The sequence below is a fragment of the Ictidomys tridecemlineatus genome, chromosome 7, assembly GCF_052094955.1.
Source record: "Ictidomys tridecemlineatus isolate mIctTri1 chromosome 7, mIctTri1.hap1, whole genome shotgun sequence".
Taxonomy (NCBI): Eukaryota; Metazoa; Chordata; class Mammalia; order Rodentia; family Sciuridae; genus Ictidomys; species Ictidomys tridecemlineatus.
Window position 1 is genome coordinate 33,382,758 of NC_135483.1, and position 72,089 is coordinate 33,454,846.

The 72,089-nt window shown below is 41.5% G+C and overlaps 1 protein-coding gene and 1 long non-coding RNA gene across 5 annotated transcripts; one reads left to right on the forward strand and one right to left on the reverse strand.

Moving 5' to 3' along the window:
• Positions 1–10,221: 10,221 nt before the first annotated feature.
• Positions 10,222–40,835, forward strand: Azin1 (antizyme inhibitor 1). Of its 4 annotated transcripts, none has more exon segments than NM_001301789.1 (13): positions 10,222–10,609; positions 14,867–15,004; positions 23,219–23,364; positions 27,965–28,161; positions 29,920–30,093; positions 30,965–31,137; positions 32,364–32,498; positions 33,903–33,984; positions 34,348–34,422; positions 35,639–35,801; positions 37,505–37,620; positions 38,065–38,279; positions 38,486–40,831. In NM_001301789.1, coding segments are annotated over 10 exon segments (1,347 nt in total). In that variant the 5' UTR covers positions 10,222–10,609; positions 14,867–15,004; positions 23,219–23,364; positions 27,965–28,059; the 3' UTR covers positions 38,598–40,831.
• A 3,121-nt stretch (positions 40,836–43,956) lies between these two features.
• On the reverse strand, positions 43,957–52,551 carry LOC144365440 (uncharacterized). The gene is made up of 2 exons (XR_013423871.1): positions 49,221–52,551; positions 43,957–45,789 (listed from the first exon to the last, which is right to left on the reverse strand). It is a non-coding gene; the product is annotated as an uncharacterized LOC144365440 (long non-coding RNA).
• Between the last annotated feature and the right edge of the window lie 19,538 nt (positions 52,552–72,089).

Genomic DNA, 72,089 nt, shown 5'->3' on the forward strand with positions numbered 1-72,089 from the left:
ACATTACAATGATCTTGGCAATTCATACATTTGAATCAAATGGGGTATAATTTCTCAATTTTCTGATTGTACAGATTGCAGAATCACACTGGTCATAGACTCACCTATATCATACAGCAATCATAATGTCTATTCTATTCTGCTGCCCTTCCTATCCCCCCTACTCCTCCCCTCCCCTCCCATCACTTCTCTCTATCCAATCTAATGTGACACACTTTTTTTCTTTTTCTCCTCACAACATCATACATGTATTCTGTATAACGATGAGGGTCTCCTTCCATCTTCTGTGCAACTCCCCTTCTCCCTCCTTTTCCCTCCCACCTCTCTTCCCTATTAGTGGTAATCTTCTTCTCATGCTCTTCCTCCCTATCCCATTTTGAGATACCCCCCTTATATCAGAGAAGACATTTTCATTTGTTTTATAGGGATTGGCTAACTTCACTTAGCATAATCTGCTCTAATGCCATCCATTTCCCTGCAAATGCCATGATCTTGTTATTTTTTAGTGCTGAGTAATATTCCATTGTGTATAAATGCCACATTATTTTAATCTATTCTTCTATTGAAGGGCATCTGGGTTGGTTCCACAGTCTAGCTATTGTGAATTGTGCTGCTATAAACATTGATGTGGCTGTGTCCCTGAAGTATGCCCTTTTTAGGTCTTTCCCAGTACCAAACTTTTTAAAGAAATATTGAATCCATTCAACTAGACACAAATGTGGTTGAGGCACAGTGAGGGCAAAAAACAATTTTACCTAGAAAGAAAATTCATGAAATTTCCAGGAAAAATTATGCTTGCATCGCTTTTTTTTTTTTTTAATGGACTGGGGACTTAACTGAGGGGGGGCATTTTACCACTGAGCTATAAACCAGTCCTCTTTATCTTTTATTTTGAGACAGGGTCGAATTAAGTCATTTAGGGCCTCCCTAAATTGCTGAGGCTGGCCTCACACTTTCAATTCTCCTGCCACTGCCTCCTGAGCCACTGGGATTTTAGACAGATGTTAAGGCTAGTGGAAGTATAGCAATAGGCAAAAGAAATTCAGAATTTGAAAAAATCTCCAATTAAAATGTGAAATTCTGAGCAAATCTCATAGGGTTTCATCATTTGATTTCAAGTCTATCTTTAGAAATCCTAATAGTTTAAACTCAGTATACCAGATCCTGATAGCCATTTTGCTAAATAAGCATTCCTAAATTTCATGTTTTCTAAAAAATATTTTTGAGCACATCAATCAACTAAAAACTCATATAAAATAGTCAGAAAATTCTTTAAAGGTGTAATTTGAATACACTTAGGAAAAACTAACACTCTCCATTTTTAGGGCTACTACGACAAAGCTGAAATTCTAGTTTTCTGTTTAATTGATTTTATTAATTCTGTGAGCTTGGCCCCTTATTTCTAGTACCTTCCGGCTTTCTTATCTATACATTTGCTATTCTGGAAGTTTAGGGTTAAGACTATGGTTGAACTTCAAATAAAAGGCCTGGCAGTTTCCCAAAGTAACAACAGTGTCAGAACACTATGGACGTTTCCCAAGGGCTTCTCTCTCCTTGAAAAGACCATCTCTGTAGAATACGTTGTATTTCAATCTGCCCTGTACATCTGGTTTGCTCTCTGAGGCTTTCTGATCACTGACACTTTGGCCCAACATAACCAGCTTCCCCAGGATCTTAACCACCAGAGCGGAGGACCAAGTAACAAGGGAGAGGCCCCTAAGTAAGGCCTGCTCATAGTATTTGGAAAAATATTGATGTTATTCTTCTGACTATTGCTCTTTAAACAATTAAAATATTTAGCTCGTTATTTTACTGTGTTGTTAGCAACCAGATTCGAGGCCTTAGTGCTCAATAGTCCTGTAACCTGCCACCCGTGGGTTGTGGAGCCCAGGGGGGTAGGAGGCATGCTGCCACACAGACCCTCCTGCGTTAAGTCATCTCCCACTCAAGGGCGGCTGCTGGCAGCTGGAAATTGGATTTAGGAACCAATATACTGTTAAGCCCCATTGTTTTTACATACAAAGAACAATGACTGAGACTGTTGCTTTTTTTCTTAAGCATTCTTGATGTTATACTATTACAGTGTCCTTCATTTTCTATTCATTCACTTTCTTGAATAGCAAAGAAAATTCTTAGTAATTAGGAACAAAAATAAACATGAAATACCTGAGTTTCTTTGGAGGTGAGGTGCTGGGAGTGGAACTCAGGGCTGTGCGCGCGCTGAACAAGAGCTCTACCACGGAGCAACACCTCCAGCCGTGATACACCCCAGTTTTTGCTTGACCGTTCATTCCCATTGTCATGACAAAAGCTTAAAATGTATACTATATATATATATATATATATATATATATATATGATTCATCCCTCTTGAATAGAACCAGGAATTTTTTTTTTTTTTTTTTTACTATAGTAACCTATTGATTTCCCTGGGGAGGAAGGTGAATCAATAAAAATGGCCAATCACAGGTTAAAAGCATCCTAATTTTATGTATGGATAAGCAAAGAATTACAAAGTCACACAACTTCTTTATATGTTGATATGCAATCATCATAAAGTTAAAATAATGCTAAATTCTTTTTTAAGAATATATAAAGAATAGCGATGAGTATGTTTTGCCTCTATATCATGGTTAAGGAAGGAAATTATCTAAGAGGTCCCTTTGATCCAACATGCTCCCAATGCAAACTTTCCCTCTTTATCCCTGAACAGATCCAGTGACAAGATAGCTTTTTGCGCATGAGATGTGCCATGGCATTGCCAGTCACGCCTCTGCTAGAAGTCATCAGAGGGTTGGGTGCAAGGCACTGTATTGAGTAAGTATTCCATAAGATTTAAAAAACCCACAAAATAGTCTTTGCCTTAAAAAGCTTAGTGTTCCGTTCACAAAGTTTAGACAATAATGATTACGTCAGACAAGACATTGGAAAGGCCATGGAAAGACAAAAACCAAGCCTGGTGGAAACTCAGAGGGAGAGACAGATCTTCTGTCTGGACAAGGAAATCCACTTATCTTACCTATGTCTGGCTGATCCTGTAATTTCTCAAATTTACCTGCCAGAGCTTGACATATTCTGCAGACAAAAGTTATCCAAAGAGGTAGTAAAGTGGGGGGTCTTAGAGGTTAGCCCTGCACATGAGACAACTTTGGCTATGAATCTAGATGCTCTCAGTTTAACCAAGTGATCAAGTACTGGGGATTGAACTCAGGGGTGCTCAACTACCAAGCCACATCCCCAGACCTTTTTTATATTTTATTTAGAGATAGGGTTTTGCTGAGTTTTTTAGGGCCTCGCTGGTGAGGCTGGCTTTAAACTAGCCATCCTCCTGCTTCAGCCTCCTGAGATGCTGGGATTACAAGCATGTACCACTGCACTCAGCTATTTTTTATCATTCTTAATAATACATTATTTTCTAGATCCCCTCATCTTTTTTTTTTTAATTTTTTAGTTATAAATGGACACAATACCTTTATTTTACTTATTTATTTTTATGTAGTACTGAGGATTGAACCCAGTGCCTCATACATATGAGGCAAGCGCTCTGCCACTGAGCCACAATCCCAGCCCCCTCATCCCCTCATCATAAGACTATCTTCCAGGGCTGGGGATGTGGCTCAAGCGGTAGCGCGCTCGCCTGGCATGCGTGCGGCCCAGGTTTGATCCTCAGCACCACATACCAACAAAGATGTTGTGTCCACCAAGAACTAAAAAATAAATATTAAAAAAAAAAAAGATTATCTTCCAAACTATATAGTTTTCATTCTCTTGTACCATTCACTATTTAGAACTTTACAACAAAACTTTTCCCCCAAAACAGAAAAGCTACAATTGGAGTCAGATTCAACTGCAAACCAAACTGCTATCTCCCTTCCAATCTATACTTTTACTGCAATCAAAATTGCATTCAAGTTTTCTCTCTCTCTCATTCCCTCCCTCTCAGCCTTGCCTTTGTTAGTTCATGGCAAGCTTGTGGTCAACATCTGTAGGCACTATTTAAATAGTAAACAATTGGGCCTCTCTTGTACTTGTGCAACTGATTTTCTGAGCCTAAATGAAGATCTTTTTGTTTCTCTTTGCATAGGGCTGAACTCTTGGTTGCAAGTGACAGAAAGCTAGCTGAAACTACCTTTGATCAGAAGAAGGAATTTCTTTGTTGGTATACCTGAAGGAGGAGAAGAATGGTTTAATTAGAATCATCATAAACATTAGCTTTATTGTCTCACATAGATTTCTTCTAGGATCCTAGTTACTGGCAGATCTGGCTTCTAAGTGTCACAGAAAAAATGATTCCCTCTCTAAGACTTCTTTCCTGTACCTTTAAAAAATTTTTTTGGTGGTTCTAGGGAAAGAATCTCAAAGTCTCACATATGTGAGGCAAGCACTCTACCACTGAGCTACCAGCCCAGTCCTTTTTGAGTCAGGGTCTCACTAAATTGTCTAGGTTGGCCTCAAACTTGCAATCCTCCTGCCTCAGCCTCCCAAATAAATTAGGATTACAGGTATGTGCCACTACGCCCCACTCCTGCAACCATTTTGTTAGTGAAAAATCCCAAGGAAAGAATGGTCTGAATCAGACACGTGCCAATCATTGTTGTGCTATCTTAGCCCCTAAGGCTGGATGAAAAGTTGTCAACCCTTATACCAATTCCTGTGATTGATGAAGCTGGGATTAGGAAGATGGTAGCTGTCAACAGAACTCAGGGTATGGCTGGGGAAAAATCTCTTCAAAGAAAAAGGGAATATATTTTTGCAGGGGAAAAGTACATACATAAAAGGAAGCAAGTCACTTAGATAAGTAGAGCTAAGAATTATTTTCTTTTACTGGGAATTGAACTCAGGGTTTGTATATATAAGGCTAAAGCTTAACCAATGAGATACATCCCTAGCCCTGACTAAATATCTTCCAATTGCTATTATATTGTAGGTGGCTAAATGACCTTTTTAATTCAGGCACAAAAAGATTATCCTTATAAAAACAAGTAATTTATGTTTCATCTCCCTATTTTGATAAAAGAACTAACATTTTATAGTCTTTATTACATAAGCTTTTCTTTTCAGTTACAATAACATAAAGCAAATTTAGATCGATAGAAATGTTTACATAAGTGCTGTCAAACTTCAAATTAAATGTCATTTTAAAAGTCTCATTAAATAAAATATAGTTTACAGTTATCATTAATAACTATTTAAGAAGTAAAATTAGCTCATGTGACAATATTCAAGCAAGGTTATTTATTAAAGAATACTGAACAAACCACACTACAAACTAGACAAGATTAGATTTCATAGCTCCTATTTTCTAAGGTTTAACCCCCAAATTTTAGGTTATCTGACAGGATGCTGTTTCAGATAGAGAGATACAAACTCATCATGCTATGTTTTTCTCAACAAACTATATACTTGTCTGGCAGCACAGTACAAATAAAATTAATTTCCCAAGGATTTTCCAAACTTCCAAGGAATATAGAAAGACAAGAAAGAAAAAAACTATGGGTCATTCACTGATTCTAGTCATGTGAATTACATTTAATTTGCAAAACTGGATTATTGCTTTGGCCTCTTACGTAGGTTTCTAAATCAGTCTTCTTACATTAACAATGAGTAATTTGTTGTTTCTCAAAGTAATGAAAGACGTCAGTGTATTGCTTATAACTTGCTTATCAAGAAATTGTCCAAGTCACTCAGAAAAGTTAAAAAGTTGACCAACAGTTCATGACATACATAGCCACTGAAATGAAAATAGGGCAATTTTTCCCTTTTATACTTGGATTTGTATCTGGTCTCTATCTCCCTATGCTTGCCATGCATACAACTCTATAGATTAAATTATTCTGTGAACAAAAATATGGGTAAGGATATAGGCCAGTGTTAGGATGAAGAACACTTCTAAACTGTAATGCCATATAACCCTATTGAACTGGCCCTACATTTTGTGATAAAAAAAATTACACATGACAATAAAATTAGATGATTTTTTTATTTGAAGTGAAAATCAACCCAGATAAATTATGACTATAAAGGCTTTTTTTAAAAAAACAGGTACTCAGCAATTAATGGAGTTAATAGTTATTGCAGAGAGAATAGTACATAATCTGAACTTTGCATATGGCAAAATAATTTGGAAATATTTTACCCACTTTTACTAGGCCATAAGTACCATAGCATCTGATTTTTATAAGTGAGCCAGCTTTTTAGAAAGGTTATCAGTGCACAAAAAGATGTGGTAGAGATGTGAACTACTGTAATTTGTTTATCAGTGCTGGGATCAAATGCAGCACCTTCCATAGGTAAGTGCTCTACCATGGGCTACAGTCCCAGCCCTCATAATGTTTTAAATGTGAATGCTTTGAATATTGTGAATCTATATATTTTAGATTTCTACATAATAAGAAATACTCTAGGAACTTACCTGACCAAAAATATTCTTTTTGAATTGAGCTTTCTTTAAAGATTTCCATTGTCTGAGTCCATTTGGTGTTTTATTACACAATGTCACAAACTGGAAGATGTATAATAGGAATTTATTGGCTGTTCTGGAGACTGGAAAATCCAAGATTGGCGAGGACATTCTTGCTGTGCTATCCCATGGTGGAAGGGCAAAGAGCAGGTGAGAAAGAAAGGCAGAAGGGAAAGAGAGACAGTGGGGGACTAAACTCTGTCCTTTTATATGGACTACCTCCGGTCATGGCATTGATCCCTTTACTCCCCTCTGGGACCTAATTCCCTCTCAGTGGGGCCCCTCCTCCTAACATGCTTGCATTGGGAATTAAGTTTCTAACACATGCTTTTCAGATAACATATTCCAAAACCTCAGCATTCATTTGAACTGAGATTTCATTACTCTGCATTTGTCACATTCACATATGTGACTTCATGAGATTTCTTTCATAAGCTGGTGATATTATTTTCAGTGACTTGCTTCTATCAATAATTTAATTAGTTAAGCAAACAGGTTTGAGTCAGTGGACCAGGGTGATCCAAGTGTGAATGTTATTCTATCATTTGATCTTAGGGTTCTCTATTTAATAATAATATTTTTGCTGGTACTACCTGTATATTTGTGTATGAGAAAGCTGACTTGGTAAAATAACCCAAACCCCAAACATAATTAAATATGCTATTCTCATTAGGAAGCTATCATTCTGTCTACTCAGATGTAGCACAGCTTTCAAGGTTCTATGGTATTCATTAAAAGCAAGTATCATCCTTTAAATTTGAATTTACTCATTACCAGAGCACACAGTTGTAACAATAATTGAGGAATTGCTTCATGGTGTAAACAATGTTGGGTTAGGCCTTAGTTCAGTACCCTTCACTTGAAGAGAGGTCATTATTCATGACTTAACTTCAAACACTCCTCCCTTGAACCTCTACAACCTTCTGTTCCTCCCACTCCTCTGAAATTGTTCAGTTAAAGGTCACAAATAATTTCTTCTCAGAATGATAACTTCTTATCATTCTTCATGAATGACTACAATTGCTTCTCAAATGTTTTACCTGCTGACACTTAGTCCTTTCTCTTCCCACCTCCATATTCTCCTTTTCTAAAATGCAAATCACTAGAATGATTGCAACCTTTCCCAATGCCTGTGAGATAAAAATCCAAATTTCTTAACATGAGATTAGGGTTCACCAATGATTTGCCATTTGCAAAAATCAGAACCCACTTTTGTCTTGAGAAAGATGACAATCCTGAGCACACATTCCATCCTCAAACACTGGCTCCCTGAATGGCTTGACATTGCACTATTATAATTCTCTTTCTACTTTCGGTCATTGCTCTTGGTCTTATCTGCCAGTGTCTCTTCTCTCTGGCATTTCTTTAGGGCCTGTGCTTTTATTCCTTTTCCTATTCACCTCAACAATTCCTTAATTCCCAAACTCAACCCAGAGAGCTCCACATCTCCCCATTTCCAGGGGACCTTACCTGGATTTTGTCAACAGCTCAAACTCCTTAAGCTCCAAGCAGTCTCGTTTAATTCCCACTGCTTGCCTTTTCCATTCTGAATCCCTTAGTACTTTTAAAAAAACTACTGAGTCTGCCTCACTGTTACTGCCAAATCGCCTACTTCTTTTCAATCCCATCGGCCAATGCCAGAGTAATCTCTTAAAAACATATCTTTGAGGATATCATATCCCTGTTTAAATGGTTTTAGAATAAAGTCCCAATTCCTTCTTGATCTAACCCTAACCTACCTTTTCAATCTCTTTTGTAACCATGCTCTTAAGATGGAGGTGGAAAGCCCACTCAGTTCTGTAAGCCTGTCTGTTTTTGTGGCATTGCTCATGTTGGAACATCAGCTGGAACATCAGCTTTCAAAATCACCTGTTTCCCTTCCCTGGAGTGTAGGTGCACAAAATGACTCTGGACCTTTTCCTGGCAGGTTTTCTCTTAGCTGCAATTATTTCCTCCTTTTACTAGGTTCCTTGTAGCATTTTAAAAATCTGTTTATCTGTCAGCAGTAGTTGTGTAGTTGTTTTATATCTCCTGATAGACTGTAAGATTTCAAGTGGTGTATTCAATTTTAGCTTTCCTTCCTTCATGGATTGGGGTGGGGATGGGGGTGTCTAGTAAAGTTGCTGTGTTCTGAATTGCACAGAACTTTCAATAAGTATTATAGAAAGCCAAGATACATCAGAGCAAAATACAGAAAAACAAAATCAGTTAGAGTTCACAACTCTTAATTTCTACCTAATGTTTCTATTCCAGAAACTACATTTCATCATCACAAGATATCTTGCCTTCTTCTCTTCCTTTCTCCTTTGACGATTTCTTATTAACTGTGCTGGTCACAATGTAAAAAGAATGTGGGGCAGAATGAAAGGTGAAAAAGTGAGGGTTTTCATCTCAAAGGTCCTAACTTTGCATTACTGGGGACGGAACACAGGGGCACTCTTATCATTTGGCTACATCTCAAACCTTTTTATTTTGAGACAGGATCTCGCTAAATTGTTAGGGTTGGCTTCAAACTTGTGATCCTCCCCGTCCTAAGTAGCAGGATTACAGGTCTATGCGACTGCAACCAGCTCAAAGATTCAAAAGACTTTAACTTTGGAGGCTATCAATCCTATTTGCTTTGCGCTGTTAAGTCTAAGTTGCACAACATTATCACTAAGATACCTTAAGGGGGGGGGGGGCGGCGCACAAATTGAAAGCTATGTAAGTCATCCTGGACCCGATAGTATAAACTTTGTTAAGGAGTAGGAAAATCAAAATGCTCATAAGATGTGGGGGATTAGTCTTGTGCGTGTAACAACAGTACACTTCAACACTGCTTCTGCATTATTAAGGCTCCGGTCTGACAGCACCAGCCCACTTTATTTTTATTTTTTAGTACAAGGATGAAACCAGGGGCACTTAGCCACTGAGCCACATCCCTCGCCCTCTTTTGTATTTTATTAGAGACAGACTATCGTTGAGTTGCTTAGGCTGGCTTTGAACTCGCGATTCTCCAGCCTCAGCTTCTGGAGCCGCTGAGATTACAAGGGGGCACCTCTGCGCCCGGCTGCACCAACCCACTTTAAAATATAGATTTCAAAATCACACTCCTTAAAGAAAAAAACGTTTTTTTTTTCTTCTGCACCATATTGCAACGCGGGAGTACTGAGAACATTCTCCTGGGGTCACAAGCCGAACACTAGACCGACCCTTCCTAGCCATGAGGAAATCACTTTCATAAAGGAATTGCTGCATCCCGAGAGGGCTTGACCTGTCCTTGGAAGGGCGGTCCCCAGGTGTAGACCACAGTCCCCACAAAATAGAGCGAGCTCCATCGCCAAAGACCCTGCGATGGTACCCACAGCCTCCCGTGCAAAGCAGGGGTCGCGCTGACCCGAGCCTAAGACAGTACTCAGGACTGCCGCTAGTGTGTAGACCTGCCCAGCTCACAAAGCACTGGAGCCTGCCGCGAGCGTGAGCGCAGGCGCTGCGGGGCGGGGGCAGAGAGGACACGCCGCTATCAGGCCCAGACGCGAGGCCACTCTCAGGCCCACGTCACTGTGGTGGGCCTTCCGCAGGCCTAAAGCTACGAGCGGCTGGAGGGCGGGAAGCGACCCGCGGGTTTGCACCTGCACTGCCGGGTCGCCCCTCCCCTCTCAGCCCAGCGCTGGCCTCCTTCCTCTTCCGCCCCTCGAGTTTCCCCAGTCTACTGCCGTGCCCCGCCCCGCTCGCGCGGCTGCCTGGCCGGCTGTGACGTCACCAGACCCCGCCCACTGGCTATAAATACTGGCGTCTCCGGCACCGCCTTCCCACACTCTTTGGCTCTCCTCGCGGCTGAAGCGTTTCCTTTTTTTCACCCTGTTGTCGCCTTCTCTGCCTCTTCTTTTCCTTTCTCGTTCTGCTGCTCTGCAGTGTGACGAGGCCAAATCCTCTCCCCACCCAGCCCGCGACTTTCTCCTTTTACTCGCGCTGCTCCATTTCTCTCTGGCCGCCGCTGCCACTGCTGCTCAGCTGGTGTCGGTGCCGCGCTTTTCTCCCCACGTCGTCCCCGCAGCCTATGGCCCAGGCCGCCTTGGGTATTTCTGCTCAAGGTAACCACATCCCTCTTTAAAAATTCCGCCGAAAAAGAGAAGACGCTTTACCCGACTCTTTGGGCCGTTATCTCACGTGAGTACTGGGACGAAGAGAGCGGGAGGAGCTGGCGCGGGCCGGCCTCGGGGGCGGTGGGTGCCTCCGCTGGGCCGCGTAGCCCTGGAGTCCCCGCAGCGCCCCGCGGCCAGCCGCTTCGAACATGGCGGACAGCGGCGTGTGTGGCGGCTGTCGGTGCCTCGGGTGGCGGGGCTGGCGCGGCGGGTCGCGCTTCAGGGCCTTAGAGGCGGCCGCCTGGCGCTCGGCAGAACCCGAGCCACAGCGGTTGGGGCGAGGGGGCGTGTGCGTGCGGGGGCGCGCGCGGTGGTCTGGCCTCCGGGGGTCGTGGTCCACTCCCGGCAGCGTGCGGCCCCCACCCCTCTCCCGTGGTGCATTGCTGTTTCCGGGGAGGGGGCCCAGCTACGGCCCCTCGGGCCGTGGTCCCTATCTGCGGCTGGCTCTGCTCGGCCGCCTTTGGTTCCGGAGCCGGGTGGGCGGCGCGATGGGCTGCAGCAGCTCGGGCGCTGGGTTATGAATGGAGCCGGTCGGGCCCAGAGCTGGCCTCTTGTGACAGCTGCGGAGGAAGCCGGTCTGGGGGTTGAAGGGAGCGCGGTCCCCCTCTGGTGGAGGAAAGTTGACCCCACTCGGGGCCCGGCGGCGGGGAAGCCCCGGTGTCAAGTAGCGAGCGGGAGGCCTTTGGCCCCTTCTGGAAGCCTCGGGGCTGCCGCTCCGCCTCTGCAGCGTTCCTGATTGGGCCAAGTCGCTTTCACTCACCCCAGTCACCTCCTGGAGTCTGAGGATTAGTCACCATGGCTTCACTTTCCAGTTCGCGCCGCGATTTCTGGGCAGAAAGAGGGAAAAGGGTAGGCTGGGGTGGCTTATCAGGTATTATCTTGACTGCCAGCAGTTAATGGTGATGACGTGTTTCAAATCTTAGAGAATATATGCCCTGAACTTTTATTCCTTAGACTAAACCACTGGCTAGGAAACCAGAAATGGTCGGGGATACAATTTACAGTCCAGTCATGTTTCAACAGATTTTTACTGGATTTTGTGGTGGCATCTTGGATGAATATGTTAAGTTTTTCTGTGTCCAGCTTGGGTTGAGAATGACTCTTAAGGAATCTCTCTTCCTTATTGTGCGCTCGGGAAAGCCTGATAGCAATGTGGCTAATGGTTGTTTGGCGAGGCCCTAATGATCCTTACACATAAGATATCATGCAAATACTGATCCTGAGGACAAATAAGCTCCGAGGAGTTTTACATTAAGTCGGAAAGATGACTATAGTTATAGAAATGAAATCAAATAATAATTTGAAATGAAATCAAATTATAGTTTTTGTCCCCCAACGTATTATTTATATGGGATCCCAAACAGGTTAAAGAGTGGTACCTCCACTTTGATTCTATAATTAACATTAACATTTTCTTTTATTTGCCTTATCTAATTGTTGCGTGAATTTCACAGTTATGTCAGAGACACCAAAACACTTCCCTTCCAACTTTAGATAGGAACCTCATCGTTAGATAGGGTTCCATGCTGTTAGCAATTTAAAAAATTTGGGGGGAGTAAAATTGATGGTAAAATCCACAAAAGTGTACCATTTGAGCCTTACAAAAAATACTGCTATGTAATAACTCAAGCCTCTATCAATGTGCAGAACAGTGCTATTGGCCCAGATAGTTCCCTTTTGTCTAGTCAAACTGTCTACAAGTTCCCACAGACTCAACCATGATTCTGATTTTTTAGAATCAATCTGTATGCATTCTTTTGTGTAAAAGGCTTTAATTTGGCATGTTTTTGATGTTCACATTGCATGTTTCAGAAGGTTTTTTATTGCAGAGTAGTACATTGTTATAAATACCTTGCCTGATTTTTTTTTAAAAAATATAATTTTATTTTAGAAATTTCAGTCTTATGCACACAAAAGAAGTCTCAAAGACAGTAACAGTTCCTGTATACTTAACCAGTTGATTATCTTATAGTATTGTGATACATTTAATCTAAAGTAAACTGAATTTGTTAAGTATTATTACTTAAACTCTTGAGTTTCTTCAAATTTCACCAGGCTTTTGGTTTTTGGAGAACTAGGGATTGAACCTGGAACTTTACTAGTATTCAGCAAATGCTTTACCACTGAGCTACACCCCAGCCAACAGTTGCTTTTTGTTGTTCTTTACTTTTTCCAGAATTCAGTCCTAACTCTACCACATTGTATTTAGTTATCATATCTCCCCAGTCTTATCTGATCTGTGACAATTTACATTTTCTGTTGCTTTTCATGATTTTCAGTGCAGAGAAGTATTGGTTAGATACCTGATAGACTACCCTCCAATTTGGATTTGTCTTGATATTTTTCTTATTACTTGAGAGAATACTACAAAACAACCTTAGAAATAATTGGTAAAAACAATGTGTCAAAAAAAACATAATTTTGAGATACTAAGTTTTGAGATATTAAATGTCAAAGGTGATAGGTTTTTTGTGTCTTGGTCTGCTGGCTGATTCAGTCAAGTCTGGTATGCCGTGCTCTTCAAATGATTGTTGAGGAACTTGATTGCAGAGTTGTCTCATCTAGCTAATTTATGCAAACCATTCTAACTGAAAATTTTTTCATAATTCCTTTATCTTTTTCATTTAATCATTCATACTTTTGAAAATGTGCTTTTCAAAGTTTGGCACCTTCTTTCCCTGTTAGTATATTTTTGTTAAATTTAGTGTCTTTGGGGGTGGGGTGGGTAACCTGGAATTGAACCCAGAGTGCTCAACCATTGAGCCACAATCCCCAACCACTTTTTTTTTTATTTTGAGATAGACTCTCCCTAAATTGCTTTAGGCCTCAACGTCCTAAGTCACTGGGATTATAAGCATGCTCTACAATGCCCAGCTTCAAGTTTTATTAAAGATCTTACTGAAGAACATTCTTGCATTTCTAAAGATTAATGTTTTTATATTTCAAATCACTTAAGCAGCAAAATAGCTGTGGGTAATATAACAGGGGAATGATGAATAATGTCTCACCAAGGATAATTATCCTGTTCCCTAGGATAATTGAGAGTGAACTGTCCTGGGCATGAGTAGTATTTTTGTTTATTTTTAAAAATTATCTAGGTGTGGGAAGAGTTGGAATGTTTACGGAGTAGCACATTATTTGGAATTTTATGTAAGTTTATAATCATTGTTGCAAGTTAATATGTATTCTTTGGTCATCAACTGTGAGTGATTTAACCAGTTTCAAGGAATCCTTGAATCCTGGTGGAGGGGAAAGGGAGGCTTTAGGCATGCTTAAGAGTGCTTCTGAAATTTTTCAAACTCTTGACCTTAAATTTCTAGTTTTATTATTTCTGGTTTCCTTGTTACCAACCTTTTCTAGCACATACTGCCAGGTTCTATTACTTTAAAACAGTAACTATTGAATTACAAATAGAAATGTAGGTATAGCATTTTATCTTGGGAACCAGTCAAACTGTAATAGGTGATGACCATTTATAAAACAGCATTTTGTGTAGTGTGGCAAACACTTTGACAATTCATTTGCTTCTAGTGGTAATAGAATGAAGTGAAGATCTAGATAAGTTGGGTATGAGAAAATAAAGCTTAAGAGATTACTTGCCTAACATTATAAGGACTTCTCAATAATTCAGATACATAAGGTATTAATTAGGATGTACAACTTTTTTTAAGTAATAAGAATTTGCATTTTAAGCAAAGAAAAATTTGGACTTGAATTTGAAGGGTGTTCTGGGTAGTTCCAGACTTTAAGATCAAGTTGTATTTAAAATCTTGCATATATGCTGGATTGTTGAGGGTACTTGGACAAATGAAAGCAAAATTTATAGCAGGCACTGTGGTGCATGCCTGTAGTCCCACTTACCTAGGAGACTGAGGTGGGAGGATCACAAGTTTGAGGTCCTATCTCCCTCAAGATAAAATAAAAAGGAATGGATGTGTAACTCAGAAGTAGAGTCTGGCATGTGCAAGACTCTGGATGCAATCTCCAGTACCACCAAAAGGGTGGGGGGAGGCAAAATTAGACTGGAAATTCATGAGTAGGTAGATAAAGCAACTTGATAAGGTGACTGGTGCCAGGTTCTGTGAACTTCTGTAGTAGAGCAGCTTGGAAATTAATAAAAATTAATAAAAAGTGCTTGGTTCTATGGTAAACACTTTGAAACATTTTGGATAATGTGACTTTAACAAAACTAAAGTTCTGTAGTTTAAGTGAACCTGCTATTGGAGCACAGCTGAATTTTATTTTTTAACATAGAATTATCTGCCACTTTTATTTTCTTTAGGGCGAACTTTCTGACCAAGTATACAACTACCCAGAAGGCCTAGGAGAAGTGCTGTATAGAGAGCAGTTCGACTTTAACGCCGAGCCACCTTGGGAACCTAGCTGATGATAGGGGGGTTCCATCTCCTAACTTGTCCATGTAAGTACCTAGGGGATCCCAGTAAAATGAAGGCAAGTGAGAGTGCTGTGTTTTTTAAAACTTGAAGTTGTATTTAAGAGCAGTGATCTTTAAAAACTCTTTTGACAGTTATAGATTAGACTTAATTATTCAGTTTAATTTATGCATTGTTCACCACTTAACTGGGTAATTTATAATTTACTTTCTCTTGAATGCATATAATATATTTTACATGAATAAATTGTAGAGTGTTTTTGTTTGTTTGTTTGTTTGTTTTGGAACCAGGGGTTGAACTGAGGGGCATTCAACCATAGAGCCACATCCCCAGCCCTATTTTGTATTGACAGAGTCTCACTGAGTTGCTTAATGCCTTTTTGCTGAGGCTGGCTTTGAACTTGTGATCCTCCTGTCTCATCCTCCTAAGCTCCTGGGATTACAGGCGTGTGCCACCATCCGTGGCTGTACAGTGGTTTTTGGATTTAAGATGTAGTTTGCCACATCATTCAACCATTTAACTTTGGTCCAAGTACTAGTCTTGATCAGAAAAAAGTCAAAAACCATTTTTATTTTTTTGGTACTAGAGATTGAACCTCAGGCTTCATGCATGCTTAACATTCTATCACAGCTACACCACCAGCCCCAAAGACATTTTTAAATAAAGGAAAGGATTCTGCTGCCATTTCACTCAGTAAATGTATTCCTCAGACCATGGTATTTGAAACATGAGTCTTAGTTTTTGTTTTCTTAGTCATGAACATCATGCTAGACTAAATATGATTTTTCTAGTTTACATTCCTTTTCATAAAATGACTTTTTATATAATATTCAGCTGTTGGGAACAACTGGTTGTTTTTAGAGGACTTTCTGAAAGATGTCTATGTCTCCCCCATCCTGCTACCTTTCTAACAGATTTTCAAGGATAGTTTTTGACTAGATTTTCTGTATGGATTGACTTTTTAGAATTGATTCCCCATGCAAAATATCATTCCTCAGTAAAATATTTGAGCTGCTAGATTTGTGTGGTTGGTTCATTTAAAAACTTAATTGTATATAGATTTCTTGCTATTGAAATTTGATTTGGGGTATTGAAATTAGGATTTTTCTCTTGGCCAGAAACTTGGAAGGAATAGTATTAGAAATTTTCACAAAACCAAAAGATAACAGTTTGGTGAATTTAGTATTTCTTTAGACTACACCACCACCACCACCATGGTTTGAACCCAAGGGCGCTTAACCACTAAGCCACATCCACATCCCCTGCCCCTAAGTTGCATGTTTATTCTATCTTATGAGAGGGTGTTAAACCAAACCCTTAAAGTACCATTTGATGTTGAAGTTAACTCATTTAGATTTTTAGTTTCAGGTTTTTAGGTTAAGGCTAAAGAGACAGAACAGTTTTAAGTACTAGGATTTTACAAGTTACAAGTTCTAATGCTTATAACCCTGGTTGGAGGTTTTCCTATTTTGGCTTTTTTCCAACCTGTATAAATTTAAGCAAATTGCTTAGTTTTTGAAACATAGCCATATAATAAAGTTGGACTAAAATAATTCTTAATCCTAAGCAGAACAAAAAAAAAAAATTTGTAGTGCTGTGTGGTTATGCATTGTGTTTCTTGGATGAGTAGTATTAGCATCATTTAGAACAGAAATATAGAATCCTACTCAACTTGAGTCAGAATCTTTTGAGACAGGGTCTTGCTAATTGCTGAGGCTGACCTTGTACTTGGTGATCCTCCAGTTTCAGCCTCGGGAGTTGCTGGGGTTACAGACATGTATACCATATTGCCCCACTCAGAATGTGCATTTTAAACAGATTGCTTGTATGCATATTAAAAGAGAAGCATGGTGCCAACATCTTAGTACCAAGTCCATTACCTAATATTGTTAGTCTGTCTTTTCTAGGATATCTGATATTTTCCCTGAAGTTAACTGGGAGGATCTGATTGGCAAAGATACAAATAAATTCTAAGGTGAAAATTAATTTTTCTTTTAAGGAAGGCTATAATGAAGGATGTTTTTAGTTAAGTTTTTTGCTAAATTGGAAATTAAATCTTTATTTTCTTTAACATTTGTAATGTTTCCTCTTACATATTTGACACTGATAACAATAAGCTGAAATATATGAGAATAATTTTTGCCAAACAAGAAAAAGTAGTTTTAGAATAATAAGTAATATCAAAAATTCAGAAAGTCCTTACTCTTTTGAATGAGGAAAGTGGGAACAGACAGATGTTTATTATTTATTCTGTAAGTTCTGGCAGCCCAAATTACTAATTTTTAGATTTATTATGCCCAGGGACAAGGTATTAACATATACTCTTGTACTAGATACTTTGCTGTAAAGCTATAAGTCCACAACCCCTTATTCATATAATTTTGAAACCCAGAAAACTTTTTAAAAGAGTTTTCCTTCAGCTTCCTTGGTGTGACCCAAACTAATTTGGGAGAAAAACGTGACCTGAATCTGTGCTGAGGTGAGACTATTTTTATCCTATCCCATTTAATGTTAATATTCCAGAGTTTAGATGTAGATATATTGTGATTACAGGATGCTGACTCATTCTCTTGGAGAGAGTTATGTTATATATTATAGATACCACATTATTGCTCTAAACCTTGACTAATTGTGAACTCAGAAAAAACTTTGTTCTATTGTTTCACTAGAATTAGTAAAAATGGTAAGAGAATCATACCTCCCAGAAATGTAATATTCTTATGTATAATAGTGTGTTCTAGAAACTGAAACCCAGAGATTAATTTTATGTTGAGCAACAGTACTATTTGGAACCAATAAGAGAACTTTGCATATAACATTGCAAAGCATGTTAACTGTTGAATATTAGTAGAATTCCTGTGCAGGAGATCTGAGCTCCAGGATTTGCTTCAGGGTAAGGTTTTTAAATTAAATAAACATTTGAATTTAGAGGTAGTTCATTAAGGATCTGGAAGCTATGGAAGTTGCTTACATAGTACAACCTCTCCCCACTCCCTCAATACTGGCTATTGAAACCAGGGATACTACCACTGAGCTACATCATAGCCCTTTTCATTTTATTTGAGACAGAATCTCACTAAATTGCCAAAGACTGGAATTGAATTTATGATCCTTCTACCTCAGCCTCCCAAATTACTGGGATTACAGGTGTGTCCAACACTAGCTGTAAATTATTTTCTTTTGAAATTTGTTTTTAGAATCTCACTAAATTGCCAAAGACTGGAATTTATAATCCTACCTCAGCCTCCCAAATTGCTGGGATTACAGGTGTGCCCATCACTAGCTGTAAATCATTTTCTTTTGAAATTTGTTTTTAGAATATGATGCATTATGTGAGCATTGTGAAAATATCTTTGGTGCTGGGGATAGATCTCAGGGCCTCTGCATGCAGTCTCTGAGCCACAACTTCAGCCAACTCCAGCAGAGAATACTTTGACAGATATTTTTAATATTAGTATCTCAGGTTAAATTACTTATGTTTGGCTGGCATGGTGGTACACACCTGCAATTCCAGCTACCCAGGAGGCTGAAGAAGGAGGATTGCAAGTTTGAGGCCAGCTTCAGCAATTTAGCAGGACCCTGTCTCAAAATAAAATATAAAGGACTGGCCATATACCTGAATGTTAAAGTGATTCTGTGTTCAGTCCTGGGGTGGAGGTGGCAATAGTGGAATTTCCTAGGGCTTTATGGAAACCCCAGTAAGGGGTTTCTAGTGTGTGTGTTTGTTTTCAGTTCACTTTAGCTGTAGCTCCAGTATAATCAATAAATTAGCCTAATGGAAAATATTTAAAATTATCTAGTCCAGAAAACTAAACTCCCTTTAACTAGTGAATTTGGTAATAGCTTTTACCAATGGATCCAATAATGAAGTCAGGTTGAATTAACCATTGTATACCCCCTGCCTTTTTGTTGTTGTTGTTGCTGCTGGGGATTGAGCCTGGCAGTACTCTGCCGCTGAATTACATCCCCAGCCCTTTTTATTTTGAGACAGTGTCTTTATTAAATTGACCAGGCCGGCCTTGAACTTCTGAGTCTTCTACCTCAGCCTTCCAAGTAATTGGGTTTATATCTGTGCCACCAAGCCCAGCTATCATATATATGTCTTTCAGTGTCATATTGTATCTAAGTATAGAAAGAGATTTAATTAATTAAGTGTACTTTTTAAGTTTGCTTTAAAAATTACCTGATTGTTATTAGTTGACTGTATGTTCTTACAGAAACATCAAAAGGACATCAGCATTCAGGTTCTGACTTTCAATTGTTAGTATTTGTACAGCCTTAGTAGGACCCCACCTTAAGATTATTTTAACGTTTTTTATGAATTTGCTAGTGCTGCTGCTTCTTGTATCACAAATTGTTAATAGAAAAGAGAGGTTGGGGCTGGGGTTATTGCTCAGTGCTAAAGCACTTGCCTAGCATGTGTGATCCCCAGCCCTGGGTTCGATCTCCAGCACCACATAAAACTAAATAAACAAAATAAAGGTATTGTGTTCATTTACAACTGGAAAAAAAAAAAAACAGTTGATTCTACTTGTGGTAAAAAGGAGAAATTTGATTATGGTAGTTAAAGATACTGTGATGCAAGCAAATTCAACAGAACATTCATTAATGGTTGATAGTCTTGGAGAAAGATGAGTAAAATTATCATTGTAATATATAGTTTTAAGGTGTGTGTGTGTGTGTTTATTAAACAACCCTTGCCCCCCATACTGGGGAATGAACCCAGGGCCTCTTACCATTGAGCTATATAATGAGCCTTTTTTATTTTGTTTTGTTATTATTTTATTTTTGAGGGAATTCTCTGTTGCCCAGGCTGGCCTTGAATTTGTGATCCTCTGCCTCAACCTCCCAGGTAGCTGGTATTATAGGCATGTGCTACCTTACCAAGTCTTAAAATATATTTTTAAAGTATGTTTATTGCTTTGACATGCATAAAATACTTAAGGGTGCATTTCTGCTGGTATAAAGTAGCAGAAAAATATTCTGTATAAGCATAGTATGAATTAATAGCATGTTAATAGATTAGTAAGTTTGGGCGAGGGATATGGTATTGTTGCTTGGGGTAGATTTATCTTTTCTAGGAGGGCCAACAAGATTGGAAAATGGTGTAGACCAGTTTTTAAAGATGTTGAACTGTTTCTTGCATTTGCTACACTGCATAGTTTAGTTGAGAGAATTAATAAAGTGACTATTAGTCTGTTTCACACTGTCTTCACTCAACACATTCTTTTTTCAATTTAGGGTTTCCCCTACTCCTCTCCTTCACACCTCTCAAAACCATTTTGGAACACAGACGAATTAATTATGAGAAAGGTTTTGTAAACACTAGGTAAATTTGATAGTTTGCTGTTCTAGGTTGGTCATTGTTTAGATAAGCCTGAGGACACTCTTCCAGTGAAAGTACTTATTACATAATGGAAGGCCCAGGAAACAGATATTTTGTTCTTAACCTCCATTCGTAGGTTATTCATGCCTATTTAAGTAGTTTGTTGCATGCTAATTGAAGCAGAGATTTAGCCATCCTTTTCCCTGATCTGGTGTTTTTCACTTGATATGGTCCAAGTAGAAAGTATTTGGATAACATACTGACTTAAAAGGATTAGCCTGGTCCGGTTTGCTTTGCCCAGAAATGTATGCAGCCACTCTTAAGGTTTGTCTGTAATGGATTGACTTGCAGCAGGAGTCAAAATAGCAAACTCTTTCGAAATATTCTTCATAAATTTTTTGCCTCATTTTATGTAAGCACATATTTCAAGTATCTCTTCAGGATTTATTTACTATGGGATTTTATTTTGTTCATTTTATCTAGCTTAATCAGTTTGTGAACTGATCTTTGATACTTCAAACACAGTTGTTTTGGGGGACAGTGGTGAGGGGTTTTTGTTTTTTTCTTGTGACGTATATGGTCTTGATCTCTAGAGGTTTGAAAATAGTATCTTCTAGAACTGCTTTGTTTGAAACAATAGTCATACAGGTACCTTAGCAACTGGGAACACAGCTCATTGATAGAGCACTTGTCTAGCATGTGTGAGGCCCTGGGTTTGATTCCCAATACTCTGGGGGAGGAGAGCTTTGTTTTTAAAAAATTTAGTTCCTCAGATGCATGAGGCTTATATTTCAAATGCTTGAACTACCAGTAAAGAAAAATTCATTCATCATAGAACGTTGGGCAGCACTACTCTAGGATAATTATTGTAAGTGAAATATGAATCACATTCTAAGGTTTGTCTAATAAAAAGTTGTTGCTGAATTTGTAAGGGTTTCTTATTTGTATATTCTTACTGAATTCTTTAGTTGTCTAACATATCCTTAGGATATTACTCCTTATAGTGATTGAACCTCATGTAACTTGAAATTAATATTAGCTTTATGTTGACTTTCTTTTTTTTCTTTCTTTTTTTTGGTACCAAGTATTGAACTCAGGGATGTGCTTAACTAACACTGTGCCACATCCCCAGCCTTTTAATTTTGAGACAAGGGCTTGCTAAATGGCTGAGCCTGGCTTTGAACTTGTGATCTTCCTGCCTTATCCTTCTGAGTCACTGAAATCATAGGTGTGCGCCACTGTGCCTGGCGACTTCAGGTTATTTTTATGTATTCCTTGCTCTTTACTGAAAGTATTGCAAAGAGCTGTTAAAGGAAGTATTCTCTCTTAGTTCATCACCTAGGTTTAGTGTAATCAACAAGAGTTATATTTGGTGTGATCACAAATAGGATGGTGTATTCTAGTACATTCATCTTGGAAACTAACAATAACCAAGTATTATTCCAAAGGAGATATTTGCTCTCCTGAATTCACAAAGAGCTTCTACAGGTTATAAGAAAAAGGGAAAGCACGATTTATAAAAAAGATTAATAGACTCAAATTCATTTTTGTCACTTCCAACCTAGCATTTCTATCCTTGAGCATGTGTCCTAGACTGTAGCACCTATGTCTGTTTATACTTGCAGCCAGTACAGGACAGGGTATCCTGTAAAATAGCATACTGCAAAGTATTGCTTAGGATTCCATGAAAGAAAACTATTAAATAAGGGAATGGTGCTTAGCAAAAGTCTAAACATCTGTAGGGGGGAGACACACACACTGCCACCTGTGAGAAGGTCCTTTGAGATATGAATCTTGTTTCTTAATTGCTTGCTTAACCTGGTCTTTGTTGCAGTAATTGTATTTCACATATGTTTTATATACAACAAAATAAAAAGTATTCCATTGTAGTTAGGGCTTCCAGTTAGTGAGATCTGCCTAAAGTATGAATATATCAAATCTCATTTACATTAAATAAGATGAGATTTCAGTATTTTTTTTTGCGCAGGCACACTTTTTCTAGGGAAAAAAAATTGAATCTTTAAATTGTCAAGGGAGTTTAATAGTGTTGATTCCACATGTAAAATAACATTGCTGTGAAAATTCTGTATTTTATTTTTCTTATTAAGATACATTTTAATAGTTATTTTTAGGCGTTTGAACCTAATTTGAAATAAGTTGGGCCTATTTCCTTAACCCTCCCTCTCATCTCTTGTTCATTCTTGTTCTTTTAAGGGGGAAAAAAATCTTCAGCATCTTTTAGTGTTCTTTCTTTAGGCTTACTCAGTTTTTTTCCCTCCCCTCCCAAACTCATCTCCTGAAAAATAATAATGAGTATTTATTGTGATCACTAGCTTTCCAGTTATTGTCAGTTGAAGCAGGCCCTGTCCTGGTTATCCTGAGTGTTCCATCACTTGTTTTTATCCACTATGGCAAAAATGGATTATGTGATCTTATGGCCATCACCCAATTTATTAGAACTTCCTATCATTTTTAGTATGTAGCTTCCTGGATTTTTTTTTTTTTCCTGATTCAGACCTGCTTGAGGCCTTATTACATCTATAGTGCCAAAGTCATTTTTTAGAAGCCTCTTTTAATGCTATTCTGATCGATCACTTCTAAAGGTATTCTGTGTGGTAAGTAACTTTTTTTTCCTGTTTTAGGTAGAATGCAGAGGAGGGGGCTTTTGACATCTGTTTTTAAAGCTGAGTGCTGAGTCATCAAATGCTTATGTAAAAATAAAGAACTTCCTATCATTGTCTTAGGCATCTTCAGAGTAACTATAGTAGTGTAAATTTCAAAATAGCAGTTTTTCATTTTTAAATGAGTAAAAGTCCTGTTAGAAAAGTGGTTGATGTGTTAAGGTTGGGTTTCCTGCTTAGGTGTCTCTGAAATAGTACTCTCAACCTTTCAGCTCTCCCTGTTCTACTTCCAGGGAGGTCTTCACTTCAGAAATCCAAGACTCATATTCATCCAGCTTGGTGTCAAGTGGGCTGTTGCTGCCAGAATTATCTTGTGATTATTTGAGAGATGTATCAGTTTCTTCTGAAGTACAATCAACTGTAGAAGCCTTTGTAGCAGGTGTGTAACAAGGCAAGTGCCCAGCTGCTGCAACCACTACTCTTGGAGCTACCCTCCCTGTGAACATGAGGACTCAAGGCCTCATGGAAGGCTCCAGGGAGCAGTGTGTGGTTCTTTGGAGCCTTTGTTTCTTTTGGCAGCTCTTCACGGAAAATGTATTATGAAAACACCAATATAAAGGTGTAAATGAGGGATGTTATACATTTTTTTCCCCCAGTTGAGTCCAGGAGGAAATTTCCTATTAACAAATTACTTTTGTGATTATAGCAACTTTAGTATTGTGAAGTAACCTGAGCTTTCTCTCAACCATGTATTAATAGTGTTTGTGAAAATAGCTTTGAAAGTGCTTGTATGTAGAGAACACCTTTTCATAATTGTGGATACCAGTAAGCATCAGAGCTTTTATAAAATTTGCTACTAAGATCAAGTTCTAAAGCATTCTGGTGAAGAGAATCTAAGATCTACATAGAATAGATTTTCTAAAGTTTAACAAATAATTTAAGGTCCAATAGCACCAAACTGATAAATAGTGGTGAATGATGTGTTAGAACCAGGAAATTAATCTTGTTTCTGATTTATAACCAGAACCACTAGAACATTTCATCTGACATCGTGGTTTGATTCTGTATTTTCAGTTGAGAGCATGGAAAAGTCCTGGGAATAATCCCTGTGGTGTTAAAAATCAAGGTGAATTAACTTGCTGAATCTGGTATACAGTATAAACTCTGCTCACCTCAACATATGCACACTTATTTTTTTGCTTGCTAGAACATGCTGCATCTCAGAATATTTATTTAATAATATTGGCAGCAATTAACTTTAATACCTCTAAATATTCTAGCAGAAATGTTTCTTTTTTTTTTATTTTTTTTGATGTTAACACAAACCTTGCTTTTTGTGACAGTGTAAATATACAGTGTTTTTGCTAACATAACATTAAGAAAATTACAGGAAAGATCTCCTGGAGTCTTTAAACTTATTTTTAAAAATTCCTTCAGTGAGATGGTGGTATAATATTGAAGGTAGAAACACTCATGATCAGGCTACTTTAACCCTGATTGTCCCTTTTTGATGGAAATACTGGATCTCCAATAACAGACATTTCATTTGAATTCATTGGCTCAAAGTGTCTTAGAAAGCCTGTTTTCTGAAGATACTTGTGTTTTACAAGTTGCAGAATTTGTTTTTTTCTGGGACTAGCTTTTAGCTTTTAACAGTAACTGATAGCTAAGCTTAACATTTACATGCACATCACTTTGCATATCACAGTTAAAGACTTTTTAAGAATGTCAAAAACAACTGGTTGTGGTCATGTACACCCAGGAAATGACAAGTTCAACATCAGCCCCTGCAACATAAAGATATGGCCTAAGCAATTGAGCCGAGATCCTGTCTCAAAATAAAAAGGACTGGGGATGTAGCTCAGTGTTAAAATGTCCTGAGTTCTGTCCTTAATTCCAGCATCAACAAAAAGAATGTCAAAGACAGGTTTTTCAATGCATAGGGGATACATTATTACCACCTCTTAAGTTAAGAACTCCCTAATTTAGCTGGGAATATAGCTCAGTGGTAGAGATCACAAGTACCCACAAGGCCCTGGGTTTGGTCCTCAGCAGCAAAAACTAAAACAAATAGAACTTTCCAATATTAGAGTTGTGAAGTCCTTTTTCTTTAGTTCCCAAGACCTACACTGGCTAATAAGTAGGCTTTAATCAACTATTTTATTGTAATTTTCAGTATAATTTAAAAAAATCAAGTAGCATTACACCTACTACATCTGTTTTAGTGTTCAGATGTGCTTTAATCCTTTTGTCAAGTACTACCGATATAAAAAGTGAATTTTATTTTTTCTAACAATCCTTTTTTTTGTTTGGTTAATAATTTAGCTACTCCACTAACATTTACTTTTTTGTTTTGTAGCCAGCATATGCTTTCCGAAATTCTTTTTATTGGTGGTGGTATATTTTTATTCATATTATTAATAACATTCGTCAGATGTTTGAGTTGGCCTTTAGTTTTTAAAATCATTTTACTTCTAAAGAAGTCTTATTGTGGCAGGTTTCTGGGTTTGGGAATTTATTGGAAACGGGACATGAGTACTTTGTGGTAGTAGGTGATTATAATTACATGCCAAAATGAGTACACATTATTACATGTAAACTGTTAATATGGATACAAAAATGGAAAGAAAAATTTCAAATTTAGGGTCTACATATCTGAAAATTAGACAAAAGATTCAGAAGTCAGATTTAAAATTGAGAAGATAGTCATGGGGTTTGGGTTTTGTAGTCCAGTGCTTAGCCTCTGTGAAGCTCTGGGTTCGGTCCCTAGCATCAAAGGAAAGAAAATAGTCATAAAGATAAGTAAAAGCTGAGTAGGCACAATAGGATGTTTTTGTTTGTTTTTTTATGCCAGTGGGAATACAATGAAGAAATTAACTATGAGAAATGGTTAGTTGATTATGGGGATGTGATAAAGTTGTATTAAAGAGACTGAATTGTGTTATTTCCAACAAAAGGGATCCTATGATTTACAGGGATGAGTTTTGGGAAGGCAGGCGCTGCATATATATTTTGTTTATAACACAATTTTCCAGCTTTATATAACAGCATGCCATACTGCTATAATAACATGAACATGTTTGCTTTGAGATTGAAGCTAGTTTCAATAGGCAGTGATAATTAAACCCTCTAGATTCTGTAGTTGGAAAAATATTTTTAGAGTTATCAGCATACTACTATAGAAATATTCTGAAGAATGGGCATTATGCAGGTAAGATGGGATCCAGTGGGCCTCATATTTTTGTAAATACTGAATGTTAAAGCAGAGTTACCATAAGCTACAAAAATTATCTTGTCCTGACTTTAAAAGCTAGATTTTTGATAATGTAGCTTATTGGTAGAGTGCTTGTCTAGGATGCATGAGGTGCTGTGTTCAATCCCCAATTCAAACCATAAACTTTTTGATTTTGGACTCAGTTGCCTTTGGTGGACTATCCATAACCTAAGATTTCTCAAATAAATGCTACATGTATTGCATTTAAAGAGACTAGTGAACTGAGATTTTATTTAGGCTAAAGATCTTGATAATTTTTTTAAAAATGTAGTTCTCAGAATAAACAAAAGCTTATTTTGTTTATTTTGGCTGGTAAAACGGTGGTACCAACCATGGTGCATGGATCTTTTTGAATTAGTGTTCTTTTTCTGTCAACCCTACTAGTAAGTATCCACACTTAGTTGGCCTTATTGCTTAAGATAAATATGCATTCTTAGCCTAAAACGTCTACTTTCTGGGCACAACATCCTTTAGAGAATGTCTAGACTATGATTTGACTTCACTGCGTAAGTAGTAATTGTCATGCAAATATGCCTAAATTAACTTCTTTGGAGTGATAAAAATAACATCAACTTTAGTCTCCCCCTATCATGAAAGAGGTTTGATGAACTGAATCTAGTTGGCTTCTTGGAATTAAAGTGCTGTTTTAAGTTAAAACTAAGTATTGTTTATATTTCATGAAATTTGACTAATGTTACAGTTTACTGAGCAGTTTTCTTCTGATATAACCAAAAAGCTGATACTACTATGTGTGGGAACCCTTGAAAATGGAGTGTGTTTTCAGGATGAGGACCATAACCCAACATGAACTCCTACACAGGATATAGGGAGGTGGTAAATGATGGCGGTGGCAGGAGGAATGAAGGACTCCGGAATGACTATAAGGTTTATCAAGATAGAATTAGTCACACAAAGCGAGTGATAGTCTGTCTATGTTTTATCATGTCTATGTTAGAAGGAATCATTTCCTAAAATCACCTAAGGACCAGTGAAATTCAGCAGAGAAGATGAGCCTTGTATGGCAGCAAGTGTTGCCTCAGAAAATGAGAACCAAGTAAAGTGGGACGGTTTGATTGGGAAAGTTGGGTTTAGCCCAAGGATTAAAAAAAAAAAAAAATCAGTTGGCAACTCAGTTTTTATCACTTTGAGCAAGCACTTAAACAGGTGTTTTTGTTTCATATGCTTTTTTGGAGGGCAGGGTTTACAACAGCCTTTTGAGAAAGTAACTAAGATGGTTAAGGGAGATTTTGAGAAACTGAGGTAAGATTTGTATAGTACTAAAAAAAACAGCCCAGACCAGGTGTTATAATTCCTGTTCCAGTCATTTTGCCAAGTCAGATAACCTCTTGGGATTGCTATCTTGATATAGCTAGTATCATTTACATTGAGTATAAAACCTGAACAGTCTATATTCAAAGAAGTCACGGTTTGTCCTGAAGCTATCCTTCACCCAGCTAGTTCTATTATTTTTATCTACTCTAGAATATTGTAAGTCATGTCTGAAGTTACCTGGTCCTACTATTTGTTACTGGGTACCTGGGTGGGTTACCTTCTCAATAAATTATATTGAGCTTATTTCTTAAATGTATAAAATACACATTTACTAACTTTTTAGAGTGGGCATTAAAGTAATTCAATGTTTCTGAATGCTAAGTGATCACAAATTCTTGACTAAATTAAGCACTTGGCACACTTTCACTAATAATTCATGTAATGTTTAACTACTGAAATAATGCAGACTTTGATATAACTTTTATTTTGACAGTTTGTTGCATATTCTAAGGACCCAGACATAGGCTTGGTGGCCCGTCTCTTGTTTTTCCTGGTTTATGACTTTCGGCTTTGTGGAATACGGCTGAGATGAAAGGATTTATTGACGATGCAAACTACTCTGTTGGCCTGTTGGATGAAGGAACAAACCTTGGAAATGTTATTGATAACTATGTTTATGAACATACTCTTGTAAGTGCACCATTTCATAATTTCAAAATATTTTTCCTAATTTGAAAACATCAGTGCTTTGTTAATTTCTAAGAAGTTAATCTGATAAAAAGTGTTTCATAATTGCAACTTCTATTTTTTTAGCACCTAACTCTTATGTTCTTAATAATTTTTCTCAACCTCATTATTTAATTTTCTTTACATATGTTGATTATGAATTTGATAATTTATACTGAATGTTTACTTCCCAGGAGAGTCAACCTGTACAAAGTCATACATTCCAGAATTATATTCAACTCTAATTTAGATCATTTGTTTTTATTTAGACTAGTAGAATTATTTTCATTTAATAACTTACTAATGGATTCCCATCCCTACCCTAGTACTAGGGATTGAAGCCAGTGCCTTGGGTATGCTAGACAAATGTTCTACCACTGAGCCTCATCACCCTATCCCTTCTATTTTTTTGAGACAGGACCTTGCTAAATTGCCCAGGCTGGTCTCAACTTGGAATCTTCCTGTCTTAGTTTGGTTAGTTGGGATTATAGGCATTTGCCACGATGCCTAGTTAGGATTTGCCTATTTTTTGGGGAACTAGTTTCCTATATTCTTCAAATTTGTTGGATTATCATGTTATTTTAGTGTTCTGTAATAGGATACCCAAAAGACTTATCCTTCTTTTGACTTGGATTCTATAGAAATGCTAGAGCAGTCTTCCCTCACCCTAGCAAAATCTCTTACTTTCTCATCAAACTTTGAACTTATACTGTTCAACCAGCTCCTAAGAAGCTTGTAGTCAGATTTTAGTGCCTTTTCTCTTTATCATTCTCTTCTAACTGTAACATTTTTTTCCCCCCTGGGTCAGGTATAATCTTAGAAATACCTTAATATTCTTTGTATTATCTCCTATTATCCCTGGTTTGCCTTGCACATGTTATTTAGAATAGTGATCTCCTAACCGCACATTTTCTGCTTAATTTCATTGAATATTCATTAAGTACAGTTTCCTCATTCCCTCAAGTTCATTAGTTTTCCATTGCCTACTCTCATTCTTCCAGTTTCACGTTCTATCTAAGATAATAAATAAAACTGAATACCTGGTGTTTTTTTATCCCAGCTCTCTTTGCAGTTAGCCCATTAAATACTGGCAGTTGAACCCAGGGGTGCTTTCCACTGAGCTGTATCTTCAGTCCTTTTTATTTTTTGAAGGGTCTCACTAATTTTCTGAGGCTGGCTTTGAACTTCCCATCTTTCTGTCTTAGCCTCTGGGCTCACTGAGATTATAGGCATGTGTCACTGCGCCTAGCTTAATGTGCAGTTTTAATGGAGGTATATCCTTTGTTGAACATTCCAAATTCTCCTCTCTGTAGTCAAAAAATTATATCCTGAACTGCCAAAGTAACAGTAGCATGGAAGGAAATAGGTCTCCTTCACTCAACTACTAAAAAGTAGAATTGGGAAATTGATTCTTATGAGAGCCCCAAGAGTGTATTGTATATGCCGGTATACCACATAACAGCAAAATGTCAAATTTTAAAAGATCAACACTAGGGCTAGAGCTCAATGGTAGATGCCTCACATGGATGAGGTACTATAAACAGAATGAAGATAAATGAAGATAAATTAAAAGTTTTCTTTTAATGTTTACTAGGACTAATTTAATTGTTAATAAAAAAAAAGTTGAATATGCTAGTGAATATAACGAAAAGTGAGGATTATTTTTCTAATTATGATAGTCTGTTTTCAGTGGTTCTTTGTTCTTTGTTTTAACCATAATAGACAGGGAAAAATGCATTTTTCGTGGGGGATCTTGGAAAGATTGTGAAGAAACACAGTCAATGGCAGAATGTAGTGGCTCAGATAAAGCCATTTTACACAGTGAAGTGCAACTCTACTCCAGCTGTACTTGAGATTTTGGCAGCTCTTGGAATTGGATTTGCTTGTTCCAGTAAAGTAAGTATTTTGGATTATTTTTTCACTAATCACAACATTTAGAATTCACTTTAACTTCTAGGTACCCACAGCAATAGCAGAACAAATAAAAAAAATTTTGACTTCTGGATGGATTTTAAATAATTTTATTCAAATATATTCCCTATTAACTCTTCAGTTTTACCAATAGAAAAGTTTCAATGTGATGATCTTTTGAAAAACTTTCTCTGTTGATCATGAACTTTATTATTCATTCTTAGGCCTAGAGCTAGCTCTCTAGATCAAACTACTACTGACTAGCAAATACTTCTAAACTGAGTTTTTTTTTTTTCTTTTTAAATGGTTTATTTTTACTTTTTTAAAACAAGTATAGGGAAGCATTAAATATAATTTTAGTCTAATCAAAGAATAACCTATGGGTGCTGGGGATGTGGCTCAAGTGGTAGCACGCTCACCTGGGATGCTCGTGTCGCTAGATTCAGTCCTCAGCACCACATACAAATAAAGATGTTGTGTCCGCCAAAAACTAAAAAAAAAAAATATATATATATATATAATTTTTTTTGAGAGAGAGAGAGATAGAATTTTTTAATGTTTATTTTTTAGTTTTTGGCGGACACAACATCTTTGTATGTGGTGCTGAGGATCGAACCCTTGCCGCATGCACACCAGGCGAGTGTGCTACCACTTGAGCCACATCCCCAGCTCCAAAAAATAAATATTAAAAAAAAAAATTCTCTTTCTTTAAAAAAAAAAAATAATAACATGAATTTTATGGACAAGGCCTTAGATTATCTTATTAACCCATCACTGCAAAAAAGTATGAGAGTAATTGAATGAAAGCAATCAAAGTTTTTCCTTTTAGATGAGTGTTCAAAATGTCTTTTCACAGAATGAAATGGCTTTACTGCAGGAATTGGGTGTATCTCCAGAAAATATCATTTACATAAGTCCTTGCAAGCAAGTTTCTCAGATAAAGTATGCAGCAAAAATTGGAGTAAATATCATGACATGTGACAGTGAGATTGAATTGAAGAAAATCGCACGAAATCATCCAAATGCCAAGTAAGTAAAAAAAAATAAGTACTTGAATATTATCGGATTACTTAGGACATGAGTTTGTGTTTTGCAGGGAAGGAGGGAAATTTTTGGTAGAGCAGTGGTATGTAGGTAATTATAATTTATCTAGAGTTCCTATATGAAAAATGCTAATAGCATTTTTATTGATTGCCTCCTTTGGTCCTCTTGATGAAGAATTGGGATAAACTAACTGCACTTTGGGATATAATCTTAATTTTAAATTCAAGGGAAAAAATGGTGTGAAAATCAAATTAGAGACCATAGCTATATTAAGAGTAATATTTTCCTGAAAAAAATGTATCTGTATTTTTTTTATTGAGCTATAAGTTTTGTAAGGTATCGTGGCAGCATTTATTACTCTGAAAACCTTGGGATAAAGTCCTTTTAGAAGAAAAATTATAGGGAATCACTTTTCTTTATAAAAAAAACACCTAACTGCTTTGTGGTCTTAAGACAAACTTTGACGTGGTTATTTACTGTGTTAAATTGTAAACCAAATGGTACCTTCTTCATAGAGCTGATTCTCCTCTTGGAATGATTTTGTTTTCATCAGTCTTGCCTTCTGATCATTTGTCATTCACTAGGAGTTCCATGGGTAAATGGTTTTTACAAACAGCATTTATGTATTCATAGCTTTTGGTAGTTTATCAATTACTTAATTCCTGATAGTAGAGACATTTAATCTGTTTGTCTTGGTTTTCCTGGTTTTAAAGGAAATATATTTGAGTCAAGCATAGTAAATGCTGCCATTTAGACACTTGTAGTAACTAAAATATTTAGTGTGTATAATGAAGGGTTACCTAGCTAAAAAAGTTTAGGAACTTTGACACTAAAAGTCCCAGTGTTTTTATTGAAAGACATTGATGGCATTGCTATTCAATTTAGTCTTTCTAGGTGGATTTATGGACTGATGGACTTCATTTGAAAGTAATGTCTCTCATTACAGAGCCCAAATGACTCTTGCTGCTACAAGAGTCGTAAACTTGCTGCATTTTCCAAAATCCCATCCTTGTAAGCTTCATGCCTTAGGCCCTAATTGCTAGTTTTTTCTCTATACAGGATTGTTTTTCATTAGGTTCACTTGATTCATCCATCGCTGGATTTGGGAGCACTGACAACATAATCAACACACTTCCTACAATCTTCAGGCTTCAAATGTGCTGATGATGATGTAAACCAACTCTGCCCCAATCATCTTCCTCTTCTCTTAGGGTCTTACTACATATTGCAACAGAAGATACTATTGGAGGTGAAGAGGGTAGCATGAAGTTTGGCACTACACTGAAGAACTGTAGGCATCTCTTGGAATGTGCTAAGGAACTTGATGTCCAAATAATTGGGGTCAAGTGAGTATTTGTTTTAAACTTCATTTTATGGTGATAATCTTTCTCTCTAGAACCTCATCTCTAGCCCCTATATCAATCACATCATTTTAGGTTGGATGGGTGGGATTTACTAGAATTTAATGAATATTAAAATGACATTCAATTGCTAAGTCGTCATAGGTTTTGTTTCTCATCTGATTTTTTTTTTTCCTCTTTTTAATCCTTCAAGGGCATTTCAATAAATCAGACTTTGTTTTATCCTTTAAATTTTTTAAATGCAAGGAAACCTATATCCAGAAGTGTAATGATTTGGTCAAAATCTCAGAACAAATTAAGGATACAATAATACTAAGCCCCAGGTTTTCTGGGTTTCCAGTCCATTGCTAGTCTCAATTACAGTGAAAGATCTTGCTTTTTAAAATGTTCACAAAGATGTATAGTTCATTGTATATCTTTCCATATATTTTGTACACACAAAAAAAATTGGTAACCTTTTAAATGAAATTGAAGATTGGGCTGGGGATGTAGCTCAAGCTGTAGCACGCTTGCCTGGCATGCGCGGGGCGCTGGGTTTGATCCTCAGCACCACTACATTAAAAAAATAATAATAATAAAGATGTGTGGGTCTACCGAAAACTAAAAAATAAATATTAAAAAATTCTCTCAAAAAAAAAAGAAAGAAATTGAAGATTTTGAAGAAATTGAAGTATTCTGCACAGTAGATAACATTTTTGGGGTGTTTACATTTTGACGTTTGTATAACGACTGCTACAATCAGGACACAGTAGAACAGTATTTGAGTTAAATTTAAGAATTCTAATTTGAAGTATGTAATATCACTAAGAAGTAATACTAATGAGTATGACTCAGCCAGTTGAATTGATGTTTGTTTGTGTTTATTTCACAAGTGACATAGTTTTATATTTGGTCAGATACATTTGTCAAAATTTGAGATCCCATTTGTATAAAAGCATGTCCTCTTTTATTACAATGAAGTGTGACTATCTGACTCATTAAAAAAATTTTGTCATAGCATTACGATATTATTCAAACATCACCGTTTCTTTTTCTTTTTTCTTTTTTTTGTTTTTTGAGGAGAGAGAGAGAGAGAATTTTTAATATTTATTTTTTAGTTCTCGGCGGACACAACATCTTTGTTGGTATGTTGTGCTGAGGATCGAACCCGAGTCGCATGCATGCCAGGCGAGCGCGCTACCGCTTGAGCCACATCCCCAGCCCCAAACATCACCGTTTCTTAAAAGCCTAGTATTTTGACTTGGATAATTAGAGGCTACTGTTCTATTAGATATTTGATGAAGTTAATGTATGACTAATGGTATCAATATGGTGAATGATAATTGAAAGGAATTAAAGTGCTTTGAAAACTTAGTACTGCTTTAAATTTATTACTCTTATTTCTTTTAGATTTCATGTTTCAAGTGCTTGCAAAGAATCTCAAGTATACGTACATGCTCTATCTGATGCTCGATGTGTATTTGACATGGCTGTAAGTTTGTTCTTCAAATTATTTTGTATTTTAAGCCAGGATATTATTTAATACTAAGACTCAGTATTGTTTTTTGTCTGTGTGAATTACTCAGTTTTACATATGTACAAGGATTCAGGGTTCAATGCAGTCATACTCCTTAAGTGGGTAAAGGAATGAAATAGTATTTTACATGTCTAAAAGAGTGCAGATAACATCAGGGAAATGGTAATATACTTAACATCAAGTTAATCTGTTGCTTGTTAATAAAAACCAAGAATTTGATTACTGAAGATCAGAAAACAGATCTTTACCTTCGGGGGAGGGGTTTGAAATGTTCTCATCCAAAAGCATTTAAAAGTTTTGTTTGTTTTTCATCTCTAGGGAGAATTTGGTTTTACAATGAACATGTTAGACATTGGTGGAGGCTTTACAGGAACTGAGTTTCAATTGGAAGAGGTAAACATTTTTCAGTTGATGGATATATTGGAATAATTTACCTTCTTTGCTTCTTATTGAGCCAATAAGAAGTTTATGGCAGAACGTTCATAAAGAATATCAACAGGCAATGAGAAATCCTAGTCAATTTTGAAGTTTAAAATTCTTGAAATTTTTTGAATTCTTTGGCTAGTGATTTGGCTCAGTGGTAGAGTATTTGCCTAGTATACATGAGGCCCTGAGTTCAATCCCCAGCAATGGGGAAGGGGGAAAAAAATCTTTGTGATAATGTTATACCTAATGTTATAGGTATAACATTATCACAAAATATCCCCTCACCTAGTAATCCTGGTCAGGTCAGCCCAGGGCTTGGTGAATCTACTAGGCAAGCCATACTGTCAGTATCACAAAGATTTCCCATTTCAGTCTCTATTCTTTTTTTTTTTTTTTTTTTTTGGTACCAGGGATTGAACCCAGGGGCACTTAACTGCTGAACCACATCTCCAGTCCTTTTTAATTTTCACTTAGAGACAGGGTCCTGCTAAGTTGCTTAGAGTCTTTCCAAGTTGCCAAATCTGACTTTGAACTGTGATCTTCCTGCCTCAGCCTCCCAAGCTGCTGGGATTACAGGTGTGTGCTACCATACCAGGCCCTTCAGTTTATATTTTCGAGATCCAGATTAACTTAATTTCAATAACTGATTTCTTTCGCCTTCTTGTTCAGCCCTCTTTCTCTCATTCTATAATATTTAGAAATTTGTTTGAAATGAATTAAGGCTTTTAAAAATTAATGCCATTCTGGTTGTTAGAAATTTTTAACTTGAAAAGCTGAGTGGTAGCATACATGTGTAATCCCTGCCCCTCGGGAGGCTGAGACAGGAGGATTATGAGTTCAAAGCTAGCCTCAGCAATGGTGAGGTGCTAAGCAACTCAGTGAGACCCTGTCTCTAAATAAAATACAAAATAGGACTGGGGCTATAGCTCAGTAGTTGAGTGCTCTTGATTGAGTTCAATCCCTGGTACTTCCCCCACCAACATTTTTATATTTTATTTTTTTTACTTGAAAGCAAACTTGTGCATTTTTGGAGAGGTACCTAACTAAATAGCTAAGCTTTGTGGTCTGTAATTAGAACTATCTTAATTTTCCTAGGAAAATTTAGTAATAGATGTGAAGCTCTTAATATTGAGAATTCTATAATCCAGCATTGATACCATAATCTGGAATTTAAAATCCATAGGTTAATCATGTTATCAGCCCTCTGTTGGATATCTACTTTCCTGAAGGCTCTGGCATTAAGATAATTTCAGAACCTGGAAGCTACTATGTGTCTTCTGCATTTACACTTGCAGTTAATATCATTGCAAAGAAAGTTGTCGAAAATGATAAATTTTCCTCTGGAGGTAAGTTATTAAAGTTCATAGTTTTAATTTTGTTAGTAGATAATTCCAGATAGTTTGGGGGTGAATAAATGCTCAAAATTATGGGTAGTTTTAAGCCAGCTAGGGAATTTTTCAAAAGGTAATTTCATAAGACTTTAAATACTGCTCTCTTGGTATTGATGTTTATATATATATGCTTGAGATGAACTTCCAGATGATTGGTTTTCATCCTTTATCGAAAACCAGTTTCATGTGATCTCTGTTAACATTCCTCTTGGCCTCAAATGGATTAGAGGGAGAATCTAACCTATATTTTTCTTACACAAGGACCAACAGAGAATCTTTATATCCATTCTTCAAGTCAAATCAGTAAAAATGCATTATTAGATAGTATCAGTTAGTATCACTATAGGAAAGTAAGGCTTTAAATTAATGTGACTTAATTGCTTTTGGTATGGATTAGTCCATAGGAATATGAACAATTTACCCAATACTGTCCTTTACAGTAAACTTTTCCTCTCTTCCATAATTAAAATGCAATCCAGGATCACATTGCATTTATTTTTCTTTTTTCATCATACTTTTACCCCATTGGTTTTAGCATTTATTAAATCATTCTAAGTTTGTTACTGTGGTTAGCCTTTAAAGGATAGTTTTTGCTTCCCCCACACATTGATACATATTTATTGAGAATTGTACTCAATAGGTTATATAATCTATTACTTTCATTATTGTACAGTCAGATTTGAGTTTTTTGACATGCCCCATTATTCACTGAAGACTTTGTAGTTTCTGGTACATGAAGATGTTCTAGGATCCCCAGGCACAAGAGGCGTATGCCCATAATATCCCAGCTTCTTGGAAAGCTGAGGCAGAATGATATCACAAGTTTGAGACCAGCCTCAGCAACTTAATGAGAACCTGTCTCAAAGTAAAAAATAAAAAGGGCTATGTGCTCCCTGGTAGAACACCTAATTTAGCTTCTTTGGTATGATAAAAGTAACATCATATTTTAGTCTCCATAGCATGAAAGAGATTTGATGAACTGAATCAAGTTGGCTTTTTGGAAATGAAGCCATTAGTATTTTTAAAGTTAAAACTAAATATTGTTTGTATTTCATGAAATTTGACTGATGCTACAGCTTAATGAACCCTGGGTTCAATTAAAAAAATAAAAAAAGAAACAGTGTTCCAGGCTCATTTTATTCTTTCCCTGCCTCAGTCCTGTCATCGGTCTCCAAGAGCCCTGGTTCACTTTTGTGAAGGGTAATATTTAAAAATCCAAGAAATGAATATTAGTTTTGCTAAGTAGAATTGTTGGTCAGAGAATGGGTGTTTTCAGAGGTTTAATATTGTTTTACCTTTTCATCCTGCTACTGTCAGTGCATATACATGAGTCTAGTTGCTCCCCATCTTTACTGATGTTTTGGTATTGCCAGTCTTTGAGTTGATCCAGAAAGTAGGTTTGTGGAAGTGATGGTAGCTCATGATGTAGAACTTTTTTCATGTGCTTATTGGTCATCTTTGGTGAAGTGTATGTTCAGTCTTTCAGGCTAAATTTTAAGGTATTTCATTGTTTAAGTTTTTTTCTCTTTTTTAAAGTTACTATATTAAGAAGTGTGAAAATTATACTGGTCTTATAGATAATTAAACTCAGTTTATTTTATAATGCATTCTAAACCACTATATTAGACATATTATTATGAATGTATCTTTTTTCTTAGTAGGAAAAACCGGGAGTGATGAACCAGCTTTTATGTATTATATGAATGATGGTGTTTATGGTTCTTTTGCAAGTAAACTATCTGAGGACTTAAATACCATTCCAGAGGTTCACAAGGTAAGTTCTATTACAAATAATACCAATATTTATTTGGTAGTTTAAAAACCTAGTTGTAGGGGGTGGGTGTTGCACAGTGTCAGAGCCATTGCTTAGCATGTCATGTCAGCAACCCTCCCTCCCCCAAAAAGGAAAAGAAAACCACAACTAGGTCTTATTTTTAATATGTGCCCCAATTTTTTGGAGAAAATACTTTAGAGTGGGGAGATGTCCCTGTTTAGAGAGTTCCCCCCCCGACTTTTCTTTTCCACTGAGCCCTTTAGTCTGCTGTGTTTGTGTTTAATGGTATCATTCTTTGTGCCTGGCCCTAGGTCTTCCTTCCATGGACAGTTGAGGTTGAGATCCAAGCTAGTGAAAAATGCTTATTATCACCCTAGAACATCAGTACCTACATGAGTTTGAGTAAAAACCTTATTTTAAAAAAAGTCTTTTCCTTTTCTACAGAAATACAAGGAAGATGAGCCTCTCTTTACAAGCAGCCTTTGGGGTCCATCCTGTGATGAGCTTGATCAGATTGTGGAAAACTGTCTACTTCCTGAGCTGAATGTGGGTGATTGGCTTATCTTTGATAACATGGGAGCAGATTCTTTCCATGAACCATCTGCTTTTAATGATTTTCAGAGGCCAGCTATTTATTACATGATGTCATTCAGTGATTGGTAAGCTGATTTTTTTATTTTCAAGTAGGTATAGGATATTTGGAGGTGACATTTTAGATTGGCTAATATGTTCTTAACAAGTGGATAATTTAATTAAAAAATGATAATCTTAAGGATTACTGGAAGGCTCTATTATTCATTTGTTAAGTGATTCTTCTTTGCAAAGATAATTTGCAAACTTTTGCTTACTTCTTTTTTATATATAGGTATGAGATGCAAGATGCTGGAATTACTTCAGACACAATGATGAAGAACTTCTTCTTTGTGCCTTCTTGCATTCAGCTGAGCCAAGAAGACAGCTTTTCCACTGAAGCTTAAACAGGCATTCACGCTTCTTTAGATCTGAAGTTAGCAGGTTAAGCTTGTCTGGTCTACATTCCGGTGAAAAAAAATTAAACAATCTTATTCTGTTAATTCTCTTGGAAACAAAAATTAATAGTAATAGCTATTTGGGACCAGACGAAATCAGCTTTCATTTATAATTCATTTGGGGGGTAATGGGAGATTTAGATAATGTATCCAGATTTAAACTTACCAGTTTGAACAGCCCCTTAAGTGTTTAAAATAAAATATGCAACAAAATGGATGACTTAGTGGAGATGGAAGCCCACTAATTGGGTTCCCCATTAAACCGTTTACATACAAGTACACAGTTTTTATACTAAGGATTCGTGTTTAAAAGTCTTGTAAAGTTAATGTCTTTCACCCAGATATATCAGATATCAGTGGAAGGCAAACATGACTTCATTAGATACGTTTAGTGTATTTAGAATGTGTAAATTTGTGCTTTGAACTGTAGTTTAATAAATGTAAAATTGCATCATAGTATTTGTTGTATTTGACCTAATGTAACCCTTGTATGATTGCAATAAAATTTTGTGTAGATTTTACTGTTTTTTCAGGCTAAAACTTTGGGAAAGGGGCTAGATAGGAAAGGTAGTTTTGAAATAGATGTGTATATGGTCTGTTTTGAGGGTTATTTTTCTTTATAGCCCATTTAAGTTTAGTTTGGCTTAGTCCTTTTTTTTTCAGTTATTTAATTAGTAATTTAAAGTGTGGTAAATCATTGTGAAGTTCAGATTCATTAATGGAGAGTTGATGTGCATTAAGCATGATGTTTAACTATTTTAACACCAAAAACTGTTAATCCTGCATAAACCAATTGTAACAATTAGTAGGTGTTTCTGTATAGGTAGAATGCATAGAGTACCTTAGTAAATCTATGAATCACAAATCTTTCGGCTGACATGGAAGATTCTATTAAATACTTTGAATAAACTTGGTTGGGGGGAGGGAGATAAAATTGCAGAAAACTGCAGAGCACTAAAACTTAAAGAAGGGCTACATCTATAACCAGAAATCTGATGCTCTTTTGCACAGAATATTTAAATTCAGAATGGGGAAGGGGGGTATGGGGTGAAGCACACTTAATTTTTTCTTTTTTCTTCAATTTTTTTAATTGCAGTGATTTCAAATTTTAGGATTCTCTTTTTGTTATTGGTTGAACTATTCCCTTAGTTTCTTGTTTGTTTTTCTATTTGTTCAGCTTAGCAATTCCTTTAAAATCTTTCATACTAAAGTTTTATGGTGGTTGGGGAAGGGACTTAGCAGCACTAACCTGACAGTTGTCAGGAATTTGCTTTGTTCACTGCTAGTGTATTAGTAATCCTAGATCTCAGAATCACAATAGTAATAAAATAAACAACAGGGGTCATTTTTTCCTAACTTACTCTATGTTCAGATGTGGAATTTCTGTCCCCCAAGAGGAAATGTGACTTCACTTTGGTGCCAATGGACAGAAAATTCTACTGTGCTACATAGGAGAAGTTTGGAATGCACTTAATAGCTGGTTTTTACACCTTGATTTCAAGGTGGAAAGAAATCGATCATGAATCTCTAATTTCAATCTCAAACCAGTAGGTGCTTAATGTTTTTGATTTAATTAATGCCCATTTTTGAATTTCATGGGTTCTACTAAAAAATTTAGGACCCCAATCCATTGTCCTCTAATTGCCCTTGGACTTTACCAAGGTATAATGGGGTTTTATGCAAAATTCCAATTTACCATGCAATCTTTTTTTTTATTATTATTAACTGAAATGAGAAGAAATAACACTCTACCTTCTTCATATATTGTTGGTTATTGTGGTCCAGAAATGCCAAATCCTTTAAAAGATGGTACAAGTTTTGAGTCATTTGGCTTAACTTCACAGGCTTGAGCTTCATGGCATGTCAATTTTGCCATCCCATAGGAGAACAACAGTTCAGAGTTGCAGGTATCACATGTGAATGATATATGTGAATGAAACTTTTAAGAAATGTCTGTATTGTATTTGAAGACTGTTTACCATAAATCTGAAGTTTGAACCTATGTATTTCAATTTGGTATGCTAACAACTGAATTAATGTAAAATCTTTTTATATACTATTGTAATCTCAGTTCAAAATTTAACTGAAAATATAAAACCCAAATGATTTCTATATAGTAAATTGAACTGTAAAGGTAACTTGTGTGTGGTTCTGAATACACAGATAAAATGTTTTTATTCCTCCTCATTGTTTTACTTTGATGGCTTCTGTCACAAATAGAGGTGAGATTTTACATTTCAGCTTTGTGTATATTGCAACTATTTTTTTTCAGAGTCTTCATTATAAGCAACTTAGTAAGATGATGCTAGGTGTTAACATACACAACAGTGAAGGTTTTGATGAATCTCAGTATAGGAGCGAGCAAGGATGTTTTAGGGGCCATCTTTTCTACACACTTTATTTCACCAGCATTTTGTTTTAGACTTGGATTATGAAATAGTTTTGTATAAATTTAGATATTCCATGTAATGTGGGTACTGATATTCAGTACACAATTGAATTGAATATCAGCATCTCTTTGTTCTTGGAACACTTTTGTTGATTGGGCAACTTGATAATGAAACTCTGTTTTTCCAGAAGGTACATTAGGTTTAAAGACTTCTTATTTAGGCATTCCAGTATATAGATTGGCAATTAAAAGTGAAAAATTGACTCTAGTCAACTAGGTTCTATTCCTGCTTGCCACTCCCTGTACACGGTGGTAATGAAGGTACTAGCTTTCTAAAGTTAAAGGGACATAACACTTCTAAGGTGCCCTGAGTCTTGGTTTCCTTGCATAAAGGATGGAGACAACAACCTAACCTTATTAGATCACTGGGGATTAAGAGAAAACTCTTAAAAGGGCCTAGCTGCATTGCTTGACAAGTGCCATCTCGCTGATGGCTTAGTCTCAGGGTAACTAGTCTCTGGCATTCTGCTTTGTCCTTGTACCTTAGAGTAGGGAATGTCATGCACTGCTGTTATTTTTACCAGTTGGTCTGATTTTAATATTACCCTGCGGTGTTAACTAAAAATATAGTAATTTACACAAATTGCCTGACATGAATCAAAATTCAAGTTGAGGAAAGCCTACAAATTCCATTTTGAAGGCAAAAATATTGAATAAATTTGTTCAGATATCTGTTGGCTCTCAATATGGGAGGGATAAACCTGACCTAGGCATAGAAACAGTTTTTGGTCTTGACTGGCATTTGCTGGAAGCTGAAATGTGGAATGAGCTAATTAGCTTTTAAGTATGGCTGGATTCCCACTTTTCAAATAAGCTATTTTGTTTCCCTTGGAAAAAACCACTGGTGGAAGGGCGGAGGGAGCATTGTGTTGGATAACAAAACCAGCCCCTTAGAAGTTAGTGATAACTAAGGTGTAAAGTGATGTGAATATAATTTGATAACTGAAAGGAAATATTAGATGCTGCATATGGATAATGTCCCTTCTGCAGTGCACTTTAGGGGAGGGGGAGGCGAGAATTTTAATTATCTTGATATCATTGACTTCCTTTATTTTCTGCTTATCAAATTGCTCCACTCTGGGATGTTTTCTCAGCTTTATATTCTAAGCCATTTTTTCTCCCTCCAGTTTTACATTTGCAAAGTAAGGTTGCATCACTGTCTTTCATCTCTGAGAATGTTAGTGTTTTGGAATGCCTTCCAGTTGTGAATAGTCTAATTTACCTTAAATTGTCTTTTTAAAAAATTTTCTTTCATGATTAAAGGCATTCCTCAAATGTCTGGTAACACTGGTATCTAAGTGGGGAACTAAAGTGTATTAGCTCCAGTGAGTAGGTGCTCTTCATCTTCCTGAAGGTGGTGGGCCATCTATCCAGCAGGGCTTCTGCTTTCAGCATTAGTAGGGCACTCCTGCCATCCCAGAGAATGTGTGTCCCTTTCCACTCATTCATTGACCTGGGAATCTGGAGTCTTAAAGGTGGAGAGAAGGCAGTTGCCCAGCTGTGTAGCACAGCAAAAGGGATCTTCACATACTTCACATCACCAGTCCTTATTTTACACCCATCCTTGGAAGAGGATAAGGGGATACTGCCAATTCCTATGGTTTCTCAATTTGAGTCACTTGTTTCACCATTGCTCGTCTTGGAATTTCATTTCCTGATACTACTAAATTAGGTCCTTTCTAACCCCCCTCCCGTTTTCCATCTTTTGATCTCTCCATACCCAACCTTGTGCATTTTGCCCTTTTAATTCAGTAACAAGAATAGGTGTTTCCAATCCATCAATGATAATGTGACCTTCATTATATATCATATGTACAAGCAATTGTCAAATTAAGGGACCTTAAAGATTTGGGAACAAAACCTCTTGGAACCAAATTTGAGAAGAATTTTAAAGATACTCTGGTATTCAAAATACAAAAAGAGATGCACAAGGTTCAGGAATATTGTTCTCAGGGATAGTACATCTAACCAACGATTGTTTGCCATAGTGATATACAGAAATAGAATTGTGTATCCAAAATTGCTTTAAAACAATGAAATAGGATGTATCAAGTTGTATCCTTACATAAGTCTGAAACATTCATTCTGGTTTTTTATGTTGCTACAAACTAATTGTGTGGTACTGGGGATTGAACTTGGCCTTGCACATGCTATGCAATCATGGAGCTACACCTGCCCTTTTTAAAAAAAAATTTTTTTTTTTGAGGTGGTCTCATTAAGTTAATACTTGCCTCTAATTTGTGATCCAAATAAGTACTGAATGTATGTCAGTTGGGCTGATGGGAAGGATGCCAAAAGGGCAGAGTGCAGAGCTGAGTTGCTGAGTTCATGTAGAGCCGGAAACACTCCTTCTCAAATGGCTGGATCCACTTCCTTCCACCCCTGCCCTTGTACTGCTAGGAGTTGACCTGTTTTCCTAAAGTTGTACAAAATTTTACCAATAGAAGGTGGGGTTCAAGGGTACATTAAAATTTTGTCAGTAAAACATGACGAATCAGATGAAAGCAAATTTTAAAACACCAGTGCAATTTAACACATTAAATACCTTGAAAAAGGAAGTGGAAGGGATGCAGCTTGTCTGAAATGGAAAGTTGTTACACCAGGTGTGGATGAATGTAGCTCATGACACATGAAGTGAGGTACAGGTGGATGCTTGAAGTGTTTTTTGAATTATCTTTCATATGAGATTAAAAACTAGATAAGGAATGACTTGGTGGGGGGCTTAGATTAAAAAAATGGGTAAGATTAATAGAGATTATTCTAAAGTTCTGTTAAAGATGACCCCATTTTTGACTCTCATGTTCCTGGGGGCCAAAGTTAAAGGAACATATTTAAAAAAAAAAATTCAGAGACCATAGATTTGTGTGAGACTATTATTTTTAATTTTGAGACAGGGAGGGTCTTTTTAAGTTCCTTAGGGCCTTCATACTTTGCTGAGGCTGGCTGGCTTTGAACTTATGATTTTCAAACTCCAGAGTTGCTGGAATTACAGGTGTGCACCAGCGGGCATGTCATGCAAAGCACTTTTCCAGGACAATTTAGTTCTAACTGCTGTTTCTAACAGATGTCACCTGCCAGCCTCCTTGGTGCACAGAGCCACACCATTCTCATGCTACAAGCTGGAGGTGGTGGGGGCTGGGGAGCTCGGAATCTGGCTCAATGGTGCTAAGAGTGCTTGCCTAACATGCAGACACTCTGGATTGTCATCCCCAGAACCAAAAATGGAAAGAAGAAAAAAAAATCAGTGGTTTGGGCTGCAGTGTAGAACATCCCACTAGGTGGCGCTCATGGATCATCTTGAGGTGCAGCAATTCTCTGCGCAACTGCACTAACAGTTCCTAACACATTTCTGATCAGTCACAAGTGTCAGACCTCCCTGTCCTTTGTATTGCTGCAGTGTGTTTTGAGGTGGGGAGGAGCCAGGAGAAAGGGGATTCCTGCCTCACTTTCTCTCCCCTTCCCAAACACCCCAATAGCAACAGCCTTTGCCACTGGAAGTCCCCTCAGAAACTATAGGTTTCCAGTTACCAAGACAATTTCAGGGGCTCTGAGCTCAATGTGAACTGTCAGGGATTTGGGAAGGTGTTCCTGTGTGTGAAACAATGTACCCAAAAGTTGGAAGGGCAAACCTCGGGGCAATGTGTTTATTTAATATTCAGTTCAAATCCTGGCGTTTCTAGGTGGACATGAACTTCAACTCCTTCAAGCTCCTCAAGGACATGCCTGCAGCTACATAAAGCCAGGTTTACTTAGCTCAGTGTAGAACTTAGCTTAGCTCAGTGCCTCAAAGGATCCCACAGTGACTTTGGAGTCACTCAATGAGAGGGTTGGGAAAGACTTTTCTGGAGTCTGGTGGTTGAGTTGGGACTTGTAAAGCAGGTAATGATTGGGATTCTTCCGTAGGAAGAAAAGGGATTTTGGCTAATTATTCAGGCACAAAGCAGGCATGATTTTATCTGGGAAATGATTCTCTGTGGCTTTGCTAAGACTGTGGGTCTTTGTGGTTGAGAATTTAAGATCTTGAAGGTAGCAGTTCCCATAATATATTCAGCAGAGTGTTCATGCAGGTCTTGGGTCCCTTCACCCCTTGCAGCTTTCTGATTTATACCTAAGATGATGATTCACCAACGTTAGAGATTGTTTCTCTGTCCTGTACCTGGCCAAGATGCCTTGCTCTTTTCTGGCAATCCATATTCTCAGCTGAATTTTCCCATTAGCATCACCTCATGGCCTAGTTCTCCATTTTTGTTGCTGCTGGGTTTTTTTTTTTTTTTTTTAAGCCAGTGTGTGTCTCTTGCCCAGGCTGGTCTCTAACTTCTGGGCTCTAGTGATCCTCTTCCCTTAGCTTTCTGGAGAGCTGGGACTGTAGGTATATACCATCTGCCACTTTGTGCATATCCCTCGGCTCCCATGCACCCCTTGCTTGAGATGGTGTCAGGGCCAGTCTGAGCATGCCACCTGCTCCCTGTATAGTCTCTTGACTGGTAGATTCTTCTATTCTGCTATATTGCAGTAACCGTTGAAGACACTGGCTGCATCTTGTTCATATCACCAGAGCCTAGCATAGGCCCTGCACACATAACAGATTTTTTTGTTAACATGTTGAGTGGATAAACTCACAAACACACTTGTTTCTATGATTCTACTTCTTCTGGGCTTATCCTGAGATGAGGTGATCAGAATTCCATGTTGCTGCAGGGACAAGATAGAATCATCATTATTCTTTCATTCACACATTTAAGTAACACTTACTTATGGAGAACCTATTTCATGTCAGTTGGTAGGAACACCATGGAGGGCAAACAACATGGCATTTTCCTGAGGGACACAGGTACAAATTGAATCAACACATGTTAAGATTACAAAAGAATCATCTTTGAGAGTGCAACACATGGTCCTAAAGAGCATATGATGGGGGGATTTGGCCTGGTCGGGGAGATTTCCTGGGGAAATGCTAGGTGTGCTGAGAGATGAATGAAGAAAAGTTGGAGGGAGATTGCTCTGTGCAAGGGGTTGGAGCATTTGGAAATTCAAGAGCCCAAGAAAGATGGTACCTTTGGAGCCTAGAGACTGCCAAAGGCATGGTGCAGGAGAGGGCCAGACCAGGCAGGATTCTGCAGGCCTTTTTATGGATTTCCATTTTTATCCTATGAAAAATGGGAGCAGCATTGTTTTATTTTTAGCTCTGGCGGTATTTCAAATTTGCCAAATGATTCTGCTGGCCATTAGCCTGGACAGCTGCTCATTGTGACCCTGAAGGATATGGGGGTGACATAAATGAGTGTGTTTCAAAGGAATGCATCCAGCTTCATTGTGCAGGAAGGATGGAGTAGTGTTAAAGTTGACAGTGGGAGGCCTGGTTAAATTCTTGCATGAGGACAAGAATGGGGGTGGTAAAAGAAGGGAGAAGGGAGGAATTGGAAAGCCACAATGCCTGTAATTTCAGCCATTGGGAGGCTGAGACAAGAGGATCACAAGTTCAAGGCCAGACTCAATAATTTAGTGAGACTGTCTTAAAAAAAAAAAAAAAGACTGGGGGGACTGGGTGAGGACTCAATGGTAAAGTCCTCGCAGGTTCAGTCCCCAGTACCAAAAAAAGTAAACACTAAGGATGGAGAGGATTTAAAAGATGGCTAAATTTTTAGCTTGTGTGTGTGTGTGTGTGTGTGTGTTGCCCAGGCTGGTCTCAAACTTCTGGGCTGGATGGATGATGGGCTCCATCACTGACAGGTCACAGTGAAAGAAATGAAGGGGAAATAGGTATACAGGGGATGTTTGTGGTCTTGAATATGCTGCCTTTGAGGTGTTGCTGGAGTGAGAGTCCAGTGGAGTGGTCAGTAGGAGATGGCTGTTTAGCCATCTAAACTGTACTGGAGAGGCCCAGTACAGAGGCTGCCTGTAGGAATAGAACCAGTTGTAACTTAGTTGTCTGAATGGCTTGGTTCCCATGCCCTCCTTGAGAAGTTAATGTCCTTTTGGAGAAGAAAATCCCTGGGTTGGGGTGCTTTGGGAGAGACATGCTGCTCTCCTTCAAAATCTGTAGGTGGGAAGCAAACCCAGGATGAAGAGGTGTGTAACCACACAGTGTTAAAGTCCATTGCTTACAAGGTGGTGGGCTTGGAGAGAAGGCAGGATAACCACATCCAAAAGTCTAACTAAATCCTGCCCCTTCAATCACATCCAATCAGATGGCGGCGCTGAGTATATGAGAAAGACAAGTTTAAAAGAGGGAGCTCAGGCTGGTAGCAGAGGCTCACCCATATCTTCTACTCCTAAGATACACGTAGTGCAGGGCCATCATCCCTTTGAATTAAAAATTAAAAATCATCTGGAAGTCAGACATGATGACATGTGCCTGTAATTCCAGCCATTTGGGAGGCTGAGGTGAGAGGATCACAAGTTCTAGGCCAGCATGGGCAAATTAGCCAGCATGGGCTGAGGCTGTAGCTCAGTGGTAAATCAGCTCTGGGTTCAATCCCTACTTTAAAAAAAAAAAAATTTGGCCTTAAAACCCAACTGAACTGACATGAAGCTGCTTAAAACATTTATTTATCCTACTTACTGCGAATAGTCATACATTTGCTGCGGGAATGTGGTATGTTTGATTACAGGGTGTTGTCCCAGACCCTACTGGGGGAGGGATCATCTTAAGTGTCATTGTGAATAGTTCTCAGTTCCATCTGGCCTCCAGATTCTAGTTAAAGGGGCTAATGGGCCATTTTACTATTAATGTCCAGGGGGTCAGGGAATCATACAAGGACATTTAAGTATGCCGAAAGTGACAGACCTAACTTTGTACCCATTTTCCCCCTACGCATGCCTCATCCCATAGGAGGGATTGAACCCGGGGGTACTCTAACGCTCAGCCCCAGCCCCAGCCCCAGCCCTTTTTATTTTGAGAAAGGATCTTCTAATTTGGAAATGCTGCAAATTTAAATCTTTCTGCTTCAACCTCCCAAGTAACTGTGTGTAAACCCATTTTGGTAGAAACAACGAATGATTTTTGAGTAGACAGATCCCTGCAGATAGAGTAGTGATTAAAGTAAGGTCTCTGCATTCACTGAACTGGCACAATTGTATTTTAATTCCATAAAGAACATGCATGTATGCATTTGCAGTGGGCTTTTTAAATAAAAGCATTAAACGTGATTCTTTTTCTTATCCACATTTCAAATTGTCCTACAATACACATGGTCGACCATTACTTTAAAAGAAAAAAAAAAGTTTAAGATGGTGATCTTTAGCCAGTCACTTATGACCGAAATCAGAGAACTCTGTCTGGCCTTCCCCAGTGGTTAGTGCTTAGGTCGGGGTGGGGTCTCCATGCAGCTCCAAGGCCTCCCCAGTAGAGGGCGTTGCGGCTGCAGGACTCGGGGCGGAGCCGTCGCGCGCTTTTCTCCCCAGCAACACCCGCCCGCGCGGCGCTCGGGGGCGCGGCCTTGCGGCTTCCCCGGCCTGGCTTCCACCCGCCTCGCCCGCCCGCCGAGCGCCAGGCAGGGGCGGTGGCTGCAGCGCGGCGGCCTCGCCCCGCGCCTCGCCCGGGTCGACCTAGGCCGGCCGCCTCCCCTCCCCCTCCCCGCCCCCGGCGCCGCCCTCCCCGCCCCGCCTTTCCGCCGGCTGCCAGGGCCGCGGCTGGCTTGCACTTTGGAGCCGGATGGGGAGACGTGACCGCCGAGACTCCGGCAGCGCCGGGAACAGGCGCGGGGGCGAGCGGGGGGAGGCTGGGCTTCGGGGCACCTGGAGGCCTAGGCGGATGTGGGGGGCAGCCGGGAGGAGGGGTGAGAGGGGCGCCTCCCTGGCGCTCTAAGCCCTGGCCCTGGCCCTCGGCGAGTGTGCACGAAGGCCGCTCCTGCTCCCGGCCCGCCGCGCCTGGCCGCAGGGAGAAACTGGCCAGCACCGCCCTGTCGGCACTCAGCTTTTTCCCAGGACAGGGAGAGAAATTTAGATTGGAACAGATCCACCCACAAGTCAGTCCTGGTAGAGCCTCTATCCAGCCTCAGTTTCCTAGTCTGTAACATGGGAAAACGAATACCCACCTTCCAGGAGGCCTCCAAGCCCTAAGACCGGGAAGCTTGAGACCCTAGAAGGAAAAGCGTTGGGGACTATCCCAAAAGCGAGATTACCAGAAATGTGTGTGTTCCGCCAGTGCTCAGGGGAGAGCCATTTAGTGATGCCTCTTCCACATTTCCCAAGACCTTCACGATCCTATGTTGTTTTGGCCGTGGGCCTCACACACGCTGGACAAGCCTCTACTCCCAAGCTACATACAAGCCCTTCTGCCCCCCACCTTTTTTTTTTTTTTTTTTTTTTGCCAGAAAGGACCGCCTCCCCCCCCACACACACCAAATCCTGATTGGCCTTCATAGATACAGGTTTTTGTTCATGAGGAACTCATGGTCAGTATTAAACAAGAAAACAAAATTCCAGGATTTTAGAGCCAAAGTTCAGGGAGGGTTTGCCCCACTGGTATTTGTTTTTGTTTTTCTTTTTGAACCCAGGAATGCTTTACCACTGAGCTGAATGCATCCCCCAGCCCAACCCTTTTTATTTTTTGAGACAGGGTCTCACTAAGTTGCCCATGCCTGGAAATGGTGATCCTCCTGCCTCAGCCTCCCCAAGTCCTGGTTATGGGCATTTGCCACCGACCCTGCTGCACCGTTTTTGACTGTGTCTTTCAGCTCCCAGCCCCACCTCTGCAGCTAGTTGGTTGTTGCTGCTTCATTCAGGGTACAACCATCTAACAGCTTCAGTTTTCTTAACAGTCAAATGAGAACACTGCTTGATTGGTGACAAGGTCTGATGCTCAGGAGTCTCATGAATCCTTTAGGCAAAATTGTCAGATGTTAGGAAATTCTTCCTATAGTTTTCTATATCCTCCCTAGGCTCAATGCCAAATTTCTGCTTTTTGGTCCTAGAAGAAGACAGCTGATCACCCACTTGGTAACCAATGTCATTTTCCTTGTGGCAGGGAGGCCACTGCTGAGTTCCTCAGCCTGACTTTCCTTTTGCACAGAACCTCAGATGTGGCTTCAGGGTCCTCAGACTCTGTCACTTGAAGAGTGGGGGTAGACAAATGCTGAAGGAGTCCTCCAGCCCTAGACTAGGAGATTCTCTCTAGATTTGTGAAGAGAGTTACTAGCAAAACATGATCCAAGAAACCATTACTGAAAATTGTCCCTGTGTTCAGTCACTTGAACGCTGTGCCAAGTGACTTAGTGCCAAGACCCCCAATAAGAAACTTTGGGATAGGAATCATCACCTCCATTTTTCTGGTAAGCAGAAGACCTGTTCTTCAGGCCTCCGCTCTGTCCTTAGCTGGGCCCTCTTCAACCTCTGAGGGCTGGTCATGCAGGAGATAGTGAGCCTCCACCTTGGCTCCCTGCCTGCTGTGCAGTTGGTGGGAAATGACTGCAGAACCTCCTGCAGCTTAGCCTCTGCCTCCCACCCCACCCCCACTCCTGAGGCTCTGGTGGTTATCACTAGCTTGAAAGGTCAGTTGGCTCTTGGGAACAAACAGAAGCCTCACCCTCCCTTCCTGTTGGAACCTTTGGCCTCAGCTTCAGAGTGGATGCCTGGGAAAGACTTCGCAACTCCCAGCCTCAGGGAGGCCAACTGCTCTGGAGGCCTGCCAAGGCCGTTCGCAGGGTTTGTGGAGTTAAGGAATCTGAAGGCCAAGAGGCTCCACTCTGACTGTGGGTCTGATCCTGATGGTATTGAGGATGACCTCCTCCATCAGTGGCTCCCCTCTGGTTATTAAGACTGCTGCCACCTAGGCCCTACCCCAGACCTGTGAAATCAAATTTCTGGGAGGGGGGTTGTAAATCAACTGTGTTTTGTTTTCTAAAGCCCCTCTAAGTAACTCCAGCATGCTATCAGAGTTGACACTGAAGCAGACCAATACAAATCGACAGTAATCAAAGGATAGAACAGCAAAAGTATTTGAGATTTGGATGAGAAGGGATCTGCATTAGACACCGAGAAATAAAAGCCATCCACGACCGAGACTCCTGCAGCTGTGACTGAGCAGGACTATGGAATTCTTGGAAGGAATCCATCTGTCTGGGAACTGGCATGACTCTGTGCCCGGGGCAGTGGGCGGAACCCGTGACTACAGGTCCTTCTAGGCCACTGTGCCTGCTTCTGAGAGGCACATCTGTGCTGCTGGGATAGGCAGCTAATGCTTCAGTTCTTCCGGTTAAACTGGACTGCTGGCCATTCCCAGAACTCACCCTGCTTTTCCCACTGCCTCTAGGTTCTGGATCCAGGCATTTGTTTCTGTCTGGAATGTCCTTTCCCCATCTGTTCAAATCCTTTCTCAAGGTTCCTGCTCTAATGCCAGCTCTACCAGGGCTTCTGTGGAGGTGACAATTCCCACCCCAAAGCTTCTTATTAGGGGGTTTTGACAATAAATCACTTGGCACAGTGTTCAAGTGATTGAACACAGGCATAATTTTCAGTAATCATTCTCTGGATCCTGTTTTGCTAGTAACTCTTTTCTTCTACCCCTTGCCCTTAATTCTCCAGATGTTGTCAGGTTGGCCAGACCATAAGTGCAGACCAGTCAGACCCTCACAGACCCTTTTGCGCCTCCACTTCCCCCACCTATCCCTGAGGGTGGGGTGGGGACGCCTTGCACAGAGGAGTCTCACACATCGAATGCTATGGAATTTGTCTCTGTTCCAGGGCTGTGGCGATCACACAGAGAACTCTTCTCAGCCCACAGCCCTTCCAGAGGCATCTCTGACCGTTGTGCCGCATTTCCTGAGTGCCACAGGGCCTTGTGGTTAGCCATCAGTGACAGGAAAGACCTGGGGCCAGGCTTTGCCCAGCACGTGGTGTCTACAGCAGCAGCATAGCTTCCCCTGTAGAAAGTGGGGCCTGGAATGAAAGCCTACAGGTCCAGGGGCTGGCGCAAGCGCTTCCCCAGACAGACCTTCAGGCCTTTAGTGTTGGGGGAGAGGGAACTACAGCGACCCCGGGTGCTCCCAAGGCAGGTGCCGGTGCCTTGGAACACTTTCTCCCATAATGGGCGGCGTGGGCGACAGAAGGGGAGGCCTCCAGAGCCAGGATGGGGACCGCAGGGCACAGGACAGCAAGAGACTAGCAGCGGTTGGGGGATGTTCCCGCCTGTGGTGGCCCACGCGCAGCCACGCCGCAGGTGACTCGGAGAGCCGTCTGCACCCCCGGCCGTGCAACCCCGCGCACCCGCCGCCTGATCGGGGTTTTCCGGCTCCTCGCGCCATGAACGACCTCGGCCGCCGCCCGCCGCCCCGCCCCCGCTCCGGGGCCGCACGCACGGCGTTCTGATGAGTCAGCGGGAGCCCGGAGCCTCCGGCCGCCGCGGGCATCTAGTCCGTGACGCACCGTGAGTCACGGGCGCCGCGGCAGCCGCAGCCACCGCGCGCACTGCGCAGCCCCCACGCCCCCCGCGGCGCCCACCCGGCCCGCACTGCTCGGCCGCCGCACCGCGCCTCCCGCGCTCGCAGCGCAGCTCCGCGACGGCCTCCCGCCCGCCTCCGGCCCTCCTCCGCTCTCCTCCGCGCCCGGGCCCAGCTCCAAGCTGACATCAGACGCTGGCCGCCCGGCCACCCTCTGAGTCAACAGTTTCCGAAGCGCAGCCCGCTGCCAGGGGCGGGAGAAAGCGCTGCCTCCGGGGGAGGCGGGGGCCGGCTCGGGTCTGGCAGCCGCAGGCGGGCGGAGGCGGGTGGGGCGAGCGGAGCCTTTACCAGAAGTCACGAGGGAGGAGCAGCGCAGAGGGCACACTGCACCCCGCGGAGAAACCCGCCCCCCAGCCACGTGCTGAGGTCCGCTCTGGGTGGGTGTCTAGACCCACTCCAGAGTGGCCTAGGAAGGGACCTAAGGGCTGGAGGACCAGGGAGAGAGAGCCAGGCCCCTGCTGGGAGGGCCCCCTGGCCAGTGTTCTGGGGGAGGAAAAGAACCTCCCTGATCATCTAACAGCTTCAGGGTACCAGGGGGCATTTGCAACTGGTATCCTGGCTCACTTCTCTCTGAAGGAGCAGCTCTGGCCAAGCCCTGGCCTGGTGATGCCTACATGCAGTTGGCACAGAAGAACGGCACTGGCCTCCCCTAGCTCCACAGGGTCCATAGACAGCAGACCCTGACGCGGCTACTGTGGGAGGAGGGTGGAGAGGAGGCATCCCTTCCTTAGCTAAAGAGGTCGTATCTCCAAGGATCACAAGAGCCCCAGTTAACTGAGAGTGGGTGATCTTTCAGTGACACTGGGAGAAATGGCTTGAAGAAGGAAGGAAGCAGAATAGAAGGAAGGGAAGAATTTTGAACACATGCAGAGACCATAACTGGAGGACTTAATTCACCTTCCAAGTATGTGTCCAGGAGCTGGGGATGTAGCTCAGCCATGGAGCCCTTGCCTAGCATGCACCAGTAAATAGATAGATAAATAAATCTAGGTGGGGAAAGAAAATGGGTTGGCTGTAGGATCGAAGACCATGTGGTGAAGGAGCTTGACCTTCCTGTGAGGAGGCTGGGCATCTCTGGGTGCTGTGGGCTGCTTCTAGGTCCATGCTTGGTAATCACTTTGAGAGGCTGCCTCTGTGTTTCTAGGAGTTTGAGGGCTAAAGATCCGTGAGAAAGCATCTACCTTAAATGGAGTAAATGGCTTCTGGAAGTTTCTTAAATCCCAGCAGGTTTTCCTGAGTTGGCCAGGAAGGAAGGGTGAGGAGGAGCCAGGAAGATGGGGATACAGAAAGGCAGCAACTGACTCTGGGGGCTTGGATTTTCTCCCTTCCCACACTATGGTACCTCACCCACTCACTCATGACCCAGGATGAGCAAGACACAACTGTGGTTGGTGGGCCTCCAGCTGCAATTCATTCTGGGCCTCTTTCCAGCATTTGACTTGCTGTTCTTTCCAAAGCCATGGCTCAACAAATGATGCCAACGTGGGGGGAGGGGGTGCTGTGTCTGTGTCTCATCTTGCAGACAGAAGTAGCATAACAGCTGTTTTACAAAACCAGTCTGGATCTGTCTAGAGCTGTTTGTCAATACAACTTTGACAGGGACCATGTGAGCTTTTACTTGCTCGTTGTGACCCTCATCCAACTCATGTAGAGAAAAGCTCAGAGTCTACTTGGTGTTGGGTAGCCCTTTCTCAAGTATGCCTTTTCTAAGAGTGGGCAGCCTGTTTCTTCCCATCCAATCTAGCTCAAAATAGCCTTGAATCAGACTTCTGGGAAGCCCTGAGCTCTTTTTGTAGAAAAAGAGTTAAAATGACAGCTCTTGGGAAACCATAGGGATCTAATTTGCTGAGATGGGACAAAATGCAGAGCCCTATGACATCAGAGGGAGGAAACAGTGGCCAGGAATGGTTATGGAAAGTGTTGGTGTGGAAGGCCTTGGGCCTCATGTGGTTGCCCTTTAGGGAAGTTCATGCCTGGTCCAGTGGGGGTTGTCCTGGGAACGACACTGGGCACAGAGGGGCTATGGCCAGATACATAAGCCACACACACTACAACCTCCAGCTTCTGTATTTTTCTTCAGGCTGAGAACCCAAACTCACTTAGTAGGGTTTCTGATGTCTTCTGCTTCTGACCTGAGCCCAGCTCAGTTGCCACCTTCTTGCAAAGCTGCTTTCTGTCATCTCTGGAGTCAGCTTGGCCCTTGGCACCTCTCCTGTGACCCTTACTGTGCCTGGTTTGGCTTGACAGACTTTGTGGTATTCAGCCTTCCTCTCTACCTTTCTGGGAGGCAAGAACTTCATCTTTGCAATTCCCTCTTGCTGGAACTCACAGGGAAGTGAGCTGGCTGTCAGCTCTACCTTCCTCTGCCTCCATGTTTGGCCTTGGAGGCTTCCTTTGTGTCTGACAGAACTTCCTGTTTGCTGTAGCTGCTTCCAAAGACAGCCTTATCTTGAGTTGGGGCCCTGCCTGCTCTTGCCTGAGCAGTCAGCCCAGCATTCTGAGCCCTGACATCCTGCATGACCCCAGCAGCCAATCTGCAGGAAGAGCCTCACTGCCTTCCCCTAGTAGTTGGAACCAAGACCGCAGGCCAGTGGATTCCAAGTGAACCACATTAAAGCTAAGCCACTCAGGAACACAGGTGAGCCTCACTCACCAGTGAGCCTCACCAACTTCTGACATGTCAGGTGTTAGCCTGCAGTTACAGAAAAAACAAATGAGGGGCTGCTTCCTGTCATAAAACTTATTATGATAATTGTAATTATGAAACATTAATTGTGATATTTCTGGAGCTGGGAGTGGAGCTCAGAGGTAAAGTGTGTGCTTAGTATGCACAAGGCCTTGGGTTCCAACACCAGCACCACACACAAAAAAATTAGATATGTGATTCCTCATATGCATTTACAGGGCTCAATTTCCTTTTTTGGGAACAGATGTAATGAAAGTGAAACACAAGTCAGGAGATGAATTAGCAGGGATTATCATGAATTACTCTGAATTTTCAGGGGTCATGTGATGACACAATTCAGTATTACTGCAGATGCCAGGAAGTTGGAGATGAAATTGAGCTGAACTAAGAACATCTGTCTCAAAAGATTTGCCATAAATCATCAAAACATCTGGCATCGCTTGTTAGTATTTATCTCCCCACTGGGAAGCTACTTCCAATGGTCCTCTAAGCAACCGTTGGCCACTGAACAGCAGACAGTCCTGAACAAGCTCTGCCACTTTGGGCCAACTGCTGACCTTTCTATGCCTTCGTTTCTTTATCTGTTTAATAGACTCCATTGTACCTATGGAAAGGAAAAAAACAATCTTTTTCTTTCTATTCATTTTCAAAAGAACATTTCTATGACCAAATATCAGGGGTCAGGGTTTTCCCCAAACAATCGATTCTCCAACACCATCTGGGAGTCCTACAGTATAATTCAGCTGTGATACTGTCTTCCTGGAGTTAGAGATCCACAGGCTAAGGGCTCAGGGCTGTGAGATTGCCCCCCACATCAGATGCCAATCAGAAACCACCTTAGGAATTTCTGACTACCAGCTATAAATTGGAGGTTCCTGTGACCCCCTCCTAGGACTTGATCATTTGCTAGAGCAGCTCACTGAACTCAGGAAAGCCCTTATATGTAACATTTGTTATAAAGGATATTACAAAGATTAAAGTCAGCCAGCCAGATGGAAAGAATGGACAGGGCAAGGCATGGGGGAAGGCACAGAACTTTCATGACTTTGGGGCATGCCAACCTCCAGGTCTTTGACAACCTACCAGCTCTCCAAACTTCATAGTTCAGGGATTTTTTTTTTTTTTTGTGTGTGTGTGTGTGTGTGGTGCTGGGGATTGAACCCTGGGCATTGTGCATACGAGGCAGGCACTCTGCCAACTGAGCCATATCTCCAGCCCCATAGTTCAGGGATTTTTATGGAGACTTTATCACATATTCATGCTCAATTATTAACACCATTTCCAGCCCCTGTCCCCTTTCTGGAGGATGGGGCAAAAGTTCCTAGCTTCTCATCTTGGCTTGATCTTTCCGGCTACCAGCCCCCATCTAGGGGTCACCAAGAGTGTCTTCTGAGAACAAAAGGCACTCTTATCACCCAAGGAATCCCAAGGAATTGAGAGTTCCATGTCAGGAACTGGGGTCAAAGACCAAATATGATAATGAAGGATGTACCCAGCACCTCTGTTAATCAGGAAATTACAGTTTTCAGGAGCTCTGTGCCAGGAACCAGGGGCAGAGACCAAATATATATTTCTTATTGTCTTATCTCACAATATCATAACCTACCTTGTGGGACTCTTGTGAAGATCAGAGGAAGTGGCATCTAGTGGACATTTAGTAAAGAAAAGCTTAAAATGTTGTAAACTTTGTGTTGGGATAACAACTTCCTTCAATGTGTAATTTCCCTGTGGGATTCTTTAGGTCCAAGTTCTGTTCAGGATCAGGAAAGTCAACCTGAGAGAGCAACTTTTCTGAAGCCACTAGAGAAAAGAACAACATATTAAGAGAAGTAAGGAGCTGGGGATGTGGCTCAAGCGGTAGCGCGTTCGCCTGACGTGCGTGCGGCCTGGGTTCGATCCTCAGCACCACATACAAACAAAGATGTTGTGTCCGCCGAAAACTAAAAGATAAATATTAAAATTCTCTCTCTCTCTCTCTCTCTCTCTCTCTCTTTCTCTCTCTCTCTTAAAAAAAAAAAAAGAGAAGTAAGGAACTTAGTTTGCTTATTTATTGATTTAGGGCAGTGCGGGGATTGCACCAGGGCCTTGGGCATACTGGGCAAGTGCTCTACCACTAAACTCCATCCCCAGCCCAGGATTTTGATAATAACAAAACCTATTGGGCTGGGGATGTGGCTCAAGCGGTAGCGCGCTCGCCCGGCATGCGTGCGACCTGGGTTCAATCCTCAACACCACATACCAACAAAGATGTTGTGTCCACCGAGAACTAAAAAATAAATATTAAAAATTCTTTCTCTCTCTCACTCTCTCTTAAAAAAAAAAAACAAAAAACAAAACCTATCAACCAAGTAGGGGCTCTGAGCCTTAGTGGCATCTGATAATGAACCAGAGTGAGGCCTAATCAGTGACAATGATGACCATTTCCCTGACACTGGGTATGTGTGAGCCACTAAATGAGGCACTAATCTAGAAGGTATCATTCTATGTGTCAAACCCAAGAGTTTGAATAAAAGTGACAAGTCTATGTTTTGTGTGCCCCTTTACCGTGTGAGATGTGACCCTGAGGAAAAAACGAAACTAGATCCTGTCTACTGAATGACAGAGCCCTGAGCCCTGTCCTGATCCCTCACGGCCCTTGATGGGCTCTCGCTGTACGGCTGAGAAGCAAGAAATGTTCCCAGGAAGAACTGGTGAACAGGCTGGATTGGATGCCCTTCTGAGAAGGAACTAGAACTGTCCTTTGTACCTTAGCTCTTTTTGGCTCAGCTGCCACCAAGCCAGGAAATAAATGGTGTATCCAGTTTTTAGGATTGGATATATAAGTTCTTGGCATTGTCTTTATAAACAAGGAGAAAGAAACTAAGAATATTTTAAAAATGGATATGTAGTCTGGGCATGGTGGCACATGCCTGTAATCCCAGTGACTTGGGAGACTGAGGAAGGAGGATGGCAAGTTTGAGGCTCAGCAACGTAGTGGGGCCCTAAGCAATTTAGCTAGACCCTGTCTCAAAAAAAAAAAAAAAAATAATAATACAAAGCATCACAAACTGAGTATCTTAAGACAACAGAAATTTATTCTCTGTAGAGAATAATTAATAATTAATATCTGATGGACAGATATTAATTAATTATTACATACACTCCACAATGAATGTAAAGGTTACAGGACTGAAATCCAGGTGTCAGCTGGCCATGCTTCCTCCTGGCCTCTTCTAGCTTTTGGTGGTGGCTGCCATCCATGGCTTGCAGCTGCATCACTCCAGCCTCTGTGGTTCTTGTCTTCACCAGGGTTCTCCTCTTCTTATAAGGACATTGGCTGCTATGATTTGGGTAAATGTCCCCCAAAGGCCCCCGGTGTTAAAGGCTTGGTCCCCAGCCTATAAGCTGTTGGTAGGTAGTGGAATCTTAAAGACTAAAGACGTGGAGTCTAGTGGGCGGAGTTAGGTCACTGTGGGGCGTGCCTTCATTGTGGGACCCTGGTCTCTAGCTCTCTCTGTCTAAAAGACAAGGTGAACAAGCCTCTTCTATCACCTGTTTCCATCATGATGTGACAGGCCACCACAGGTTCAAAGCAACAGGGCCAAGTGATCATGGACTGAAACTTCTGAAAACTTGAGCCAAATTAAACCTCTTCTCTTTTTAAAGTTGATTATTTCAAGTATTTTTGTCACAGAAAACTGATGAACACATCATTAATATTGGATAAGGGGCCACCCTAGACCTCTTCTTAACTTGATAGTCCCTGCAAAGACCCTCTTTTTAAATAAAGTTCACCTACACGGTAGAACTTCACGGTATCTTTGTGGGGAGCAGAACTTCACGGTATCTTTGTGGGGAGATTCAATCCACAATATACAGTAACAGTAAAACCCTTGATTAAACAGGTCATAGGCCAAGTGCAATGAATACAGGGGCATCTATTTTGTGCTGATGAGGGAGCAAATTAGGACAGCAAGTTGGCAGTATATATAGAGCCTCAAAAACCACATATTTTAGGCCTGGGGTTGTAGCTCAGCGGTAGAGTGCTAACCCAGCACGTGTCAGGCCCTGGGTTCAAGCCTTAGCACCATATAAAAATAAATAAAATAAAGGCATTGTGTCCAACTAAACAAACAAACACACACATCTTTTAATCTAGTAACCCACTTTCAGCTAAAGGAAGCGAGCAAAAATTGTTGATAAAATTTTATACTCAGAGATATTCATCTCAATTTTCTCTAAATAATTAATTATTAAGAATAACCAACAGGTAATATTACAAAAGTAAGGCATGTCCACATGATGGAGACACTATGTAGCCTTTAGGATAATTTTTAAAAAATGGAAGAAAATGAAATAAAACCATATATTCAATATGTTGTCAATTTTATAAAACACATATAAGAGCCAGGTGTGTGTGTGGGGGGTATGCTTGTAATCTAAGCAACTCAGAAGGCTGAGGCAGGAAGATTACAAGTTCAAAGTCAGCCTCAGCAACTTAGTAAGATCCTACCTCAAAATAAAAAAATAAATTGTAAAAAAGGACTGGGGATGTGGCTCAGTGGTTAAGTGTCTTTGGGTTCAAATTCCTGGTACCAAAAATAAATAACTAAATTAATTAATAAAAAAAATGCATGTAGGGAAGAAAAGAACATAAAGTACCAATCCTCTTTTCATCCTTCATGGAGGGATCATTAGTGATTTTGTTATTTTATTTATTATGGCCTTATATATAAGTTCTCGGCATTGTCTTTATAAACAAGGAGAGAGAAACTAAGAATACTTTTAAATGGACATGTAGGCTGGGCATGGTAGCACATGCCTGTAATCCAAGTGACTTGGGAGACTGAGGAAGGACAATGGTGTTGAACTCAGCAACTTAGTGGGGCCCTAAGCATCTTAGCTAGATCCTGTCTCAAAATAAAAAAAATCAAAAAGGCTGGGGATGTAACTCAGTGGTAAAACCCTCCTGAGTTCAATCCCCAGTACCAAATAAAATAAAATATAAAAAATAGAGATATAAATATAATGGACTATTACTCAGTATTAAAAAATAATAGAATTATGGCATTTGCAGGTAAATGGATGGAGTTGGAGAATATCATGGTAAGTAAGCCAATCCCAAAAAACCAGAGGCCGAATGTTTTCTCTGGTTAGTGGATGCTGATCCATAATGGTGGTGGGGTGGGGTGGGGCTCATGGGAAGAATGGAGGAACTTTGGATTAGGCAAAGGGGAGGGTGGGAAGGGGAGGGGACATGGGCAGGAAAGATGGGGGAATGAGACGGACATTATTACCATAGGTACACATATGATTGCAGGAATGGTGCGACTCTACATCATGTACAACCAGAGAATTGAAATGTTGTGCTCTATTTGTGTACAATGAATTGAAATGCATTCTGCTGTCATGTATAACTAAGTAGAATAGATTTTAAAAAATGGAAAACAAAACAGATATGTAATAGCTGAGGGTGTAGTTCATTGATAGAGCACTTGTATAGGCATACTCAAAGACCTGGATTTGATCTCCAGCACAGCAAAGAAAAAAAAAGCATATAAATAATTTCCTTGAATATACATTCCAGGAAAGTTCTGGCTGGGAGGAGGACAGCAGCAGCTGTTCGTCCAGCTGATTCCTGGGTTTATAAGCCAACCAGAACCCCTTGTGGAGTTTCACCACATGGGGCCACATTGATCAGAATTACTATGATGCTTCTTTAAAAATGCAGAATTCTAGGCACTCCCCACACCTACTAAATCAGACTCTCTAGGTCCAGGGCCCAGGAATTTGCATTTTAATTATTTGTTTACTTTTTTTTTTTTTTGGTAGTATCAGGGATTGAACCCAGGGTGCTTAACCACTGAGTCACATCTCTCCCCTTTTCTTACAGACACAGGGTCTTGTCAAATTGCTTAGGATCTCCCTCAATTTTGGAGGCTGGTCTTGAATTTGCAATCTTCCTGCCTCAGCCTTTAGAGTCACTACAATTTCAGACTTGCACTGCAGTGCCCCGCAGGAATTTGCACTTTAATAGGCTCTGCACATTTGAGCCCCTGTTCCTAACTTCAGAGACTGCAGGAAACCTGCTCACCATTTAACCCAGTGTGGTCTATCAGAGGATCCGCTTGTGTCCCTTCAGTCCTTTAAATACCCAACACTATGTGTGGAAGGACAAAGCCAAGTAAACATATAAGTTTGTTTGTTTGTTTTAGTACCAGGGATTGAACTCAGGGGCGCTCAACAACTGAGCCACATCCCCAGCCCTATTTTGCATTTTATTTAGAGACAGAGTTTCACTGAGTTGCTTAGCGCCTCCATAAATTGCTGAGGCTGGCTTTGAACTCACAATCCTCCTGCTCAGCCTCCCAGCTGCTGGAATTATAGACATGCACCACCACACCCAGGGAGAAGTTATTCTTTTTATAGGATCAATTTTTGGTGGTATATAAGATGGAAAGCTTCATGGCAAGTTATCCAAAATAATATGACATTTATAATTGTATTTTAGTTTGGAATACAATGGTAGTAGATTGTTTTCCTCAGTTTTTACTAGGCTAATAATAATAATAATAATTTTATTATTTTTTTGGTACTGAGTATTGAACCCAGGGTGATTCTACCACTGAGCTACACCACCAGCCGTTTTTAATTTTTTTATTCTGAGACAGGGTTTTGCTAGTTGCTTAGGGCATTTCTAAAATGCTGAGGCTGTCCTCAAACTTGTGACCCTCCTGCCTCACCTCCCAAGTCACTGGGATTACAGGCAAGCACCACTGCACCTGACTTGCTATGCTAATAATTAAAATGAAGTGACATCCCTGACTAGACACTAGGTAGTTTAGCATGAATAAAGACAGTTGCAATAGGACATCAGCCCACAATTAGGTTTGCACCATAAGAAGTAAACGTTTCATGTGCCGTTAGTTGCAAATCATAATTACAGACATGACTTTTTTATTTTTTTAATGGCACTGGGGATTGAACCCAGAAGTGCTCTACCACTGAGTTGCATCCCCAGTCTTTTTAATTTTGAATTTTGAATCAGGGTCTCCCTAAATTGTCAAGGCTAGCCTATTGGATATGGAAAAGGAAAAAACCTTAAGATAGTATGGCCTGGGAAAAGGAATGAGAAAGAAAGCCAGACACTGATAGTTTTCATCTTTCTCAAGGTAAGTAACTTTCAGACACTGGCTGCAGGTGGGGCACCTCTAGGAAACCCTATAGTCTCTCCTGAGACAACTCCTCCCCAGGTGCCGGCCACTGACACCCCAACCCCAAAACGCAAATTCCTGATGCCCAGACCGACATGCTCACTGAATCACCCCCCAACTACATAAGCTCAGTCCCCTCCTTTGTTCCATGGCTTATTTTCCACCAGGAAAGTGGGTCCATTCCCAGAGGTGTAGTTCTATTCCTGAATAAAAGGCTGAAATGACCCCTGAAGTTTGCATTCAGGCCGGTCTCTTTGTACTAACACAGCCTCAAACTTGGGATCCTCCTGCTGTGGCCTCCCAAGTCACTGGAATTCCAGGCGTGGGCCACTGTGCCCAGCTTTACAGGATTACTTGTCACAACCCGGAGGTTTCCTTTATTGGCTTGCTTAGGGGAACCATGTTAAAGACAGAAGAGCTCTACTTTCAGGTGTGTCATGTCTCGGGGCGGGGGGTGGCTGAGGAGGTCTTTCCAGCTCTGAAATGCTGTGACTTGTCAAGTCCCAGGGCAGTTGTAACATGCTCTGAGAGATTCCAAGAGCCATGCAATTAGCCCTTTCCTAAGTAGGTGAAATTCAGCACAGCAAATAGGTAATCATTCAAGGTATTAGTCCACACTTGTTGCTTCCGGGGCTGCTCATAGCCTCTTAGGAAGAAAGATGAGGCACCCCTAGAGTGAAAATCCCTGTCTAAGTGTGGGAGCAATCAGAAAAAAAAAATGGAACCACGAAGATCAGCATCTGTGAAGTCTGTGCCTCCTGGAAGGGTCAAATCCCTTTCTGAGCCTTCCCATAGACAGCTTCAGGAAGCCGTCTGTACCCCCCTCCCCCAAAGCAAGAGGAACTAGGCTCTGGAGGCCCCAGTGTTGAGGAGGTAACACCTTCCATTTGTGCTTTGTCATGACCCAGCTCTGGCCGGGTGGGAGCTCCAGCCGTGGGAAGGGAGCCCTGGACAGATCTGCTGCTGGCTCAGCGGCTCAGGAGGCCCCAGCCATCTGCAGGGGAGAGCCGGGCTCACAGCAGCCCAGGGCCTGGGTCAGCTGGGCTCCTCCAAGCACCCCGCTTTCCTGCGCACAGTGGGGAAGCAGAAGAAGGCAGCTGAGGGGTTAGAACCTTCAGGAAGAAAAAAGTATTCAAGGAAGCCCTGCATCTTTCACACAACGTGTAATTAACTCTCAGCAGAAGATGCCACGGATTCATAATGGGAGCCGACAGCAGGGGAGGAAGACTGACAGGCTGAGATTCCTCGTGGGTTTTTTGAATTTATTTTTTTAAAGAAACATGAGCAGTTGCAGTGATCATCATGGACCTTCAGTGATGATGTCTCAGCAACAAGCCGGATCATGCTGCATCCCGCCCTCTCCCCAAGAGGAAAGAACTAGAAGTGGAAGGTTTTTGCTGCCCCAGACCTGGCCCCAAGCTCTGGCCTGGCTGGATGACCAGCTCTTGTCCCGGATGCCCCAGGATGGGTCTGTGGCTGCCCCTGCTCTTTCAACCTGCTTCAGCATGTGTCTGTCGCCAGAGCCCTCTCCTCTCCTGACAGACCTTGGAGTCATCTCGGCCTTCATTCAGCCTGCGGCTCTCAGGGTCATGCTTCTGGCACGGCCTGGGCCTCCTCCCAAGTGCCCTGCCCTCTGTAGGGTGGCTGCACCCTGTGAGGAAGGGAGGTACAGCTGGAGAGGAAAGGTGGGGAGCCCCGGGGCGGGGTACTGGAGGTGGGCAGAACCTGGACATTTGCCAGAATAAACAGGGCCAACCCTCTCCCAGGCACAAAGGGCTCTCTGTGAGGACACGCCTGGCCCCATATGGAATCCAGGAGGCTCATATTTCTTAACACAAAGGACACCATTCCCAGATGGGCCTGGGTGTGGGCTGTAGGTTGAACCCTGCTGGGCAGGCCCTATGGACTCCCAGTGACCCATCTGGGTGGCTTCAGTCCTCCTTATGAGCTGGTCTGCACAGGGAGATGGGGAGAATCTGGAGCAGGCAGCCTGACCTTGCAGCTACTTCTTCCTCTGCACAAGGGCCTTCCAGGGTCTGCTCCCCTCAATCCTTGCATGCTCTCTTCCTGTCTTCCTCTTACACATACGCACATGAACACACTCCCTCGTATGCACTCACACACTCAGAGTCCAATGGGAGAAGATGCCCAAGCAAACCACATCTAGACCGGCCGAGTATGCTGTGTAGATTCTTCTCCCCCACCTCAAGCCATGACCACAGAGAAATTAGACCAGGCCTGAAAGAAATCAGCCTGGAAATATGAAATATGAAATATGAAAACAACTACTGTATTGACCATAGTGCATAAGCATAATGGTTATTTTCTTTAGAATTCACAGTCTCTCCTGCTACCAAATTCTCAGTGTGATCCTGAGAAGATTAGGGGGAAGGGAATCAGAAGCCTCTGGGGAGGCAAAACAGCATGGAACAGTCAGTCCATGCTGCATGTCTTACAACCTTACCTGAGGTTCATCTGAGTGGCTGTGTGTATTTTGGAAAGGAACCAGCCAGGGAGTTACTCACACCCTCACTGGGCCTTGTGAGTTTTGTGTTTTAACATGAAAGAGTCGGGGTAAGATTTCTAAGTCTCTTCAGTTCTCAGCCAGTCCTCACAGCCACAGGGCTAGACAGCCAGCCACCAAAACCTGCTGCCACACAGCCTGAGGCCCAGTCACCTCAGGCGGGCTCTGCCTATGTCGGTGCGGGGCTTGGCATGCACGGTCTCCCCTCTGGACCACAGCTGAGGTTGGACAGTGATGGACGAGAAGCATGGGATCTTTGAATATGGGACCTTTTCCTGTGTTGTATGCCTAGCACTGTGAACTATAAAGAAGACATTCATTTATCAAACGTACATTTCTTGGGTGCCATTTATGTGCTAATAACTAAAAGCACAAAATTCCCTGTTCTTGGGAGCTTACATCTGACACAATGCATAGGAGTGCGCCCTCTACGTTGCTTTGCTAACAAAGCACCGCAATCCAAGTGGTTTAAACAACACAGATGTAGTGTCCACACTTCTGAAGGCCAGAAGGCTAAGGCCAAGGAGTCAGCAGGGTGGGTTCCTCCTGAGGGCTGTGCCTGAGGGTCTCTTCGATGCCTTTCTGGAAGCTTCTGGTTATTTCCTGCAATGTCAGTGCTCCTTGGCTTATAGAAGTGTCACCCTGACCTCTGCCTTCACCTTCACTTAGCTTCTCCCTGTGTATGTCTGTTTCTGTGTCCAAATTTTCCCTTTTTATAAGGACAGTCATTGGATCAAGGCTAATGCCCTTAACTTGATCATTTGCAAAAACTCTGTTTCCAATAAAGGTCATATTCTGAGGGGCTGAGGATTAGGAATCCAACATGTTTTCTTTTTTGTGGGGATAGAAATAATTAAGCCTAGAATACCTGTAGAAAAGTGGTGCACACCTGTAATCCCAGTGATTTAGGAGGCTGAGGCAGGAGGATCTCAAATTTGAGGCCAGCTTGGGCAATTTAGCAAGACCCTGTCTCAAAATAAAAAATAAAAAGGGATTGGGGATGCTGGGGATGTAGCTCAGTGGTAGAATGTCCTTGGGCTCAATCCCCAGTACTACAAAGAAGAGGGAAAAAAAAGAGAAAGAAAGAAAAGTGTAGGGAAGTATACAGGAGAGCATTTGCCCTCATTGGGTCCAAGCTTCCTGCCTTTGGCAGAGCCTCCCGTGAACACCGCTGACTGGTGCAGCCTGGTCTTGTGTGGCCCCTGCCCTATACAAGGCTGGGGATTTGAGTTTCTGGCTTCTACTCTGGGTAAGTGTGGGCATCTAATGGGGGATTTTTCCCCAACAGGACAAGCACTTAAAGGGTTCATACAAAAGTGTTTCTGAGGCACAAGAGAAATCTGCCACATAAGTTTCCTTCCAGGGGTCCCAGGAGCAGAGGAACAAGGACTACAACTTCAGTTTCTGTCTTCCTCTCTAAGTGCCTAGGTTGTGTGCTTCCCACTGTAAGGACCACAAATTGGTGACACCTGGCACATGCAGACTGGAGCTAACATGTCCTGTTTCATAAGAACTTTCTACGTGGTAAATATTTTTCTAAGGTCTTTACATGCTTCACCTCATTTAATCCTCGTTAGCCTTAGGAGACAGGATGATTATTATCCCCCTTTCATAGATGAGAAAACCGAGGCCCAGAGAGATGAGGTAACTTAACCTCATAAGGGAAAGGCAAGATCGAACCCAGCAAGCTCAGTCCCAGACTGAGAGCTTAACCGCTGAGCTTCCTGACAGATAAAGAAGATAAAAGATGGAAGAAAAGCTCCTCCAGCCAGTGCTCAGGGAAAGTAGGGGAAAGCCATGAAGCCATTGCCCTGCTCTTCACCTGGGAGCTCAGCGGAGCTACCCCTGGATGGCACATCCTGTGTCACATTCCCGAGCCAAGGTAGCTGTGCTGTGGGTACGCTGCAACCTTGCCTCCTGAAGGCATCCTGGCAAAGTGCCTGGAATCCTGGGAGGGAGGTGGGGAGAGGTGGAGGAGCGGGAGCCCCAGCTGGGGAGCTGCAGGGCCAGCTGGGGAGCCTCTGCCTGCGCAGGTGGCTGAGGAGGGGCTCCATCAGAACACCAGCTTCTGAACTTCCAACCCCAGCTGGGTATTCAAGGGACAGCTCCCCTGCAAGCTCAGGGAGGGTCCCAAGCTGTTCCCTTGCCAGGATGCTGCCGAAGACAGGCCAGGCTGTTCCCAGGGCTTCCCCAGGGACCAGGAGCTGCCCATCCAAGCTGAGCTGTGCTTTAGCAGCTCAGATCGATCCCTGCCACGTGTCCAGAGGCAGCCAACCTGAAGAAGCCCTGTCCCCCATGGCCCCATCATGTGACCCCCAATGTTGGATCATTGATGGTTTCTATTGTTTTGGAGGAAAGGTGGGAAAAAGAGCAGAAGGAGGCAAACATAGAAAGGACTCGTCCTCACAGTCCCGGAAATGTCCAGCTAGAGCATGCCCTGTGGCCCTGGGCTGTGGAGCCTGGCCTAGAGCCTCACCTACTCCAAGTCCAGGGTTTTCAAGACGATGCCTACACCAGGGGTATCTGTTACTCTAGGGAAGCCCCCCTCTGGCATTTGCCTTTCCAAGGGAAGCAAGGTATATGTTGGTGGGCTTTCCTTAAAAGAGAAGATGGGTCATGGGACTGGACGAGACGGTGCGCACAGACCTAGGGAGGTGAGGCAGGAGGATCACCTGAACCCCCGAGTTTGGGGACAGCTTGGGCAACATAGTGAGGTCCCATCTCAAACACACAAACAACAGAAAACTAAACAAAACAAAAAGGAGGGTAAAAGGAGATTTCTTTCAACCACGTCAATAGTTAGATAATAGAGTGGCTTCCTATATTCTAGCAGGACGTTTCCAAATTACACATGAGTAACAAAAATAATAAAAGCAAAGAAAAAAATCATCCACTGGAGATTTGTGTTACAATAGGAAACTATGAAATATGCACTTAATAAAAAGTTCGGTTGAAGAAATGTTTGCAAAGATCAATAATGTTCCGGATTTAAGACTGGATTAATTTTGTAATAACATAAAAAAACATGAATGCCTTGTGTTGTGCCCTTGTTTCCATCTCCCCACAGATCAGAAGCAGGGAAGAGGGATATTCCAAGAATTAAAAAAATAAAGCGGGGTGTGGTGGCATACATCTGTAATCCCAGCATCTCAAGAGGCTGAGGCAAGGGGATCACAAGTTTAAGGCCAGCCTCAGCAACTTAACAAGACCCTGTCACAAAAAAAATAAAATAAAAATAATAATAATAAAAAATAATAATAAAGGACTGGAGATGTACTCAGTGATAAAGCACCCCTGGGTTCAATCCCCAGTTCCAACAAATAAATAAATAAATAAATAATAAGATGGGGCCAGGATTGCCAAATAACCTTCAGATTTAACGGACCACCTTGTATTTTTATTTGCTGGACCTGGCAGTCTTCTTTCGGGTCCGATCTCACGTCCCTCTCTGTGGAGAGAGGAAGGAGGGAGAACATGAAGTAGCTGGCAGGAGACACCAGGGAAGTGAGGCCTCTGAGGTCGGCTTCAGGGCTGTCAGCTGGGGCCCTGGGCAGAGCCCCTGGGCTTCCTCTTGCAGCACAGTCTCCTGGGAGGGAACCCACAGGGCCCAGTGGCTGCAATAGGAAGCTTTGAAAACAACCTGAAAACAGCTCTGGCTTCTGGGGAACTCAGCAATGTGGGAGAGGCCAGGCCCTGAGCAGCCACGTGTCCAAGTACACCAGGGCCCAGGCCACACGGCTGCCTGGCCCCCAGGGGCTGGCAGGGTCACCCTGGCACCGGGGTGCAGTGACACTGCCCCACTTCTCATCTGGCCCTGTTCAACTCCCCAGCCTGGGCTGACCTCCCCTTCAGGCCTGGCTGTTCAGCTCTGCCTCTCACCAAATTCCCCCACATTCTCCAGGGCTGAGGTCACTACACACCCTCTGGGGCCTGCAAAGCTGCAGAGCAGATCCAGGGGAATTAGCAGGGTAACTGGTTATTTGTGTATTACCCAAAGGCACCCTGGGAAGCGGGTGTGGGCACTTGCTCTCTGGGAGCCCTGGGAGAGGGTCCAGCAGTTTTCCCCCCCCTCCATGCCAGGGGGCCTGCCCCTGTGGGGACCCCTGCCGTGTCAGCTCTGATGGGGCAGGCCTCCCTGGGCCACCCAGGCTGCTCTGTCTTTTCTCAGCAAATAGGGAGGAAGAAGGAGGGAGAGAGGGAGCCAAGGGGTGGGTCTGCCTGAGAGAAGGACAGCCTGTGAGCAGAGCATCTCTTTGAGAACCAATCTTGCGAGGTGCTTTTAGCTCCATTTTTACTAGAAGACAAAACTAAGGCCCAGAGAGGTTAGAGAACCTTCCTCAGGGCACAGTTAGCAAGTGGCGGGGCCAGAAATCCCACTCCGTTCACTCTGACACTAAAACCTGGGCCTGGTCTAATAATCTTTGCTGCCCAGGAAAATTCTGGTTTTGCTCAGGAGGAAATATCTACTGTCAACCCCGTTATTCTATGTTGTCAGGTCCCCCCCACCCCACTACCTCCAAGAGTTGGCTTGTGACCGTGAAATTTCCACTAGAAAATAATGCTGAAAGGGAACAGCTGTAGTTCTGTGTCCACGCCAGGAACTTCATCTCCTCCCACAGAGCTAGGTGCCCTGCAAGGGCCAGGCCACAGGGATCTGAGCACATTGGCGATTGTCCCCTGTCCCTGTCCTTAGATGTCTCATTTGCTGATTCCTGACAGACTGAACACCACCCTTCCTGGTGACCAATCTCATAGATTTGGCTTATGTGGTTGGTTGACTTTGAAAACTGAGATACTGGCTCTTATGGTGCCCCTTCTCTTACCCTGTAGGGTATTCTAGGTATTGGCCCTGTCTCTTAGTCCTCCTTAGATCTCTCCCTGCAGAGGAGAGGGGAGGGGAGGGAAGGGGAGGGAAGGAAGGAAGGAAAAAGGAAAAGTGGGGAGCCAGGGATGTAGCACAATGGTAGAGCACTTGCCTAGCATGTGCAAAGGCTCTAGGTTTGAACCTGAGCACCACAAAAACAAAACAAAACAAAACCCTGTGTGTGTGTGTGTGTGTGTGTGTGTGTGTGTGTGTGTGTGTGTTGGTGGCAAAGAACAAGATTCAAGTCTTCCTCTTCTTCCCTTGTTGGCCTTGGGCATCTCTCTCACTCTCTGACACTCCAGCCTCCTGGATCACTGTGTCTTCCACTCACGACCTTCAATCATACAGTCATTTGCTTGATAAAGCAGGTGCGTGGGCTGGATGGGGAGGCACAGGCAGGCACAGATGGAGGCTGGACGTGACAACAGGATTCAGGGCCTACACAGCCTACTCTCTCTGCTCAGCATCTATCCAAAGGAGTGCCGGCCATCAAGCCAAGGTCATAAAGAGCAATGCTGAGCACTCCCAGCAGCCACCGGGTCTGAGAATTGACTCTATACCTCTCTCCTCAGCGGCACCTCTAACCCTCACATCTTGCAACTCCTTCAGATCTCAAGAGAACATCCAGCCCACACCGTGTCCCCTCTGAGTTAGATGTCAGTCTGAGGACCTGAAGGCCCAGATTCAAATCCCTGGCCCTGAGACTTACCAGATTTGGGTAGTTGACTTAACCTCTGCCTCAGACCCCTGCCCTCTGAAGGGGGTCTAAGAACATCCACTGCCTGGGTTGCTGCAGGGATTATAATGTTCAGTCATGAAAGACTTTAAAAACCACCTGGAAGCTGGGCGCGGTGGCACAGTCCTGTAATCCCAGCAGCTCATGAGGCTGAGGCAGGAGAATCATGAGTTCAAAGCCAGCCTCAGCAAAAGCAAGGCGCTAAACAACTCAGTGAGACTCTGTCTCAAAATAAAAATAAAAAGGGCTGGGGATGCGGCTCAGTGGTTGAGTGCCCCTGAGTTCAATCCTGGGTACCCCCCACCCCAAAAAAGTCCCTGGACCATGGTGGGCGCCACATGAGTAGCTATTTCAATCACTCGTGACCAGTGTGACTATTCTCTCTTCCCTTTCCTCCCGCACCTTCAGGCCAATCTCTATCAACCCACTGTCCTTGCAAAGCCCGGGCAGACTGGCTGAGCGGAACCACCCTGACAGGGTGGGTGGAAGCTACGAACCCTCCTGTGGAAATGAACCTGTGCCTGATGTCTGAGGAGCAGGTGAGCCTCCAGAGGATTCCAAGGCGGGAAGGAGCACATCTGCCTCCAAATACTGGAATCGATCAGAGACCTGAGCCCCTTATGTCTCCCAGAGGTGAGAGGCGGCTTCTGCATTAGGAGCAAACAACTCGGTTTAGTGAGAGGACGGCTGTGTCCAGATGGGGCCTGAGCCATCAGGACATTCATGCTGCAGCTCTCCCGTGGGCTCGTGTCCTGGCCTGGCAAACCTGTGAATGCCAACTTATTTTTAATATTTATTTTATTTTTGGGTATTAGGAATTGAACCCTGAGGTGCTTTACCACTGAGCTACATCTCATTTTTATTTTTATTTATTTTAATATAGGGCCTCACTAAGTTGCTTAGAGCCTCGCTAAATTGCTGAGGCTGGTTCCATCCTCCTGCTTCAGCCTCCCAAGCCGCTGAGATTACAGGTGTGTGCCACTGAGTGGAGCTATATGAGGCCTTATTTTGAAAAAGGGTCTTTGCGAATGTAATTAAGAATCTCAAGATGAGATCATCTGGATTCTCCAGGTGGGTCCAAAATGCAGTGACGAGTATCCTTATAAAGCAGCAAATGAGGGGGCTGGAGATGTGGCTCAAGCGGTAGCGCGCTCGCCTGGCATGCGCGCGGCCCGGGTTCGATCCTCAGCAGCACCACATACCAACAAAGATGTTGTGTCCGCCGAGAACTAAGAATAAATAAATGTTAAAATTCTCTCTCTCTCTCTCTCTGTCCCCCTCTCTCTCGCTCTCTCTTAAAAAAAAAAAAAAAAAAAAACAAATTTAAAAAAAAAAAAAAAAAGCAGCAAATGAGAATTCACAGATATGGGGCAAAGGCCACTGAGGTCAGGCAGAGATTGGGATGATACAGTCACGGGCTGAGGAAGATCCGGAGCCAACAGAAGAAGGGAGACTGTGGTGAGAGGGTAGCTGGCTGACACCTTGACTGTGGACTCCTGGCCTCCAGAATTGTGGGAGGATACATTGCTATTGTGTTAAGCCACCCGGTTG

Excerpts from the sequence above, each read along its gene's own strand:
- Azin1 (XM_040293373.2), top strand. The coding sequence starts at position 28,060 with ATGAAAGGATTTATTGACGATGCAAACTACTCTGTTGGCCTGTTGGAT. Across the intron at positions 28,162-29,919 it reads ATGTTTATGAACATACTCTT|ACAGGGAAAAATGCATTTTT; the intron begins GTAAGTGCACCA and ends TAACCATAATAG. Across the intron at positions 30,094-30,964 it reads GATTTGCTTGTTCCAGTAAA|AATGAAATGGCTTTACTGCA; the intron begins GTAAGTATTTTG and ends GTCTTTTCACAG.